Source organism: Lactuca virosa, chromosome 5, assembly GCF_052849685.1.
Source record: "Lactuca virosa cultivar CGN04683 chromosome 5, Lactuca_virosa_CGN04683_v6, whole genome shotgun sequence".
In the NCBI taxonomy this organism is placed as follows: domain Eukaryota; kingdom Viridiplantae; phylum Streptophyta; class Magnoliopsida; order Asterales; family Asteraceae; genus Lactuca; species Lactuca virosa.
The window spans coordinates 60990592-61062680 of record NC_136430.1 but is presented as its reverse complement, the minus strand read 5'-3'; the positions used below and the strand labels follow the sequence as shown (position 1 = coordinate 61062680).

At 39.5% G+C, this 72089-nt stretch overlaps 2 protein-coding genes across 7 annotated transcripts in view; one reads left to right on the top strand and one right to left on the bottom strand.

The window, feature by feature from the left end:
- LOC145114865 (uncharacterized) overlaps positions 1–3630 on the top strand; it is a 7229-nt gene extending 3599 nt beyond the window's left edge. For 3 of the 6 annotated variants that reach the window (XM_079050975.1, XM_079050979.1, XM_079050980.1), the window contains 9 exons: positions 1406–1512; positions 1595–1856; positions 1989–2064; positions 2133–2266; positions 2365–2446; positions 2509–2596; positions 2708–2862; positions 2939–3325; positions 3396–3630. In XM_079050975.1, coding sequence (XP_078907101.1) covers positions 1406–1512; positions 1595–1856; positions 1989–2064; positions 2133–2266; positions 2365–2446; positions 2509–2596; positions 2708–2862; positions 2939–3173 — 1139 coding nt within the window. In that variant the 3' untranslated portion in view covers positions 3174–3325; positions 3396–3630. Of the gene's footprint in view, positions 1514–1594; positions 1857–1988; positions 2065–2132; positions 2267–2364; positions 2447–2508; positions 2597–2707; positions 2863–2938; positions 3326–3395 lie in introns of those variants that run through there. The other 3 variants (XM_079050977.1, XM_079050976.1, XM_079050978.1) reach the window with 3 other exon arrangements.
- Positions 3631–15798: 12168 nt separating this feature from the next.
- LOC145114163 (plasma membrane ATPase 1) lies at positions 15799–21032 on the bottom strand. Its single transcript, XM_079050159.1, has 21 exons — positions 20696–21032; positions 20470–20589; positions 20220–20318; positions 19997–20134; positions 19766–19900; positions 19508–19687; positions 19214–19420; positions 19024–19143; positions 18829–18948; positions 18624–18746; positions 18423–18527; positions 18191–18335; positions 17952–18116; positions 17637–17875; positions 17490–17522; positions 17306–17387; positions 17052–17212; positions 16762–16947; positions 16484–16666; positions 16214–16392; positions 15799–16131 (listed from the first exon to the last, which is right to left on the bottom strand). The coding sequence occupies exons 1-21, from the start codon at positions 20750–20752 to the stop codon at positions 16035–16037; spliced, it is 2874 nt and encodes a 957-aa protein (XP_078906285.1). The 5' UTR covers positions 20753–21032; the 3' UTR covers positions 15799–16034.
- Positions 21033–72089: the final 51057 nt, after the last annotated feature.

The window sequence follows — 72089 nt, the reverse complement described above, 5'->3', positions numbered from 1 at the left end:
GGCGGTGCTTTGAGTACTTAGACCGTTCATTGAAAGATATCCTAGAATGTGAAACCAAAGTTTTTGGTGGATTGTCTGTTTTGTTAGGTGGTGATTTTCGTCAGACATTACCAAGCACCAGATCACAAATCATAGGGTTAACTTTACCAAATTCATACCTATGGCCATGTTTTACAATACACAAACTAACACGTAATATGAGATTGCTAAATGATGACTCCTGTTCTACGCCAGATTTCACTATCTCGGAATTTGCAACTTGGTTAATCAATATTGGAGATGGAGACATAGGCCAGCCAGATCCCACTGATGATGAAGACACAAAATGGATTGATATCCCATCCTCACTTCTTATACCCCCAGGAGACAAGGCATTGGAAAAGTTAATACATTTTGTCTACAGAGACGGAATTTTGAAACATCCATCTGCCTCCACTCTATCGGCTAGGGCAATTGTTTGTCCTAAAAATGATACCACATATGAAATAAACAAAGTTATTCTGAAGGTTGCTCCTGGAGAAAAAAAATGTTACAAAAGTGTTGATGCCATCATGTCAAACGGAATTCAATCTGCAGAATTTGAAGCTTTCTATCCAGTTGAGTATTTAAATCAATTAAACTTTTCCAGCGTACCTCCTCATGAAGTATCACTCAAAATTGGCACACCCATCATGTTGTTAAGAAACATTAACCAGAGGGAAGGATTGTGCAATGGAACACGGTTAATGGTATCTCACTTGCTACCAAATGTAATGGTTGCAACTATCATTACCGGAACATGCATTGGGAACCAAGTATATACACCCCGTATTAAATTTATCCACAATGCTCCAGACATACCATTCACTTTTACCATAAAACAGTTTCCAGTAAAGGTTTGCTATGCTATGACAATTAACAAAAGTCAGGGTCAGTCGTTAAAGAAGATTGGTGTTTACCTACCTCAACCGGTTTTCACACATGGTCAACTTTATGTTGCTTTATCTCGAGCCACATCTCCAGACTCCATTAAAGTTCTCATACACCCTAATGCTGATAATATACACAACAAAACAAAAAATGTTGTGTTTAAGGATTTCTTGCACAAGGTTAATAATAATGAGGTCAGCTTCAAAACAATCCCTTACAAACAAAAATCAACTTACTGTCAAGTCACATCCATTAGCCATTTCCTTTATTTGACTCTTTTAATAACTGCCCAAAAACACACACATTTATCGCTTCTTCTAAGAATTACTAACATTTATTTCTATTTCACTTTTAGATGAGGGACATCCATTGTATTAGTTTTAGTCATTTAACAATTCCAAACCACAAGTAGTTATCATTTCCAAATATATTAACATTTCTATGTAATTTCACTGTGAGGTTAGAACCATGTCTTAGAATATAACAACAATTTCAGAATTAGGCTATGCATCTCCTGGAACAGAACTACACGTACGAATCTTACGTTTCTGGACACCAGAATACCGGACTTATGAGACTTGGTTTTTGGCTGTCGACAAATATGTAAGTTTGCACACATTGTTATTAAACTTTATTTATTGCATACACATAATAAAGTGTTTCATAATATTTTTCCACATTTAAGGGTGATGCTATTCAGATTCTTGGACAACGAAAAGATCAAAGATATGTGCAATTTGTGTTCACTGTCTCAAAGTGCTATGCAATTTCTAAATATGGTTGCGGTGAATCGGATTCTTACCAAAATTGGCTGGACAAACCAATATTGATTGCTGTTGGTATGGGTTCATCTATCAGAGAAATTCTTGACACAATCACCATTCCCAAATATTGGTTCTATTTTATATCGAAAAATCAAATACCCGACTATGTCAACTTATGTCCAGGTATTAACCCCTATTAATACCTTATCTCACCTTCTTAACTAACTCATACCAGTTATATTTGAATCTACATATTTATTGCACATTTATAACTCCAAACTCTATTTTACACCATTCATTATGCAAACTTTCTAGGAATATTTCTCAAATTTGTGAACTACACCAAGAAAGACGGTCAACCATTCACCCTTCTTATCCTCTCAAACGATTCGTAAGCAACTGACTTTTTCAAATACATTTGTATTCTCATTTGTTATACCTAACGCCCTTGAATTCCAGTGGTGAAGAAATTGCTATCAGCTTATGGAAAGAATGCACAGACATACCTGGAAGGTTCAATCGTTCTGCTATTGAAAATGCATGCAGTCCAGCTGTACTTGCTGTAACAAATGTTAAAGTTACACCTATTGCCGGTATATCCCCACCAAAACATCTTCACATATAGACACTCATAAAACAATTATAAGTAAAGAAACAAAATCTAAAACAATTACAATAATCTTATTTTCAGGTACACTGAGACTAGGAACAACATGTGTGAGTCACGTATACATCAATCCACCTATCGGAGACATAACCGCACTTATCGAGAGGTAATACATAAAAGTTAATACATAAGAATGTTATTTGCATCAGTTCTAATGACTGCTTATAGACACAGAACAAATCAAACTTCAAAAACCATATTTGGACCAACTATATCATTGCACGACATGAATCAGAAAACCCATTCCAAGCTTCTGGTATGGTTTCATTCTAGCACTACCTACTCAAACCTTCATTTATCTGATTTATTTAACACATCAAGCAACCACTATCTAAGCAACCAACATAACACAAATAACCTGTTGTAGGAAAAGACATTCATTGTCAATACATCTGTGATGGGCTTCACGTTTACAGACACCTGGTATCAGGTAATCTGTCCTGATTGCAAAACACCAACTTTCAAACAAGGAAAGAATTGGTTCTGCCCATCTGATGGAATACTTAAATCTCCAAGTTCAATGTAAGTTACTGTATCCACATAACACCATTATTATGATTATAAATTTTATACAACCTAAAATTATTTATATCTATAGATTCAAACTTGTGGCAACAATAGTTTACCAGACCGACTCTATGAACGTCATACTATCCGACAATGTTGCACAAAAGCTGTTAGGAGCACGGTCGGATGAATTGATAACAGAAGACAATCCTGATCATCGGAAAACATTGCCATTGCTATCTGAGAAAATTAAACGTTTACCAATCAAAATGGTGGTGCGTATGACAAAAACATCCACGCGACAACATTCGCTTCATGATAACTGACGTTGAAGACAATGTGGTTCAACAATCTCTAGCTCTGACAAAACCTCCCACAAACATTTCATTACCCTCATACCCAATGGACAAGACAAGCACATCATCATTGAAACATGAACCTTCCAAAGTTAGAAGGGCTTTAACATTTAATGAGACAGGTAAACCACATTACTCACATTACACGTACATCAACAAAACAACTGATTCTTTCTTTTTCTTGACTTATAGATGTAGAAGAATCGATGTCACAACCAAAACGTCAACGTCATCCATGACAACTCCTTTATGACACCTTTTGTGTTTCCTAATACTTACTATGACTTCCAAACTCTAATTGCTTTTGTATATCAAATATCCGTGTGTAATATCCGAACTATAACAAGCAAATCCTCTGCATCTGTAGAAATGTTATGGAAGTTAATGTGACTATAAAAAAAAAGACCTTTTAGTAGGTTCATGCTCACACTTTATACAACTTATATTATAGAAATTGTTCCCTTTTGGAATAAAACAAAGTAAGTAGAAAACATATTTTTATTCATCATTCAATTTTTAGTCCTCCCAAAAAAAAAATTGAGATAGTAATTCATACCTCCATATAACGTTCATATGTTACTTCCATCATAAAGTCAGACCTCATCTTTGACAGAATTACTGCCAATCAGAGCAAACTAAAGTAGACATGAGGGCATATTCAATATTAGAACCACACTTCCTTTTAATAAGGCTTATGAGAAAAATCAAGCCGAAATCAAAGATGCAATCACAGGTCACAAAATGATAATGAAGAACGTGCTAACTAGGTTGAAAGTAACATCCTTTTTTTTCATGTCATATGACTCTCTGCTGGACATCAAAGTAGTATGTATATTTTCTTTTTTGCATGACTCACTTATTCCAACCACTGTATGAAACTCATCTAAATAAATAACAAGTTATGTACTCCTTATGTTTTATATACATACATGTTTTCCAATCCGTCAATCTAAAAGTAAATTAAAGCCATTAATATCAATGTACTACTTTGACATATAGTAAAGTATTATCGTTTTCCTTGTAGCTCATTGTCGATGTACCTTACAACTGAAAACCTCTTTGCAACCCGCGCCAAAGGCGCGGCAAACTTCCGCTAGTTATTTATTATTACTTATTACTTATACTTATTAGCTGCAAAATGGGCATTGGTTTTACAGTTTTACCCCTTTTGCCTATCTATAAATTATAATCAGGTTTGTTTTGTATATTTCTGTAACATCCCAAATTTCGAGTCCAAAAATTTCATTTTAATTAACTGATTATAAAAGCATTCATAAGAAAACCACATAAATATATCATGTCTGAAAACCCAAGTCATAAGATAGCATCATGTCAGATTACAATCCCAGAATATCTTAAGTGCGGAAAATCAATGCGAATGTGTATGATGTGCCGCTACCGCGCCAGCTCCTTCCCCTTCGCTGAAGAGGTACCTGAAACCAAAACTGTAAACTGTAAGCACGAACCTTAGTGAGTTCCCCCCATCGTACCACATACCATACAATCACATAGCATACATACTGCCGGGCAATTTTGGGGTGCCCGACCTACCCGATACGGCCATTCTGGGGTGCCGACCTACCCGGTACGGCCATTCTGGGGTGCCGACCTACCCGTGTCAAGCCATTCTGGGGTGCCGACCTACCCGTGTCGAGCCATTCTGGGGTGCTGACCTACCCATCGGTCCTAACAACCGACCCTCGGGACTATTCCACCCCTACTGCTACTATCACATATATCATAACATAAACATACTATCAGACATATATGGGGTGTCCGAACTACCCTTCGGTCCTAACAACCGAACTTGGGGACTATTCCCCTCCTACTACCACTATCACATATAACATATCATGCCAGCATATAAACATATCATCACATACTGTCAGACATATCTGGGGTGTCTGACCTACCCTTCGGTCCTAACAACCGAACTCTACTACTATCACATATAACATATCATGCCAGCATATAACACATCAGGTAGTAGCAAAACTAGATGATATCACAAAGACAATCATCTAACATACAACTCCTACTGTTGGGCCGGCATTGTGGCCGTAGACCCACCGCTACTGGAAGGTAACTCACCTCGTACGAGTAGCTGCTGATAATCTGTGCGAGAAACCTCCGTCCGCTGCTGCTCCGGAAATCCTCCGGCTACAATCCCCACAAACACACAGTTAGAACTGATATCTACTCTTAGGGTAAAGTGACCATTTTACCCCCAATCAAGTCCAAGTCAAAAGTCAACTTCTAGTTGACCGGACTCGCCGAGTTGGGCCGTCAACTCGTCGAGTCCCTTCGCTTTACTCGTCCTTATCCACGACTCTACTCGTCGAGTTTAGCGACGACTCGATGAGTTCCTCTCCGATATGAACATCGATTGATCCTTCATCCGACTCGCCGAGTCTGATGAACACTCGTCGAGTTCATCTTCAACAGATGAACAACTCCTGACTTCGACCCGCCGAGTTGTATGAACAACTCGTCGAGTTCATCTTTATCCATAAGAAGATTGCCTTGGACTCGCCGAGTCTGTTCTAGCACTCGTCGAGTTCCATGAACTCCAGGTCTAAAATTAAGTCCAATGCGTTGGGTCACTCTTTCTGTCTTGTTACAACCCCTCTAATACCCCACTTAGTCCTTTTGACCCTCAACAGATATGGGACTCAAAGCCTTGGACTCGTCGAGTCCCAAGAACGGACTCGCCGAGTTGGTCAAGTCCATACTCTAAATCCTCGATTTCTGATGTACAACTCTTGACCAAAAGATAGATCTAGGCTCCTACAATTGTCCTAGCACGTAAAGTTACAAACTTTACGTGCATGCATGAGACTTTGAGTCCAAAAGGTCCTAAAACAAGCTCTTGGGTTGCATGGAGTCTTTCTTAGGTGTAAAAGCACCCACTTTCTGCCTTGTGACCCCTCAAAGGACCTAGATCCGAAGCCTTGTCCCCAACCATGCTTGCATTCATGGTTGGCTACCTAAAATGGCTTATAAAAGCCCTAAATCTCCACAAAATGGGATCTAGCAAATGAACAAGCAAGTTAGCAACTTTATACCTTCTGAGGACTGAAGATGAAGCACAAACTCGAACCCTTCTGGTCTCCTCTTGTTTCCTCAAGCCTTTCTCCTTCCTTCTTAAGACTATCAACACCAAAATCCACCAAAATGGCTTAGATTACTTCAACAACGGCTAGGGTTTTCTATAGAGGGTGTTTGGGAGCATAAAGGGGCGATGGAGGCTGTATAAGGTTGTTTAAATAGGGTGCAAACCCTCAGATTAGGGTTTAGTCCATACAGAGCCTACTCGTCGAGTCCGGGACCCGACTCGACGAGTCCATCACTTAAGTCTCACGTCTCATCCCGCTTCTACTCGGCGAGTTGGTCCTTCAACTCGCCGAGTCCAAGGCCAAAAATGCAAAATACTTAAATAAAAATACGTACCAAGAACCAGGTGCTACAAATCTCCCCCACTTATTTTAGACTTCGTCCTCGAAGTCTGCTGATCGGTCCTGGAACAGCTCTGGGTAATGCTCCATCATCTCATCCACCGGCTCCCAAGTCCATTCCGAGCCCTTCCGGTGCTGCCACTGCACCTTCACGAGCTCCACCCTCTTGTTCCTCAGATCCTTCGACTTCCAGTCGAGGATCGCTACAGGCCGTTCAATATAATTCAGGCTGTCATCGACCTGAATGTCCTCTAAGGGTACCACTGCTGAGTCGGATGTCGCCCTTCCATGGTGACACCTTCAGGAGAACCATATCCCCGACCTGAAACTCCAGGTCCGATCAGCGCTTGTTAGAATAGCTTTTCTGTCGGCTCTGCGCAGTCTGAAGTCTGCTCCTGACCTGCTGAATCCGTTCGGTCGTCTTGAGCGCTACATCGGTGCTCCCCATGACCCTCTGGCCAACCTCGCCCCAGCATATCGGGGTCCTGCACTTCCTCCCGTACAACATCTCGAAGGGAGGTCGATCGATACTCGCATGATAGCTATTATTATACGAGAACTCCGCCAACGAAAGGTAGGTATCCCAGCTACCTCCGAAGTCTAAAACACATGCCCGCAGCATATCCTCTAGCGTCTGGATGGTCTGCTCGCTCTGACCATCCATCTGCGGGTGAAAGGCGGTGCTAAAATGCAGACGAGTACCCAGCTCGTCTTGAAACTTCTTCCAAAACCTGGAAGTAAATCGAACATCTCTGTCTGAAATCACCGATACTGGCACCCCGTGTCGTGCCACCACCTCTCTGATATAAATGTCGGCCAGCTTCTCGGCCGAGATGCTCTCCTGAATCGGAATAAAATGAGCGCTCTTGGTCAATCGATCGACGATGACCCAAATCGAATCCACCCCTCGCGCGGTCCTGGGAAGCTTTGTGATAAAATCCATCGTAATATCCTCCCATTTCCACAGCGGGATATCCAACGGCTGCATCTTGTCGTGTGGCCTCTGGTGCTCGGCCTTGACCTTCCTGCAGGTCAAGCACCGCTCCACGTACCATGCTACGTCCCGCTTCATGCAGGGCCACCAATAATCAGAACGAAGGTCTCTATACATCTTCGTCGCTCCAGGATGGATAGAAAATCTGGATTTGTGTGCCTCCTCCATCAGGATCTGGCGCACGCCTCCATGATAAGGGACCCACACCCTATGGTGAAGAGTCAATAACCCTCGGCTATCATAATCGAAGGAGGAAACCTGCCCTACAATCCGCTCGCTCTTCCGATGTTCTTCCTTCACGGCCTCCTGCTGGGCCTCCCGAATCTGCTCCAACAGCGGAGTCACCACTGTCATCCTCAGACAGATATCCCTGATCGGCGCCGCCTTGCGGCTAAGCGCATCGGCCACCACATTGGCCTTCCCCGGGTGGTAAAGGATCTCGTAATCGTAATCCTTCACCACGTCCAACCACCGACGCTGCCTCATGTTTAGATTCGGCTGATCCATGAGGTACCTCAAGCTCTTGTGGTCCGTGTAAATCGTACAACGAACCCCATAGAGGTAATGACGCCAAATCTTGAGGGCGAATACAATAGCCCCCAGCTCCAAATCATGCGTCGGGTAGTTCACCTCGTGAGGCTTCAGCTGCCTCGAAGCGTAAGCAATAACATGCCCTCTCTGCATCAATACTGCGCCCAAGCCCGAGATGGACGCATCACAGTACACGACGAGATCCTCCATGCCCTCTGGCAGGGCTAAGATTGGCGCCTCGCACAATCTCTGTCTCAGTGTCTCGAATGCAGCCTGCTGCTCAGGCCCCCAACGAAAGACCACGACCTTCCTCGTTAGCCTGGTCAAGGGTAAGGCTATCTTGGAGAAATCCTGGATGAATCTCCGATAGTAGCTGGCTAATCCCAGGAAACTCCGAATCTCAGATGGAGACCTCGGAACCTCCCATCTCATCACGACCTCCACTTTGGCCGGATCTACCGAAATCCCGTTCTGGTTGACAAGGTGCCCAAGAAACTGCACCTCGCGCAACCAGAACTGGCACTTGGAGAACTTAGCATACAAGATCTCCCTCCTCAAAGTCTCCAGAACCTCTCGCAGATGCTCCTCATGCTGCTCTCGCGTCTTGGAGTAAACCAAGATATCATCGATAAACACTATCACAGACCGGTCTAACATATTGGTCTACACACGCGGTTCATGAGGTCCATGAACGCGGCAGGAGCGTTGGTGAGCCCGAAAGGCATCACCACGAACTCATAGTGGCCATAACGCGTCCGAAACGCCGTCTTCTGTACATCCTCCTCTCTTACCCTCATCTGATGGTACCCTGAACGCAAATCAATCTTGGAGAACCAAGATGCTCCCTGTAGCTGGTCAAAGAGGTCATCAATCCTCGGGAGTGGGTAACGGTTCTTCACTGTTACCTTACTCAGCTCCCTATAGTCTATACACATCCGATGCGACCCGTCCTTTTTCTTCACGAACAGAATCGGGGCTCCCCAGGGAGAACTACTCGGTCTAATGAATCCCTTGTCTAACAGCTCCTGCAGCTGTGTATACAACTCCTGCATCTCGGGAGGAGCCAACCGATACGGTGCCTTGGCTATCGGAGCCGCACCAAGGACTAGGTCGATCCTGAATTCCACCTGTCGCTCCGGAGGTATCCCAGGCAGCTCCTCGGGGAATACGTCCGCGAACTCTCGCACCATGGGCACATCGCCCACCGTTGCCCTACCCGCCTCCCGGGTATCCATAACATAAGCGACATAACCTGCGCAACCCTGCTGGAGGTAACGCCTAGCTCTCGCTGCTGAACATAAAGTTGGTCCTCGCTGTAGCCTCTCGCCCTGAATCACCAGCTCTCCCCCACTTGGGGTCCTGATCTGCACCAACTGCTGCGCACAGTCAATCACTGCCCTATTGGGGCTCAGCCAATCCATGCCTATAATCACCTTGTTCCCTCTCAATGGAATAGGAACCAGGTCTACCAGATAACGCTCCTCGAACAATCTCAAAACACAATCTCGGAAGACCTCAGATGCTCGCACTGACCATTCGTCCGCAATCTCGACCTCTAGAGGGCAATCCAACATGCCCGAAGACTCAGGAAACTTCTTGCTAAGCGCAAGAGAGACGAATGATCGGGTAGCACCCGAATCAAACAATACCTGAACTGGGATACCGTTCACATGGAACGATCCTAAACAGAGCACATACATAACATATCAAAATCACAGCAGCATATCATAAAAGCATAAACAAGAGGTCATACCCGTCACCACATTGGGTGCAGCGCGTGCCTCCTCGGTAGTCAACTGGAAAGCCCGGCTCCTCACCACCGGAGCCTCCGCCTTTCCCTGCCGGCCATCAGTAATCCACAGGGTCGCTGGAGCTGGCGCCTTCACTGGCGTTGCTGCTGCTGCTGTCAACTGGGGGCAGCTGGCCTTCTTGTGGCCCCTCTGGTTGCAGTGGAAACACAGCAACTCAGATGTCTGAATAACCGGTGTAGGGGCGGTACAATCCCTGCTGAAGTGCCCCGTCTTGCCGCTCTTGTAGCAGCCCGACGATCCCAATCTACACGCCCCCTCATGTGGCCTGCCGCATTTCCTGCAGCGGCCTGGCCCTGACTGGCCTTTCGGCCTACCATCTGATCCCTTGGGCTTCTTCCCCGAAGCCCCAATCGTCTGCCCCTCCTCTACCTTCCTCTTCCGGACATGCTCCAGATCGATCTCCCTCTCCCTTGCCCTGGCAATCATGGACTCCAGGGTAGGGCAAGCTGAAAAACTAACATGCTCCCATATGTCGGCTTGCAGCATGTCATGATAGCGGGTCCTCCTCATGTCGTCATCTCCTGCATACTGGGGCACTAGCAATGCCCTCTCCCGGAACTTAGCGGTGATCTCTGCCACAGTCTCTGTAGTCTGTCTCATATCTAAGAACTCCCTCGCCAACTGCTGGAGCTCCACTGCAGGTGCAAACTCCGCTCTGAACCGAGTCACAAAGTCCGGCCACGTCATAGCCTCAACCGCCGAGGCTCCCAGAGAGTCACCAACCGACTCCCACCAATCTCTGGCCCTGTCTCTCAAGCATCCTGCTGCATAACTCACCTTCGACCCCTCAGGGTAGAAGCTAGTCAACTGTGCAGACTCAATGTCTGCAATCCACCGTCTGGCCACAATGGGGTCCTTCGCCCCATGGAAATCTGGCGCACCACTGCCCCTGAAGTCCTTAAAGGACAGTGTGCGCGATCCCGACTGGCTGGTCGCCATGTCGCTCCTGAACGCCCGAAGGCGATCCTCCATCAGCTCGACAATGGCCGGGGTCGCATCAAGGATGCCTCTAGTGATCTCGGACGCGATAAACTCGCGTAGTCTCTCATCCACTGGTTCAGAACCTGAGCCCGAACCCGATCCCTCTCCCGAACTGCCAACTGCTGGCCTCGGACGTAGTACCACCATTCTGCAATACATAATGATAATCGTCAGTGATACTGATACATTTAGAGGGATCACATCCATCACAAGTTCCCTGGTCTTGCCTTAGCCTTCCTCGAATCGAGTACGAATCCTCTGCTTTCAGTAGTACGGGCCCATACTACCTTCCACATCTATCCGTACTTTCCTCAAGGACTGCCTCGACTCCACCAAGTCCCTTCTACTACTACTGATCTCTGCTACTCTCATCCTAGGCTTGCCCTAGGGAAATCTCTGACTCTACCCAAACCAGTCCTCAGCTATTGAAGGCCTCCTTGTAATGACAACTAGCCATTACCTGAATACCATCACATGTAACGAGGCTCAGATAATCTTTCGAGTAAAAGACTCGTCCCTACAACGGTTAGACTCAAACGAGAGCTGCTCAATAGGGCCAAATCCAGCACTCTGAGATTATTCAATCCTGATCACATGTGACGTGACGTATTCACCTAATGGCTAACTCCCATCACTCAGAGTCCCACAAAGCACAAAGCAAGTAGCATTCAGACAAAGGGAACGATCTCAAGCAATCCTATCCTCATAACAGGAAACTGCACCAACACACAATGCTAAGCTCATACTATCAGGTATAACCTAAACATGCTATCCTACTGCTATCTACTCAATACTAGCATACAATTCTCATAAGCTGAAACACATAAAGCAGGCACATAAGGCATCATTCCTAGATCCTTAGTCCTATTCTAGCATGTTGTTCTACTGAAGCTGATAAACATAACATAAACTTGTATGGGTACTTTGGGGAATACTTACTTGAGCTCGGCCGGTCGCGCACATCACACACTTCGTTCTTTCTCAAAACTCCTTTAACTTATATTTTAGGAAACCATTTTCTTGTAAAAAGCTTTTAATCCCTCGATTTGAGTCCAGACACCCCCGAGGGTGTGTCCGAATCCCTCAAACCAGGGCTCTGATACCAACTTGTAACATCCCAAATTTCGAGTCCAAAAATTTCATTTTAATTAACTGATTATAAAAACATTCATAAGAAAACCACATAAAGATATCATGTCTGAAAACCCAATTCATAAGATAGCATCATGTCAGAGTACAATCCCAGAATATCTTAAGTGCGGAAAATCAATGCGAATGTGTATGATGTGCCGCTACTGCGCCAGCTCCTTCCCCTTCGCTGAAGAGGTACCTGAAACCAAAATTGTAAACTGTAAGCACGAAGCTTAGTGAGTTCCCCCATCGTACCACATACCATACAATCACATAGCATACATACTGCCGGGCAATTCTGGGGTGCCTGACCTACCCGATACGGCCATTTTGGGGTGCCGACCTACCCGGTACGGCCATTCTGGGGTGCCGACCTACCCGTGTCAAGCCATTCTGGGGTGCTGACCTACCCGTGTCGAGCCATTCTGGGGTGCTGACCTACCCATCGGTCCTAACAACCGACCCTCGGGGACTATTCCACCCCCTACTGCTACTATCACATATATCATAACATAAACATACTATCAGACATATATGGGGTGTCCGAACTACCCTTCGGTCCTAACAACTGAACTTGGGGACTATTCCCCTCCTACTACCACTATCACATATAACATATCATGCCAGCATATAAACATATCATCACATACTGTCAGACATATCTGGGGTGTCTGACCTACCCTTCGGTCCTAACAACCGAACTCTACTACTATCACATATAACATATCATGCCCGCATATAACACATCAGGTAGTAGCAAAACTAGATGATATCACAAAGACAATCAACTAACATACAACTCCTACTGTTGGGCCGACATTGTGGCCGTAGACCCACCGCTACTGGAAGGTAACTCACCTCGTACGAGTAGCTGCTGATAATCTGTGCGAGAAACCTCCGTCCGCTGCTGCTCCGGAAATCCTCCGGCTACAATCCCCACAAACACACAGTTAGAACTGATATCTACTCTTAGGGTAAAGTGACCATTTTACCCCCAATCAAGTCCAAGTCAAAAGTCAACTTCTAGTTGACCGGACTCGCCGAGTTGGGCCGTCAACTCGTCGAGTCCCTTCGCTTTACTCGTCCTTATCCACGACTCTACTCGTCGAGTTTAGCGACGACTCGACGAGTTCCTCTCCGATATGAACATCGATTGATCCTTCATCCGACTCGCTGAGTCTGATGAACACTCGTCGAGTTCATCTTCAACAGATGAACAACTCCTGACTTCGACTCGCCGAGTTGTATGAACAACTCGTCGAGTTCATCTTTATCCATAAGAAGATTGCCTTGGACTCGCCGAGTCTGTTCTAGCACTCGTCGAGTTCCATGAACTCCAGGTCTAAAATTAAGTCCAATGTGTTGGGTCACTCTTTCTGTCTTGTTACAACCCCTCTAATACCCCACTGAGTCCTTTTGACCCTCAACAGATATGGGACTCAAAGCTTTGGACTCGTCGAGTCCCAAGAACGGACTCGCCGAGTTGGTCAAGTCCATACTCTAAATCCTCGATTTCTGATGTACAACTCTTGACCAAAAGATAGATCTAGGCTCCTACAATCGTCCTAACACGTAAAGTTACAAACTTTACGTGCATGCATGGGACTTTGAGTCCACAAGGTCCTAAAACAAGCTCTTGGGTTGCATGGAGTCTTTCTTAGGTGTAAAAGCACCCACTTTCTGCCTTGTGACCCCTCAAAGGACCTAGATCTGAAGCCTTGTCCCCAACCATGTTTGCATTCATGGTTGGCTACCTAAAATGGCTTATAAAAGCCCTAAATCTCCACAAAATGGGATCTAGCAAATGAACAAGCAAGTTAGCAACTTTATACCTTCTGAGGACTGAAGATGAAGCACAAACTAGAACCCTTCTGGTCTCCTCTTGTTTCCTCAAGCCTTTCTCCTTCCTTCTTAAGACTATCAACACCAAAATCCACCAAAATGGCTTAGATTACTTCAACAACGGCTAGGGTTTTCTATAGAGGGTGTTTGGGAGCATAAAGGGGCGATGGAGGCTGTATAAGGTTGTTTAAATAGGGTGCAAACCCTCAGATTAGGGTTTAGTCCATACAGAGCCTACTCGTCGAGTCCGGGACCCGACTCGACGAGTCCATCACTTAAGTCCCGCGTCTCATCCCGCTTCTACTCGGCGAGTTGGTCCTTCAACTCGCCGAGTCCAAGGCCAAAAATGCAAAATACTTAAATAAAAATATGTACCAAGAACCAGGTGCTACAATTTCCATCCAAACACTATGCAAGTAATTAGATTGATAAACTTAGATGTGTAAAGAAATTGTTTCTGTCTTAATTTGGTCCATCAAAGTATTTGATTGTGCTTTTCAATTTATTTATTAATCTTTTGTGAGCGTGTTTTGTAACGAGTTTTGGAAAGTTTTTAGGAGCTCGAGTATATAGTTTTTAAAAATGTATTTAATAAAAAAGATCGCCATTTGAGAATACTAATTTAAAACTTTTTTTTACAGAAAGTTTCTAATCTAAAATCTATTCAGAGTTAAGCATTTAAAGAAAAGCTCAAAATTATTAGAACCAAATCACAAAGTTGTCCTTGTAAAACAATCATGTACCTTTTATTCAAATGTTTTCTATTATGTAACTTTATATCAGTCTTTTAAAAGTTTATGGCTATTTTTACCAAAGTCTTAGGCTGGAGGGTGTGGTGCCACCGAAACCGCACTCCCTCCCCCGCCACATAAGCGACATGTCATTTTTTACCACACAAGTGTGGTTTCTTGCCACACCAAGGCGGTGGTGCCACACTTTTATTTTTTATTTTTTTTGTTTTTTTTTTAACTATTTTAATTTAATAAAACTTATTTGTTTCGCATTAAAAAAATTTCATAAAAACTTAAAAAAAAAAAAAAAAAGAATCCTACAACCCATTTGTTTCATCACTTGAAAAAATATAAGCCCTAAAAATTTAATACTTGTCCTCTTTTGTTCAATATGCTAGGAATAATACAAATTAAATAAAAAAACAAATTAAAAAAATTAAAACAGCAAATAAATATTCCCTTGGTTTGTTTCATTTGTGGGTTTTGTAGCCCAAGAAAATGTTTACACGAGCCACAAATGAGAAAGAATCCAGCAAAAGAGAGAATATATATAGATTGAATAGTGTAGTAGTAGAGAGCCGTGGAAAGGAGGAATGCAGTTCAAACCGCACACAAGGGGAGGTGTGCTGCAAGCTGAGGTGGCAAAACCGTGGGTGCTACCGCACCCACTCCCTCTAGTCTTACAAATAAAAATATACAGTTTCAAGCTTTCGTCTCCAGCTACCATATATTTTTGTCCTTACCATTCATCAGAAAGGTTGTTTGCATTAAAGTGATTAAACATATAAATGACAATCATTAGAGATTAAAACCTTATAGACCTCGTGTCTATCATATTGTTAGGTCGGGTTTCATTACACTATTATTTTCTTGTGTAAAAAATCGATATATACACGAGAAAAATGTAAGATTGGAACTAAGAGGACTTGTGGAAATTGGAAAAGAGCGAAAAGTGATGATTATGGTAAAACTACTGAAATCGGTGTAGTATTGTGTTGTCACAACGTGTGTAATTGTTAAGGATACATAGGATCAATCAATAAGCTAACCATGTGAAATCGTGTTTTTTGTAAAATAAGCCTTGATTTGTTAGTATGATGTATATGCGCCCTGTAAATGTAATTACTAAGAAGCCAAAAGCCTTTCTTCATATGCACAACAAATTACGCCATAAAAGGTTTCTCTCTTTTCCCAGTTCACAAGTACACATGGGATCATGAGCCAGAGCCAAAGCCAAAACCATAAAAACAAAAAATAATAAAATAAATAACCGCAGGATAAACAACCAACCAACCGTTTCATACTTAACTATCTCACAAACTAACCCCATCCGCACGCTGCTTGTATCTTGTGCATCAAACGGTGTACGCTTGTTGAATCGTTTCAATGTCAAGACCCTTCAATCTAACTACCGATTCAACATGGCCCTTCAACGTATGCAACTCTCTCAACCTAACAAAAACACAAACACAAAAAAAAAACATAAAGGACCAAAACGGTAAACTTAAGAAAGATTCGGGCCAAAACCGTATACCTTGCAATCTCAGCTCTCCGTTTGGCTTCCTCAGCCATCTGGTTGAGCTCGGTTACATTCGTCCGGTCACCAAACATTTTGGTGTCGGGAACTTCAAGCCCGTGAAGGGTCCGTTGCGCATGGGCCCACTGGAGCTCACGTTGTTCCTTACCGAAATCCTTTTGTCTCGTGAACGCAATCTGGAAAAAAAATAACAAGAAAATCAGTTACTAAAAAAAGACATTTTTATTTTTATTTTTATCTTTACCCCTAGTTAAAATCAATGCATACCCTATTCTCAATAACAAGATCCCATGCCCTTCCACTAAGCGCATATCGAATAAAAAACTTTATAATATCAAGGGGGAAATAGAAGATGATATTGTAGAGCCAAATTACACCCGCCCATCCCCAACCGATGCCTTCAACCGCAGCAAAACTCCAATTTGCATAAACCGCAATTAATGTAGCAATCTGGTACAAAGTAAAAACAAGAAAGATATTATATAACTATGGTGTTATGTATCATATTATTAAAAAAAACGTATATAGGAATAAAAGTAATGTACCAATTGGGCAATCGCAAAGGCAATAACAAGAAGCCAACCGGGGCGTTCGACAAACGACCAGCTGCGGGACCGAGTCACGAAAATTAGGGCTTGGCTGATTGTGCTGACTTGGAGGTATATCGCGGACGCAAGCTTCCGGAAGTCATCATGAGCGGTTTTCTCAAGTGTAGGCACGCCAAATGTCCGCTGGTGATACATTCATAAAGTGAGTTGATATGATACTTCTTTTTAATATTATTTATCCAGACAACACTTTATCCAGGACAGACTGACACAGAAAGAGTACATACCGGAAAGAAGTCTGTTTTATAAGCAGCCCAGAAAAATATAACAGTCATCATGGCTAAGTAACTACCAAGAATGACGCCAGTTGCGAAAATTTCAGCTAATTTCCAGCTATCGGGGAGAGGAGAGGGTTTCACTCGATCTTTTGATATGGTCATTATGGTTCCTGAAATGATACAGTTTATGATATGCTCATGGTATATTTAAAATAGCAGACAGAAAAAAAAAAAAAAAAAAAAAAAAAAAAAAAAGTACAAACCATCGTTGAGTATAGCGATGATAAGCACCATGAAAGGCGGGAAGTCAAACCGCCATATCAAGGCCAACAGCATAAAACCAAGCTAATACAAATACAAATAACCAGAAAAAAAATAATTAAAAAATATACCTATAAGTAAATAAACATAAAACGTGTACATGTGATGAAGAAAAAAAAAACATACCACGATACGAATAGTGATTGAAACCGCATAAATCTGAGGAAAAGAAAATATGATTAGCAATTTATTTTCTATGTCCCATTTAACAAAATGATAAGCAATTTATTATCCATCCTGTTATATAAATGAGAAGAAATAACGAGACATTACTGTGTAATTTTTCATCCTTTGAAAAATAGCCCGGCTGGTCAAAACCGCACTGATAATGACACTTAGCCCGGGCTCAGTCAAGACTATGTCAGACGCGCTACGGGCTGCATCGGTTGCATCAGCCACAGCAATCCCAATATCCGCCTTCTTAAGGGCAGGAGCGTCATTTACTCCATCTCCAGTCATCCCACATATGTGTTTCCTAGCTTGTAACCGCTTCACTATTTCATACTTATGTTCTGCAACACATTGACACATATAAATTTAACTTTATAAAAAAATTTCATTTTTATAAAACTAAAAAAAAAAACATACCAGGGAAAACACCGGCAAAACCATCGGCTTTCTCAATGAGTTCATCGATTGGCAACGCGGCTATCGACTCGTCTTTATTTTGACCGAGCAAAGCAGAAGACGGATACATATTTGTTCCCATTCCAAGACGCCTCCCGGTTTCTTTCCCGATTGCCAATTGATCACCTGTTTTTTTTCAAAGAAATTAGCAATCGGAAAAGACGAAAACACCCCTCCAACATTTTAATAACAAAACACACCTGTAATCATTTTCACATTCACTCCAAGATTCAAAGCCCTTCGAATCGTTTCCGCACTATCATGACGTGGCGGATCAAACAGCGGCATGAGACCGATGAACTGCCATGGCCCACCCGGGCTCTCTTTTCGTCCTTCCGGAACCTCCTATTTTAACCAAAAAAAAAAAGAAACAATCAAAACCTTAAATAAAACAAAATTCAAATTTAATTAAAAATGTTGTGATGAATTTACTTGGTATGCGACAGCGAGTGATCGAAGACCACGCTCTGCAAACTTATCGATGACTGCATGGACTCGGCGTTCAATGTCGGATTTGTTGTGTGCAAGATTTAATATCTAAATTCATAAAAAAAATAAATCATAAGGTTATAAAAAAATTCCAAATATTTAAAAAAATATATATATATAATTTGTGTTTCGATTAATATTGACCTGTTCTGGGGCACCTTTGCTGACTCTATGCATTTTACCCTGATTGTCCAAATACGTTAACGCGGTCCGCTTATCCGTAGGATTGAAAGGCAGAAAATGCAGTTCTTGAACATCAGCTCGAGCCTATCAACATGAAAAGATAAAAATTATAATTTTTTGGGTTTTTTTTTTTATATAATTAGTAGAATAAAAGATTATGTTTTACCTCTTTTGGGTCAGCAAGCATGCCAACAATGGCAGCATCAATGGCATCCTGGTTTTCAGTTCTTGATGCTCGAGCTGCCATCAGGACAACAGTATCTGCATCTACTCCTTTGGCAAATACCTGAGAAACCAAGTCAAAAAGTCAAACAAGATGTAAAGAGAAAAAGAAGGGTAAAAACGTAAATACAAAACTGACATCAATTAGATTTTTATCGACAGTAAGCTTGTTCAGAGTCAAAGTTCCAGTTTTATCACTGCAAAGCACATCCATGCCTGCCATTTCTTCTATTGCTGTCATTCTTTTTGTAATTGCTCCCTGTAATTTTAATTTTAATGAGAAAAAGAAAAACATAAAAAAAATTGAAGGAAAAATTTACGAAAGTAACCTGCTGAGCTAAGCGATGAGACCCAATTGCCATTGTTACAGAAAGAACAGTGGGCATGGCAATTGGGATTCCACCGATGAGGAGAACAAGGAGATTATCTATTCCGGGCCTGTATTGTCGATCTTGAATTGGAAACATTACAATGATTTCAATCACCATTCCAACCGCAATTGAACAAATGCAGAAATTCCCGATTGCAGTCAACACCTAAGAAGAATATAAACCATGAAAAAGAAGAAGAAAAATAAACGAATCTGAGAATTTGAATTTTTTTTTTTTTGTTGTTGTTCTTACTTTCTGAAAGTGACCAACTTGATTTGTGCTGTCAACAAGATGAGCAGCCTTTCCAAAGAAAGTATGAACTCCGGTTGCAATCACAACCGCCTCAATTTCACCCTGTTTGCAAGTGGAACCGGAATACACGCCGTCTCCTGGCCCTTTTGTCACCGGAAGTGATTCCCCGGTCAACGCTGACTAAAAAGGTCAAAAGTTAAAGATGGAATTCAAAACGGAAAAAGTTGGATTCGATGAAGAAATAGTGAGAGAGAGTACTTGATCGATCTTTAAAGGGTCGCCATCGAGCAAACGAGCGTCAGCGGGAACAATATCACCGAGTTTAATGCTGATTATATCTCCGGGGACCAACATCGCGGCGTCTTCTTCGTTCCATCGTCCATCTCGTAGAATCTTTATAAATTATGATAGGAAATCAAGATTCAAGAACGAAATCATGGTGTTTGAGGTGTGTAATTATGTCGGAAGAATTATATGATGATATGATACCTTGGCTTTTGGGGCAAGGCGGGCCATGAGGGCCGCCGCAGCATTACCGGCGTTGTTTTCTTCTATGAAACTAATGGTGGAGTTGATAATCAGCAAAGTGATGATACCCACAAAGTCCTGCCAATCTGGAGGCTTTCCCTGCGAATTTTGGAATGAATTAGGGTTTTAACGAAGGACAAAAAAGTGATTTGAAATTGAAGATTTTTTTTTTTTGAGTTCTTACTCCTCCGTTAGCAAGGGCGATAGCCATTATAGCAGCAGCTTCCATAACCCATGATAATGGGTTCCACATAAACCCTAAAAACTTCAAGAATTTGCTCTCCTGCAAACGCCGACATCATAAATTCATAAACAAAAAATAAACCCAAAAGAAGCGGGAAAAGGGTGCTGGAAACCATAAACATCACAAGATTTGGAAATATAACAAGAAATCTCTGAAGAAATCAAGAGCGGTTTTGAATCGGGTTAAACACCTTCTTCTCTTCGAGTTTATTATGGCCAAAAATGGCTAATCTTTCTTCAGCAGCAGTACTCGTAAGACCCTCTTTACTACATCTCAGATTCTCGAAAACTTCCTCAATAGGTATACTTTCCTGCAAAAATCACTCAAACATCAAAATTAAACAAACCCCACAAAGAATCGTAAAACATACAACATAAACATCTACAATGAGAAACACAGATCCATAACCCATTTACCAAATCTACAGTCTCGTGCAACACAGCTTCAAGAACTTCAGGCTTCTCTTCCCCCATCTTTTGCGTTTCTTTTCTTGAAAAGCTAGTTGCAGATCAAGAACAGAGCTTTAACATAAAAGATTATGAAAAAAAGAAACCCAGATGAAAAACACAATCTTTTTTGAAGATTTGTGGCTTGTGAAATAGAAAGAGGCTCCCCACCTATATCAAATCTACAAGGAGTGGAACCGCTGATAGAGAGATAAGAGTAAGCAGTAAAGAAACAAATCCCTTTTTTTCTTACTAATCGAAACTCCAACCTAAAACATACTAGTCGCTCCTCTCCTCTTTTCCCAAGAGTGAATAAATATATTTATAATATCTAACAAATTTTATAGTATTACATTTCCTTATTTTTATTTTCATGATATTTCTGTTTCTATATCATCATCGTAATTTTTTTTTTAATTAAATAAGGGATATAAAAATCAAGTATTTAAACGATCGAATCAAGAAACATTACGTTTCTTCTTTAATTGGTGTAACCATTAACATTATATTAAGTCTATTATGTAATAGCTGAAAAGCTAGCTGATAACTGAAAAACTTAGGGTTGTTCAGTGTTTGGATAAAACCGAATTGTCCAATTGGACAATTTGGATTGGACTATTTGGTTAGGATATTTGGATTGGTTTTCAACAAAACCGAATTATTATTTTGGATTTCGGATTGGTTTTGGTTTATAAAATAAGAACCGAATAAACATTTATTATTTATTTATTTATAATATATATTTATAGTTATTTAATAATTTTGTAATTTATTTTTTCAAATAGGTTCAAAACGTCTCACCCGATAAAAAAACATTAATATGCATTTTCTCTCAAAAGTTTTTTATCTATAAAATATTTAACTATAATATATCTTCTTGGTAATTGTTTATAAATTTCAAATCACAATTAAATAATTTGTTTTCTTTTCTTGTGTAAAGTTGGGTAATATTATAATTATATGTCGTTTTAAAATGTTTCGATTTTTGAAAACCGAATTATAAAAACCGATCCAACCGAATTGCAATTGGATTGGATCGGATCGGATTTGAATTTGGTTTGGACTATTCGGATCCATGTTTTGAAAACCGAAATCAATTTGGATTCAATTGATTGGATCGGATCAAACCGATCCATCCAAACAAACACCCCTAGAAAAACTAGTTGTTAAATGTGATGTAATAGCTTAAAAACTAACTGATAACTGAAAAACTAGTTGTTAAATGAAAAGCCAAATGATAAAAAATGACGTTTGGTAAAAATAGCTAAAATTTTTAAAATGACTTTTAAAATAATTTGTTTCTAAAATTAATTAAGGGTGTATTTGAAAAAAAAATAAAAAACACCTAAAAAGTTAGTATAAATAATTTTTTAAAAAGTTAACTTATAAACTATTTTTTTGTTCGCCAAACATAACAACATAAAAAAACTCAAAAAAGAAGTTAGCCTATCAGCTATAGTTATTGTGCCTCTAACACAACTTAAGGCTATATTTGGCGGGTTAACTAAAAATATAGAAAAATATAGATTATACATGAAAAATTAATTTTATTTGATTAAAAAGTAATATTTGACAAACTAACTGAAAAACTAGCTAAAATTGTACCACGGAAAATCAACCAATATGTTACCAACCAAACGAAGAAACTTGGTAGCCAATATATTTGGTAGCCAAGATGTTTGGTTAGTAGTACCGTACCAACTGATCAATGTTGGTACGGTAATAGTACAAAAGTTTGAATACAATGGTAATATCGTACCAACCAATTCATTTATTATTATTATTATTATTATTATATATATATATATATATATATATATATATATATATATATATATATGAAATCGTATATTTCAACTGTTAATTGTGTTTAATGTTTATAGTTTTAATAACATTATATTAGTCATTTTGTCGTATTAGTCAATTGTTATTACCATGTTAAAGCACAAAATTAAAATGTTACTTTAGCGTTTTTTCAGTAAAATTCTTTTGTAAACTAAAAGAACTACGTAACTAATTTCTATACTAAACATCAAAATCCCAATGTCTTTGCTTATTTTTAAATATTCCAATAGAAAATTAAAAGTTGGTATATACCATTACCAAAAGCACAAAATTAAAATGTTACTTTAGCGTTTTTTCAGTAAAATTCTTTTGTAAACTAAAAGAACTACGTAACTAATTTCTATACTAAACATCAAAATCTCAATGTCTTTGCTTATTTTTAAATATTCCAATAGAAAATTAAAAGTTGGTATATACCATTACCAATTTGTACCAATCAAATTTGTTGGTAGCCAAATAAATTGGTACCAAGTATACTTGGTACGGTACCGGTAACAATTTTTTTATACTAATTATAGTTTGTACGGTACACGGTTTAGAGAAAAATGAATTGGTACTGTACCAATTCCACCCCTATGTAAAGTTACATATTTAAAAGCTAACAACTATTTACGAACACTTCTACACAAATATAAATACAGCTTTCAGACAACGGTTAATTTTACCAAACATGTCTCTAATATAATAATCGGACACCTAAAATATTTTTTATTAAAAGAAGCTATAGAAAACCTTGAAATAAAAACTTTCTTTTTTTTAGTTTTTCTACTTCGAGTAAAATTTTCAGGGTTTTAGCTGAACTTTTTGCTTTTGACATTTATGTAAAGTTACATCTTTAAAAGCTAACAAATATTTAAGAACACTTACACAAATATAAATACAAATTTCAAATAACAATTAGTTTTATCAAACATGTTTTTAATATAACAATCGGTCAACTAAAATATTTTTAGTTTTATCAAACATGTTTTTAATATAACAATCGGTCAACTAAAATATTTTTTATTAAAAGAAGCTATAAAAAACCTTAGAAATAAAAACCAGCTTCATAAATATATCCTAACTTATTATCAACAATGAATAGAAAAATTGTTTGACATCTCACTACAATATATTTTTTAATATTGTTTTGATGTTAAATAGTTATATAAATAAGTTAATTATGCAATGTTCAAAGTAGTTAAACAAAAAGCACCCTAAAGGCGTGCACCTATTTTTTTAATTCTCGATCTTCTAATTATTGTTTGAAAAACATTTTATTATTTCACTTTGTTTAATCGAACGTGGCCGTTGTAATTGATAGTCAAGTCAATTTCTTTTGGTTTTGAAGCTATCACCGAAATCTTTGAACCAATTAATTATATATATTTATTAATTGAAAATGTGTACATCGTTCATTGGAAGTTGTACCTTTGAAGTGTGGTCCCAATGACCTAAAAATGCACAAAATGTTAGGATTTTATATCTATATATTATCCTCTTGTAAGTAGGAGAGCTCGAGAGGGATTTTCCTCTTTCAGTCGTTTCTTTTCTCACTTGCCATTCATTTTTTATCTGATTAAACCGAATTTTCAATTATATTTTTTAAGTAATTAGCTTTAGAAAAAACAGATGTGAATAAATATGAATCAGACAAAAAACTTCATATCTAAAAGATTGGCCTGGCATATGTTATATGTCAATATATGAAGTATAATTAGACCTTTTCTCGTTGCATCAGTATCAGTAGAAAAAAAATCAATAATAATTATTAAATAGTCATGTTTATTATTTTTTTGTATAACTTTAACATACAAAGGTAAAGTAAGCAAGCAAAATAAAGGCATAGCCACTTTCTATAGCTTTTTTCAGACAAAGAAACTTTCCCATTTGAAAAAGACAAGTAAAAATAAACATGGATTAAAAGCCATGAAATAAACATGAATTTTACTAATCTCTTTAACAAGATTATTTTTTTATAAATATCTCTTACCGTTGAGGGTTTATTGCATCAAGTATTCTATCTAAAAATAGCGGAAAAATCAAAGATTTACCTAAGTGCAAATGCATCCTAGAATCTATGTTTTACTAATTTTAGCAACATACTTTAAAATCAACAAAAAAAAGTATAGATTACATACCTCTTGATCCTTAGATCATTTGAATGACATCATTGTAATGGATGAAGAGCCCAAAAGAGAACTCTTTTAATGTAGCGAGACTAAAGACTCCAAAAGCAAACAAGGAATAAAACTTTATTAAGGTTTATGCGAAATTCACTAATCCTAGGAGAGGGATTGTGAATTTCGTATATAGAGATTATATAGAGAGAGGAGAACGAAAATTCAAGGGGAAAAGGTATCTGCAAGTTTGATCTTTAGCTCCCTTTTTATAAGTAGTAGATAAATCCTTTAGGGTTTCAAACTTTTAAGGAGTATCATTACCTTATCTGAAACCTATCATATCTTTATCTAAGGACATGCTGCAATCATCTATATCAACTTTCCAGGAGTTTCTGGAATATTCAAATTAATCTCTTGGGTTAATTAATATACGGTAGCGCTCGATTCCAGGCATAATATTATTTCCAATTTGCTCATGAATTATCTTTGAACACGTCGTGTTGAAGCCTCAACACGGCGTGGCGATATGATTTTGGCCCGCGGATTTTAATGGACCAACACGGCGTGTTGTGGTGTCTCAACACGGTGTGTTGGCAGCTGGGAAGGAAACCCTAATTTATAGGGTGTTGCACCCTATATAATCTCCTTAAGTCCCCAAGGGCTGGTCTCCTTACCAGCCTCCATTGCCACAAAAACCCTAAATCGATCCCTCAGTCCCTTGGTGGTGTTCTTGTGTTTTTAAGAAGTCTTTGGTGCCATTCTTGTGCATTTGTGAATGAATGAGAGGAATTGAAGTTGTCTTGCTTGGTGGAAGGGCTTTAGATCCAAACTCACCTTCCTTTGTGCAAGCTTCCTGAGGTATCAAGTTTGAACCTTGGCTTATAGATGTCTAGATCTCCTTATTTCATGCTTTTGGTCCTTTTTGGGTTGATGAAGGAGTGAGGTTGTTTTAAGGGCTTGTCATTCCATATATGAGCTTGTTTTGAACTCCTTGAGCATAAAGGTGCAAGCTTTATGAGAAGAATTAGTCTCATGCATGCATTAAGTCCCTTTTTAAGCTTAAGAGCTTCATTTAGGCATGCATAAACGTAAAGTTGGCAGGTTTACATGGTTTTCCAGCTCAAGGAAGTCATATCTGGGTTCTGGGGCTTTGTCTTCATGGTCTAAGTGCTTATTGGTTAAGTCTTTGCTCTATCAAGTCTTATGGTTGGGTTTTAGACCCTTATTGGTAGTCTTTGGGGGTAAAGTTGGAAACTTTACCCTTCTAAGTCTCAATTTGGTTTAGATCTGAGCTTGGGAGCTCTTGGAGTCGAAGAAAACCGCTTAATGTATTAAGTTGTTGGAACTCGAGCAAACACGACGTGTTTTCAAGGAAACACGGCGTGTTGGATGGGATTTTCCCGTCTGTGTCGATCAAGGGAAACACGGCGTGGTCAAATGGAAACACGACATGTTGGGTCAAAATGTGTTGTTGACCTTGACCTTTGACTTTTGTCTTTAACCAAGTTTGACCTACAAGGGGGTGTAGATGTATTTTGAGTTGTATCTAAGGAATTGTTACTGTTTAGGTGTCGGGTAGAGCTGATATTTGGAGCCGGGACCTATTCAGCTATCGTTCATATTTGGATGTGAGTTTCCTCGCCATGTTTAGCGGGTCGAAGGCACCAATGCCGACCCAGGATTTGATATGTTAGAATACTCATTGTCTGTGTGACACTAGTATATGTATGTGTTTGAATGCTTTCGGGACGGGGCTCGATAATTATCATGTATGCTATTACTTGTTATGAGATATGTATTATATGTAGGCGGGGCCCGTTATGCGAGTTAGAGCGGGGCCCGCTATGCGAGTTACGGCGGGGCCCGTTATACTCTGTGGGCGGGGCTCGTTATGTGTTTATGTTTGGTATGCGGTATCTTGGGGAACTCACTAAGCTTTGTGCTTACGGTTTTCACTTTATGTTTCAGGTAATTCCGGTTCCAAGGGGAAGAGCTCGGGATGACTACATCGCACACACCATATGGTTTCCGCTTAGAGATATTACTTTGATTTGTTATGATGTTTGATACACTTATTTTATTTTGAGTTTTATGGAATATGTTTTGGAACACTGTTTTATTAAATTAAAAATGAAATTTTTGGATCATATTTTTGGGACGTTACAAGTTGGTATCAGAGCCTTGGTTTGAGGGATTCATGCACATTCTCAGGTGTGTCTGAACTCAAACTGAGTATTTGGTAAAGTTTTTCTTAAAAATAAATGTATTTAAAAGGGTTTTTCTGAAAAAATAAAGGGTGTGGTGCATGCAATCACCCGAGCTCAAATAAGTTTTCCCAAAATACCCATACATGTTATCTGTTATGCTTTGATCTGTGAATCTGTGAATCGCATGCTAGTTAGGGCTAAGGATATGCTCAGTTTTTTTTTGCATGCTAGGAGAGATGTCTTTGTATGCCTATTGTATGAGCTTCTAGAATTGCATGCTAGTACTAATGAGTCAGTGATAGGGTTGCCTGATTAGGTAATGTTTGAACCTGGTTACTTGATGCTTGAATGCTGCTTGCTTTATGCTCTGTAGGAATTCTAACTAGCTTTAGCTAACTAGTAAGCGAATATGCTAATTTATATATTATGAGAACTAAAAAATTTGAGAAGGCTAGGTTTTAACTCTATTGCGTAGCTCTTGTCTGAGTCAAATTGTTGTTGTGTGAGACCTCTCATTCGAAGAATTATCTGGTTTTTGTAATACGTAATTTTATTTGTGAGCTAGTTAGGGAAAGTTAGCAGGAGTTCCTTCTGAAGCTGATGGCGGAGAGTGGTGTGGAGTTTGCCCTAGGGAAAACCTAAGATGAGATTTAGTGTCGGGAGTCTTCTCCAAGAGGGATGATTGTATGGATATATAGTGACTTGTTGGAGTCAAGGCAATCCTTGAGGAAAGTACGGATAGATGTGGAAGGTAGTATGGGCACGTACTACTAAAATCAGAGGATCCGTACTCAAACCAAGGAGGGTTGCAATGAAACCAGGGAACTTGTGGAGTTTGTGATTCCCTTGATATATATATATATATATATATATATATATATATATATATATATATATATATATGCGTATCCTGATGGTTTGTATGGTCTATTTTTAGTATGGTGACATTGAGAGGCAGACCTGTTGGCAGTTCTGGTGCCGGTGAGGGTTCGGTCTCAGGTTCTGGAGTCGGACAACTTGATGACTAGACGAGGAAGTTCATATCGTCTGAGATTACGCATAGTATCCTTGAGCAGACTCCTATGATCTTTGGCACCGTGTTAAGGAGGGTATTATGGAGATTCTTGATGAGCGGTTGAGCGCCTTTTGCGCAGAGATGGTGGCTTTGGTTGGTACGCGTTCTTTGACCTTTCAGGGAGTTCAGGGCATGTGGAGCTCCAGATTATCACGGGGCGAGGGACCCGATTGCGAGTAGGAGGTGGTTAGTAGATGTTGCTAACGCCTTCCGTACCAGCCGTTGTCCCGAGGGGGACAAGGTCAAACTAGCTTCCCGCATTTTAAAGGACAGGGCACGAGACTGGTGGGAGGAGGTTGGTCGTGCAGTGGGTGATGATGTTGTTGATGGGATGACCTGGGATGATTTTTTTACTAGGTTCCGAGCTGAGTTTACACCTGTTATTGAGGTACCGACGCAAGAGCTCCACGATCTTTGCAGACTACTGAGACGGTGGCTGAGATCATCGCTATGTTTAGGAGAGGGCACTTTTGGTTCGGCAGTATGTGGCGGATGAGGAGATGAAGAAGGACCGATATCATGAGATGCTGAGGAGCTATATTCGGAAGTTTGTGAGCTGATCCAGCTGCATGACGCTGGAGGATATGATAGCTCGTGCTAGGGAGAGGGAGATTGACCTGAAGATGGAGAGGAAGAGGAATCCAAATGAGGTTCAAACATCAGGGGGTTCGGGCAAGAGGCCCAAGGTTATTGTTTCGAGAGGGAAGGGCCAGCAGGGCCGAGGCCACTATGACAAGTGTGGCAGGTCGCATGAGAGGGCGTGGAGGGTGAGTGGTTCTGGCTGCTTCAAGTGCGGCCGGATTGGTCATATCAGTAGGGATTGTACTGCTACCACCACTATAACATCGGTATCTGATCTGATTTTATTTTAATGCAATCAGAGGGGCCACAAAAAGTCCCATTGTCCGAGTTTGGTTGCAGAAGGACCGGTGTCATCACCCGCTCCTATGACTCTTCAGATTACTAACGGCCGCCAGGGCCGGGTAGTCGCGCCTATGGCGAAGAGCAGGGCTTTCCAGTTGACAACCGAGGAGGCGCGTGCAACTCCCGATGTTGTGACGGGTATGTATTTTCTCCTTATCTCTTTATTTATGTTGAATTGCTTGCTTATGTTTTTATGTTTTATTTTAGGATCATTCCTTGTGAACGGTATTTCTGCTCTAGTATTGTTTGATTCGGGGGCTACTCGATTATTTGTATCTCTTGTGCTTAGCAAGATATTTGATGGAGCTTCGGGGGAGCTGGATTTGTTGGAAAATGTGTATAAGCCCATAACTATAATTGGTATGTACTTGACCCGATAGTAGCATGGTCCATTTGGGTTGCATTCATCAAAGCAATATGTTAGGAAGGATATTTGAGTAAGAGGTTATTTATGATTTATTAATATATTATAAGAATAATATATTAATTGAGGAATCATATTATTTAATTAGTATTGGTCAAGAATTAATTTAAGAATTAATTTAGTGATCAAAAGAGACTAATTAAAATGATACATATGAGTTGTGCTAAAAGATCCATGGTTTGATTTGTGATGGGCTTATGGGTTAATCCATGAAGTATTTATCCAAATCAAATGGATGGGTCATGGGCTAATGTGTATGGATTAGGGTTACACATGACCCTTGATATTCTACACACACACACACACACATATATATATATATATATATATATATATATATATATGTATCTCTAAGTCAAAAAATGACACCACTTGTGTTATTGAAGAGTGAGAGTCGATTTTAGAGTCTCCATAACCTCTTCATATCCATCCTAATTGTTATTGGTGTTTTGTGATTCCATTTGAGGCATCACACTTGGGGTGCTAAGCTTTCTTGAGGCCAAGTTATTCAAGCTACTACACAAGGTAATATTCTAACTAGTTTTATGATTCAAATATCACCTTGCATGCTAATTTAGGCTTCATGCTTTGGAAAATGTTTATTGCATGTATAATTAGAGAAAAATTAGATCCAAAGCATTAGGGTTGTATGTGCACCATAGGAATATTAGAGTACATAAAACCCAACAGTGGTATCAGAGTCTAGGATGTTTTCTATTGTATTGATGCAATTGTGTAATTTTCAAAGCTGCAAAACTGCATTTCGGGATTCTGACAGGGCCAACTCGCCGAGTCCATCAATGAACTCGACGAGTTGGATGAGTTTTGCCTTGAACTCGACAAGTCCCTTATGGCACTCGACGAGTTGATGCATCTAATGGCAGAATTTTCGAGTTTGTGCCCTATTTTGGATTAGAAACATTACCACAAACTGTTTTGGTTTATAAGATTTGATTTTAATGATATGGTAATGTTAGTCCCCATCCAAAAACATGATGTTTGTCAAATTCTAAGATAACTACTTGTTTTTGTGATATACTAGTTATTTGTAAAATTTGAAGTTATCATGTAACATGAACAAATTAGGTCAAGTTGGTAAATAATCATCCTATCATAATTGGATTGGTTAATTTGATCTATATGTGTTCTTGAAAAGTTCCATAACTTGTCCTAAAGTTATGGAATATGAAAAAGTCTTCATTTATGAAACCATTAACAAATGTGAGTTATAGAATTCTAAGAGTTTTGGAAGGTTTAATAACTTGTACACAAGTTTGGAATTGGAAAGGTCTCATTCATGGAACATAAAAGTTCATAAGTTATGAATTTCAATAGTCTTGACAAGTCTCAAGTTTTGGAACTTGAAAAGTTACATTAATGAAAATTTAATTCCAAACCCTAGAATCTTAAAAGTTTAAAATTCAACCCTTATACTATTATAATATTAAAGTTTAATACTTATATATATATATATATATATATATATATATATATATATATATATATATATATATATATATATTTATAAGACAAGTCAGACTTACTGTTAGTGGGACTCATTCACGAAGCCGATCTATAAGGGGGTATAAGGTCACTGCCTATAAAATGGTGGTTTAATGGGTGTCCACTCTCACCCACTGCTTCCTTGACTGGTGGAGGGTCGTTAGTCAAACGGGTAGGATAGGACACTAATTCTCATTGATAAGTATAATGAAAATTATTAAAGTAACTAAACTTTTATGAATTCCCATTCTTATTTACTTTAGGAAAAATGTGAAAAATGGTGCTATTCCATGAAATTGCACTTTGCACCTTGTTAAGTCGTTAGTGGAGCGTGTGTGGTTAACCGGCACACTAATTTGGGACTGATAATGTGTGGCAAAGGGTAGCTTGGTGTTAATCATGGATCAATAGAGCGTGTGTGGTTAACTGGCACATTGATTAGGTGATTTGTAACATCGAGGGTACCAAGCTAATCTGCATGGTTATTCACACCTTGTTTGTGATCCTCGGTATCCCAGTCACAAACTTGAAGGGCATAATCGAGATTTAAACATGCCATTGAAAAGTTCAATGAATCTCAAAAGAATCTAGGAATTTCAATACATTTAAACTTAATAATCTTCAATTTCGTTTTTCATGGTGGAAATTGGTAAATCGTCATTTACCTACCTTCAAATATTTTACAATTGGATTACGGCATCCCTCTTCCGAATTGTAGAATATTGTGTTGGGTCCTAGCCTTAATATTCCATTTTGGGTGTTATATTAAGGATCCTTATCTAATCTATACATTGTCTTTCTTTTCAGATGTCTACTTCAAACAATGCTTCCAACCCAATCCCTTCCGGCTCTTTCTCCCTCATGAGCTTATGTGGGAGGGTCATCTTCGATGGATCGAACTTCAATGATTGGATTCGAAACATCTGAATGGCTATTCGTTATGAGGACAAAGAATATATCCTTGATAAAGAGCTTAAGGAGATTGATGAAAATACTGCTACTCCCGAACAGATTGTTGAGTACAAAACTCATGAGAGGGACGCGGCCAAAGTGTTGTGTATAATGATAGCTACCATGACTATTGAGCTCCAAAGGTCATATAAGGCCTTTTGGCCTTATGAAATGCACCAGGACTTGATGGAAAGGTACCATCAAAGTGCTCGGCAGGATAGGTATGGGATCATTACCTCCATGATCACGACCAAAATGAAGGATGGAGAGTCTATCACGGCCTACTTGCAAAAGATGTAAAGGTTTGTGGACTGCTTGCTGAAGTTGAATGTTAACTTTGATGAAGAGTTGGCCATAGATATTATTCTATACTCTTTACCTCCTTGTTATGATCAGTTTCGTATGACTTATCATATGAACAAGGAGGAAGTCACTCTAAGCAAGCTTCAAGGTCACTTGAGAACTGTTGAAAGTAGTTTGAAAGGCAAATATGTTGTACCTACTCCTACTGCAACTGCCCCTGTCCTGGCAATTGGACATGGAAAGGGAAAGAAGAGGAAGACTCCTTCCAAGAATCATAAGGGAAAGTCCCATGTTGGATCCTCTTCCAGTGGAACCAAAGTAGGTTCTGTCACACCCTCTTCCAACCCAAAGGAAGCCTAATGCTTCCATTTGTTGGGTTATGAGCATTCTAACACTCCTAAGTGTACATGCAACCCTAAATACCTTGGATCTATGTTTTCTCTATTATACATACAATTATGAACATCCAAGGTATTATCCTAATCTAGCATACAAAATAATAAATATAACAAGATAGAATACATACCTCTTTGATGTAGAATGTCTTCATGAAGCTTGAGTGCCTAGTGCCCCAAGTGTGACACCTCAAATGGTTCACACAACACCAAAATACACTTGGAATAACTTGAGAGAAACTTGAACACTCCTTGAAATCATCTAGCCCTCATACTCACACATTAGTGCACGATTTCTTGAGCCATGGGATTCTTTTATATGGTGGCTATTAGGGTTACACCATGTAACTCATAACTTTACCCATTCCTTATGCTCCATGGATTTTAACCTCCATGGAGTATCCATGGGTCACCCCATGGACTTAGTCCAACATAAGGAATCTTGGATCACAAGCCCACATATATAAGAATGAATGATTTACACAATCAACCCATATATTTAATTAGTCTCCTTTTGATCACTTAATTAATTCCAAATTAATTCTTGATCAATACTAATTAAATAACCTTATTAATATATTAGAACTTATAATATATTAACCAACCTTAAGTGTTATTTCTCTCATTATAGTCTATCCAAATGCATGATGTCATGCAACCCAAATGGACCATGCTGGGTCGGGTCAAGTCTTACCAATTATAGTTATGGACTTAGACATTAATCCAACAGTCTCCCACTTGGATAAGTCTAAAACTATTATTGCGTATGACTTCAGGAACCGATCAGCAATCGTAGCTCTCAAAAGCTTCTGTCGAACTCTGACCTTGTCGATGAACTCTGACCTTTGTCAATGACTTGTCCATTAGATAAGGGATCATATATTCCTCCATTCTAGATATCATATGGACTGAGACATGGATTATCAATCATTCTCTCTGTCCATTTGTTGTGTCCTGATTTCCGATTCATGATGACTGACTGATTGAACAAATCAAATCAGTCCTGGCTTGGCCAAGCACTCACATGTATCATCTTTAAATCATCGAGGGGCCCACAGATATCGCTTTTATCCCGAAGGTAAAAGGAATGGATAAACTTCGACTCATATGGCTTGTTCTACTACTTGTTGAATCATACACAAAGGCACGTTTTATAACATCGAGTTACCAATGCGTTTTCGTGCAATCAATGTATAACCAACTCATGGTAACAACTCATATCCCTTGACCATCGCATTCACATTGCCAGTTCGTCCAATCGGTTTTATCGTAGTTCGCTTGTGAATGGCAGATGCGATTTCTTGATCCATGTTTGCTACTTCGTGAAAGTAACAAACAAGCATACGCTTGACGTGATCAGTGGTCGGCTGATACTCCTAAGGATTGGACATCAAAATATTGTTGAGGAGTATCCAGTCGTGCGGGTTCAAGTTCGGTAGATCAGCCAGGGAAATAGTATGGACCGAGCTATCCGAGCCTCGGGTTACTTTGAATTTAACATTAACAAATTTCCCAGCCGAAGAGGGCTTCGATACCTTGACCGTTGTAATCTACTTTGTGCTCCAGGTCAAGTATTGTGGCTGAGCAAACTCTAGATAAAACTCCAATAAATCCCGATCTACCTTCGGGTCTGGAGAGGGAACGACAGCCGTTGAGTCAAAGCAATGGAAGATAAATGCCTTTCGGGTGATTGGCATATCGAATTGAGCATCCTTCAAGTTCTCAAGACCGAACGACATAACAGGTTCAAGCCAGTGAGTGCTCGGTTCATCAATGACTTCCCTCTGGAGCGATTCAATGGTCCATTCCGGAAACATGGACTACTTTTTCTCTAAGAGTTCTTTTTCTTTCAACTCTTTCTCCAAAAGATCCATCTTCTCCCGAATCTCTTGATCAGTAGGCTTGATTTTCTAATCAGGTTTAGAAGGATTCCTTTTCATGATGTCTTCAATATCATCATCATCATCTTCATCGTCTTCTCTAATCTTCTTCTTTTTCTTTTCCCTCTTACTGACCGAAGCTACATTATCCTTCGGTCCAGCAGTAGCTTTTGGTTCTGGAGGGGGTTGAGGTTGAGCCTTGCCAGCCTTGCCTTGTGGAACCTTTTCTCCCCCTTGTTTCGGATGAACACCAGTCTCCGGAACACCCTCAATCCTACTTAAGATATCCAAAGCAGGTCGTAGCTTCTCAGCTAAGTGGTGTCGAATGGAGATAGTCAAAATGGAGTTATGGGCGTCCAGAAGATGCAACAAGATTGAATGGACATCACCCACTGAGCTTCGAATCACCTCTCGTTCAGACTTTAAATCTTCAAGCTCTTTGGTTGCGGTTCGGAGCTTTAAATTCTGAATTTTGAGCTGGGAAGATCGCTTGTCCAGCTCATCCATTATTTTGTTTTCGACTTTAAGCTCGGCCTCAAGCTGAGTTAAGCGATCATCAACTTTAGTATGAAGCTCTTCATTAGCAGCTTCAATAGCTTTTCGAGCCACTTCAAGTTGTGTCTTCTCTGCCTCCAGTGAATGTGTGAGAGTGTCAACAGATGCGTTCACTGTTTGTGCGTTTTTCTGAGCAGCTGCTTGCAAAGAATCCAAAAAGAGTTGAGCCTCTGATATTAGTTTTTCAACTTTTACGGTCGCATCGTTGCAGTCTTTTGTTGAGGCTTCAATAGCAAGCGAAGCCTTCTGGCATTGGGAGGTAGAAGCATCAATAGCCTTTGCAGCATCGGAGATTGAGGTAGCATGTTCTTTTACTACTGAAGAGAACAAAGCTTTGATGGCAGCTTCTGAATAAGCACCAGCAGAGGACGAAGAAAGTAACTGATCAATCTTATCAGTCACAACCTTGAGATGTCGCTTGGTAAGAGGAGCGTCTTCATCATCATCGCTTTGGACACGATAAGGACTGAAGTAAGTAGAATCAAAATCCAAGTCCTCACCGCCAAGAATGGTATTGGTTTCTGTCGATTGGGTAGGTGATGGAGGTTTGGTGGTAACAGGGGTTTCGGGTGCTGAAGAACGAACCCCCGTATCAGATACGTTGGTCTGAACTCCAGCGGTGGTTGTACTTGTAGCTTCAGAGAAAATAGGTGTAGGAATGGGAATGGTAGAGGAAGGTTGTGATGTGATGATAGGGAAAATGGGAGGTAAGGAAATAGGAATGGAAACAGGTGGAGGAGAAGGTGTTTTGGAACGAACATGTACCTCTGGTGTAGGCGAACGAGGTGGTGTACCACCACGAGCCGAACCTTCATCATCTGAGCTTTCACTCTCAGATTCGCTAGGAATGGGGTGTTTATGACCAGTAGGCACGTACTTGGAGTCTGAGTCACTTGATGATTGAAGAATAAGCTTCCTAGCAGGTTTCTTGGCCTTCTTCTGCTTGGGCTGGGAAGGTGCTGCCTTCTCAGACTTTTGCTTCCTTGGAGTCTGAACCTTTGATACTTGACCTCCTTTATCCCCCTTTTTCGCTTCTTGCTTCTTTCCCCGCTTAGCAGGTTTGTCTGCTTCCTCAATGGATTTTATCATTTCAGGAGAAAGTTCCCTTGGACCAGAAGAGGGGAGCTTCTTGTACTCCTGAATAATCTTGCTCGCAGGGGACACACAAGCATACATTGCCTCAGGAATTGAGCCAACAAAGTGAAACTTCGACGGATGAGTGACAATGATGTTAGTGGTATGAAATGTAGCAATGGAGGAGAGTAGTGAGTCTGCCATGATAGGAACATGATAACGCTCCATAATCCATTGAGTGATAATGGTCCAAAACCGGGCACAAGAAATTTCTGTGTGGCAAGAAGCAGATGACGAACTTTGGACAAGTTGAAGCCATAGAACCAAACCATAATCAAGGTTGACACCATGGTACAATCCATAAAGCAGAGTCATGAAAGACTTACTAGCACCATCAGATCCTGCACTTCGTTCAGAAAGCCCTGTGAAAAGAAGGGTGAAGAGGCCATTCCATTGAGGAGGAAGGCATGATTTCTTGAACTTGGTCACAGTAGTTAGGGTTTCAATGTACCCCATGTTGTAGAACATAGAGAAAAGCTGACCTGTGGAGATGGAATCAGGGTTCACCATGGATTCGTCATAAGTGAGCCCTAGCAGCGAGCAAAATCGGCTCTTGGAGATTGAAGCTTTCTGGTTGAGAATGTCGAAGTAAATCTTCTCTGCACCTTTGTCGTACGTAGCAGTGGAATAAATTTAGGAGAGGCATGCCATTGGTACGACTTTCACCGTTGAGAGAGACTTGACGAGTGGGGAATATTTTAGGCATTCCACCACTTGATACATGTAAGTATCGTAGAGTAACGGTGTAAGATCGATCAACAAGTTCTGGTTAGCCTTGATTGCGAGAAGAGTGGAGCGTCCAGTGGTTTCTTGAACAAAGGAAGATTATGCCATTGTTGAAGCTTGATGAAGAAGAAGATGAACAGTGGAAATTAAATCGCCTTCTTTTGCTTGAGAGAGATGAAGTGTGGTAGAGAAGAATGTGACAGAAATCAATCCCTTATATACGATTTTGAAGAGAGAGAAAAAATCGCAAGCAATGATTCCATTAATGTGGCAAACGACGCCTAAAAAGACGTGATTTGACAACTAGCAACTCCGATAAAACAGCTGATGACGCATGATTAGGTAACGATTCAAATTCTCGCGCCTTCCATACTTATCCTCTTTCTAAATCACCAATCGATTACACTTCCTGCTGAGTCACCGCTTGAACCTTCAATCAAATCTTTATTACCATAATTACCAAAGGCTTAATATTGACCCATCCCTTCGTTTGGAAATAACTGCATTACATCGTTAGAAACCAAAGCAATATATTTATGAATAGCTTATAAATAACCAAACAAGACTTTTGGAAAATTCAAGATTTTCGTGCAAGGTAGTGTCAAAGATAAAGAAATAAATCAAACTCTTTGTGGGAATTGGTGATGTCATTTAAGACATAAAGGAGTGGATCCCGGGCACGAATCTCTTCCTTGAAAGTCAAGAGAGACTTCAAAGTGCTTGTTTGGATTCCCGTTGAATTACGATCAAGTACTTGTTGAGAAACATTGAAAGGCATCTTTTATATATAAGGCTATTAAGGGTGGATTTCGCTTCAATTCTGGTTTCCGATACATGATATAAGACCGAAAATAGAACGAAGTACTTGTGAGACCGATGTGGCCTGTTAAACAAGTAGGTTTGGTACATATTCAGTGACTTGTTGATAAACGTTAATTAGAAATCTCAAAAAATAAAAATTGGATCCTTTGGGAAGAAAAGTCGTGGTGCAAGACATTTTCATAAGGATCTCTCATAATAAAAGGAGATTTCAAGGTACTTCCACAAAAGGGGTTTCGTTAATTCAAAGGTGAAAGCTAGAACATATAATTGTTCACCGTCAATGCTTTAAAGGTTTTGAATTTTTAGGTTTCACTTAGCACGTAGTGGCACGAAACTAAGATCATTAACACAGAAGTTGTGTAACCGTAAACCTCAGTGGAAATGCTGAGAGTCTTAAGGGTTACATTTATGAGATGAAGTATGATGGAGAATGAATAAGAGGTGGTAAAAGAGCCGAATGTACCTCTGCTACAAAAATAGACTAAGCAGAAAAACTCTTAACTCCATTTAAGAAGAGTAAGGTAGCTCATGATTAGAGTGATTTTGACAGCCTGATTGGGAAGACATGATTTGTATATATCAAGTCATTAAGGCTTCACTCAAAATCTTTTGAGGCTTGGGTCAACATGCAGCAGCATGCTTCTAGGGACACTTAGCTAGTACATAGATAAAGAATTATACCTGCCCCAGCTCCATCATTGAGAATGGTCCTTATATACAAATTATATTAAGAGTACAGTAAATTACAATAAAATGAAAGAAAATATTTTTGAGTTTTGAAGTTTCTGAAAAGAAATAAAACAGAAAAGAAAAAATATTTTTGAATTTTATGAAAATAAAAAGAAAAACATAAAATAAATTGCGAGAAAAGAGTATACATACTGTATAACTGAAACCATCTTTTGGAGATGAGAAGCGAACCGAGCCCGGTGAGACCGAACCCGAAATAGGCCGAGCGTTCGGTTCATTTCGGTTCCCGGAAGAACCGAACCCGAAATGGACCGAGCGTTCACTCTATTTCGCTTCCAACTTTTATTGAGACAAACGAGATTTCGGTACAGATTCAGCTTCCATCATTCCTAAGCCTTGTAGGATTTTATTAAAACTTGCTTCTGGCAAGGCCTTAGTAAAGATGTCAACCAATTGATCAGTGGTCCTTACGAAATAAATTTAAACATTACCATCTTCCACATGATCTTTGATAAAGTGATACCTCAGTGCTATGTGTTTCGTCTTTGAGTGTTGCACTGGGTTATGACAAATCCTAATTGCACTCTCTGAGTCACAGTATAGTGGGATTTTCTTCATGTTCAGGCCGTAGTCTCGAAGTTGACTTTGTATCCAAATGACCTGAGATGTGCATGATGCAGCGGCTATATATTCTACTTCGGCAGTGGATAGAGACACACAAGTTTGTTTCTTGGATTGCCACCTAACAAGTTTGCCGTCCAGAAATTGGCATCCTCCAGTGGTACTCTTTCGGTCCAGTCCACATCCCCTAAGATCAGCATCTGAGAATGCTTGGACAAAGAACCCTGATTTGGTAGGGTACCACAAACCAAGAGAAGAGGTTCGCTTCAGGTACCGAAAGATGTTCTTCACAGATAGCAGGTGAGGTTCACGTGGATTTGCTTGAAACCTGTCACAATAACAAACAGAGAACATTATGTCTGGTCGACTTGCTGTTAGATACATTAGAGACCCTATCATCTGACGATAAAGAGTCATGTCAGCAGCCGGTTTGTCCAGAGAAGGTGTTAGCTTTGTGCCAAACGTCATAGGAACCTTTACTTTCGAATCTCCTATCATTCCACACTTGGCGAGCAAGGTCTTCGTGTAAGCCTCTTGATTAATGAAAATGCCTTCGAGTCCCTTTCTTATATTCAAGTCAAGGAAAAAGTTAATAGGACCCATTGAGCTCATTTCAAATTTAGTCTCCATCAACTTCCTAAATTCAGCTGTTAAGCTAGGATTTGTGGAACCGAAGATGATATCATCAACGTAAATCTGAACGATCATAAGGTGGTCACCCTCTTTCTTACGAAAGAAGGTTGGGTCAACCGAACCTTGTTTGAACTTAGACATTTTGAGAAATCTAGTTAGAGTTTCATACCATGCCCGTGGTGCTTGCTTGAGACCGTAGACTGCCTTGTCCAGAATGTAGCAGTGATCTGGGTACTTCTCGTTCACGAAACCCGGTGGTTGCTCCACATACACCGTCTCTTCCAGTTCTCCATTAAGGAAGGCACACTTCACATCCATTTGGAATACTTCAAAGTTCTTGTGTGCAGCATAAGCGAGAAAGATACAAACCGATTCTAGCCTTGCTACTGGAGCGAAGGTCTCTTCGTAATCTATGCCTTCTTCTTGACAGTAACCTTTCACAACCAATCTTGCCTTGTTGCTTATCACATTTCCTTCTTTATCCATCTTGTTCCTGAAAACCCACTTTAATCCAACCACATAAGCATCCTTTGGTGTTGGAATTAGTCTCCACACTTTATTTCGCTTGAACTCATTGAGTTCGTCTTGCATCGCCTGTACCGAATCAGAGTGATCGAGTGCAGTCTTGATCGTCTTTGGTTCGACTTTGGAGACGAACGAATTAAACATGCAGAATTCTACTTTAGAGAAAAGTGCAGTTTGTTTCGCTTTCAGTTGTGATCGTGTGAGAACATTTTCTGTCGAATCACCAATAATTTGTTTTTGTGGATGATCTTTGGTCCATTTGGTGAGAGGAGGGTAACTAGGATCATATGAGGGATCCAGTTCAGCATTCACTTCTTCTTCAAATTCTGACTGAGTATCGTCATCGTTTATATTCGCATTCTCCCCCTCGAATGATGATACTTCCTCAGTCTCAGGCTCAGAGTTCTCCCCCTGGACTCGATTTTCGGTTGGAATGAATGATGATGAGCTCTCCCCCTGGAATGGTGAATTTTGGTTATGTTGAAAGGACGAACCCTCCCCCTGAATATGAGAACTATCTGTTGGAGGTTCGCTTGTGTCTGGCTTTTCGGTTGTTACCGGTTTTTCTTATGCCATTTTCTTCGCAGCATCATCGATTATCTTCTTCAAGTTATCTACCTTATTGTCTGCAGCTTTAGATTCAGGGAAAATAGCCTTTTCTGGTTCATCAAATAGCAACATGTATTGCTCAAAGAGGTTTGAAATTGGTACCGTAACTTGACCAGATTTTGGAAATATTTCCTCCACAGAGCCTTCGGTTGTCTTCAGTTTCTTGACGTAGTTATCATCGAAGGTAACATAATAGGTATCCTCTATTTTCTTTGAACGCTTGTTGAGAACCCTATATGCTTTGGAGGTTAAGGAATAACCCAGAAAGATTCGTTCGTCTGCTTTGACATCAAACTTGTTTTGGTGCTCCTTTGAATTGAAGATGAAGCATCTTGAACCGAACACGTGAAAAAACTTTACATTAGGCTTTCAGTTGTTCAAGATCTCATAAGGAGTGATGGAGAAACGTTTGTTGAGATAAGATCTGTTATGTGTAAAACATGCAGCAGCAATGGCATCAGCCCAGAAATATAGAGGTAGAGAAGCGAAGCTCAGCATGGTTCGGGCTGCTTCACATAAAGATCGGTTTCGCCTTTCGACAATTCCATTCTGTTGTGGAGTATATGGAGCGGAGAAGTTGTGAGTTGTTCCCTTCTCTGCAAGAAAATCTTCAAATTCTTTTTTCTTGAACTCCAACCTGTTGTCGCTCCTTATATTTCGAACTATCTTCCGTAGTTGAACTTCTATCTGCTTGATAAAGAGTTTAAGCTTGGGAGTGGCCTCTGATTTCTGCTTCAAAAAGAACACCCAAGTAAACCGAGAGAAGTCATCCACTATGACAAGTATATACTTGTTACCGCCAATACTTTCGATTGAAGATGGACCACATAAATCAATGTGAAGTAATTCAAGTGGTTCAATAATTTTCGTATTGACTCGAGAAGGATGACTCTGTCGACTTTGCTTTCCCATTTCACATGCAGCACACATGTGTTCTTTATCGAACTTTAGAACAGGAAGACCTCGAACATGATCACCAAGCACCAGTTTGTTGATGTCTTTAAAATTGAGATGGGAGAGTCTTCGGTGTCAAAGCCAACTTTCGTTTGAATGAGCCTTAGTTAGTAAGCAGATTGCTGGTTTCCCTTGTATGGGATTGAGATTCATAGGGTACATCTCTCCTTTTCGCTTTGATTTTAGCAGAATATTGTTCGTCTTCTTTTCAATAATCTTTGAGCCATCATTATCGAACGAAACTTTTAACCCGGTACCAACTACCAGTTGAGAGACACTGATAAGGTTGTGTTGTAAACCTTCAACGTACGCCACTTTTCTTATCGAGAACTCTCCATTGGTGATCATACCATAACCTTTAATCGTGCCAAAAGAATTATTACCATACTTGACACTTCCACCATTTGTATGGGACTGAAACTCCCTCAGCTCTTCCCTTCTTCCTGTCATGTGACGCAAGCAGCCACTGTCTATGTACCATTCATCGTCAAACTGCTCGTCACGAATTACCTGCAAAAATTAAGCAGATTTAGGAACCCAAAGTTTCTTGGGTCCTTGTGAGCCTTTTACAGAACAGGGAATTGTAAGAGAAACATCAACTAAAAAGGTCCTTTTTATTAAGGTTGTTTCATCGTTTCTTTTTAAGGTGAAAACTTTGATTTTATCTGATTTGAGTACTTTAGGTTCAATTTTAGAATTTGAGAATTTGATGTTGGTAGACTTTCGGTTCTCGAAATCGGGTTTAAACGACGTCTTCTTTGCGTTTTCTGGAAATAGCTTTCCTTTTCCCTTTCGATCATTCTGTGAGTGAGGATGAGAATGAGAAAGATGAGAGTTGGGAGCAGAGTTAAGCATTCGGTCATTGCTCTTACTTGGTTGAGAGCCGAAACTACTTTCCATTCGGTTCCTCTCGTTTGTTGGTCTAGGACCGAAACCACCCTTTTGGTTTCTCTCATCTTGAGGACCGACACTTCCTTTTCGGTTGTTGTCCGTCTGAGGACCGAAACTTCTCTTTTGGTTGTTGTGCCTTTGTGGACCGATACTCTGTTTTCGGTTGTTTTGAGTCTGGGGACCAAAACTCTTCTTTCAGCTGTTTTCATTATGTTGAACGCAAGAAGCTGAGTTTGCTTTTGCTTCTTCCTTTGACTTAGAGGGTTTTTCATAGCGAACGTAATTAGGGTTTTGAGAACGCCAAAACTGTTTCCTTTCAGTGAGATTCTTCTTGTATCTCAAATTTCTTTGATGCTTTCGTTCTAACACCTGTTTTGGATTTTTGTGGATGTTGGCCTTTTTCTTTGGTCTCTGAGCATGAGTTTCACTCTTTAGCGAAGAGGTTTCGCTTGACATCATGATCGGTTTGCCTGAAGAAGTTTTGGTACCACTTGTGTTGGGCACATCAAAGCTTGTAGGATCATTAAGTGGTTCTGCCACATACCTTCCTTTTACTCTCCATGATGTTTTCGTGGATAGACCGACTGTTTCATCAGCGTTATCAATCGGTGCTGACCAGAAAAACTCATCACAGCCATCAGCATTATCTTCTGCTACTAATGCTGTCAGTTCGACTGTCTGTTGCTGAGTAACTCCATGAACTGCATAAACTTGATTTGGAGTCGTTTGGACTTTTTGATATACAACAGCCTTTTCCTTAAGGACTTTGGTTTTGTCTTTGGATAAACGAGCGAACTCAACAAAATTTTCAGAAATAAGATTTTTGTTGGTTTCGGGTTCGCTCTTGACAATTTCAGAACAGTCCACCTCATATTCTACAGATATTACACTCATATCATCATCCTCATTGAATTCAGAAGTGTTTTCAATATCAATTTTATTTTCTAAACTCAAATTGGCATTCAAAGAGTCAAATTTCTATACAGTTTCGGTTTTGATTTTTAATTTGTCATTTTCATCCAACAAATTTTTGAGCATGTCCTTATGGTCTTTTGACTTAATGAAGGACTCTATTTTGTCAAGACCAATTTTGTAAGCAGGAGAAATATCATCAGAAGAAACAACGTTTGCACAGTTATATGCATCGACATCGATTTCGTCCTCCTTTAACTCAAGGAATGGTAAAATCATACGATGTATCTTCTTCCCTATTTCACAATCAAGATGCAATTGAGTAATGTTGGTATATAATCGTTTAGCAATTAAACAAAAAATATTTCGTTGTTTCAAAAGCTTTAAATTATCTCTTTGCAAATAAATTGTTTCATCCCTAGACCTAATCAACCCCTTCTCCTTCTGCTCAATCCACATACGCCTCTCCTCACTCTTCGATGATACCCTGCTGATTTGATCAGTTAGGTTAGAGTTTGTGACGCGAGTTTGCGTTAAAGTACCACTTATACTAGAAAATTTAGATTTTAATCCATTTAGTTCTTTTTCATAGTTTGAGATGGGAATTTGTAAGGAAACAAGAATAGATTGTACCTTCTTGATCAACTCATAGCATTCGTTGATCTGCTCACTGACAGGTTTCACTGCAAAACACTTGTCTTCACGCTCCTTCTCTTCATCCAGTCCCCCATCAGTGGTATAGCCTCGCATTTGTGACACCCCAGAAGTCACCATTAGACACTTTCCTGCAACGTCCTCTTCTTTCACCAACAAAGCCCTGCCATGAGTAGGCTTCCTCACTTCTTCATCTTCTGAATCAGTGGACCAAACTTCAACACCTCCGAACTCATCGTCAACAATATTTCCATGTACAATAAGAGCATTCATAGTGTTATTAGATCCAGCTTTCTTCTTCTTGATTTCTTCCAATCGTCGTGTGAGGTTTGCTTCCTCGTCCTCATCTTCATTCTTTTCTGACATCTTTCTCAGCATACAATCTCTGGCGAAGTGATTTTTTCCTCCGCAGTAGTGACAATTAATCCCTGAGTCACCTCCAAGTTTTACTTCCTTCTTTTGTTCTTCGGTCTGAGAAACACTCTTCGGTTCCTCCTTCGCTTTCTCGGCACTGTAGCTACCTTGCCAGTTTCGGTTCTTATTTGTTGGGAACCTTCTTTTGATGAACTTCTTGGGATTTGACACCATTAAAGCATACTCTTCACTTTTTTATTCAGAGAGATTCAAATCTTCTTCTTCTTCAACAGCACGACACTCTCATGTGACTTTAATATTCCCACCAGTTTCACTAGAGAATAATTCTTGAATTGTTCATGAGCCTTCACAGTAGACACCACAGCCATCCATTCGGGTCTAAGGTCATTCATGAATGTCACCTTCTATTCAATGACTTTCCTTTCAATCCCATGCTTTATCATCTTACTAAGGAGATGATTGAAGCGATCGAAGGCTTGAATAAGCTTCTCTTCTGGCTTCTGCTTGAAGTCACCAAATTCTGAGAGCAACAATGTTTGGATTGAATGCTCAAGATCTTCATCCGTAGAATACAATTCCTTCAATCTGTTCCATATTTCTTTTGCCGTTGTGCATGAGCTTACTAACCGAAACGTGTCCGATTGTAAAGCAAACCTAATCATTCTTAAAGCTTTGATGTTGCACTGAAACTTTTCCTTCTCATCTTGGGGAATGTCTTTCACATCAATGATGAGTTGATTGTACTCATTTTGAGTTTTAACAATTCTTGAAGATTTCGAGTGAGCGAATGGACCTACAGTAATCGCCTCCCAGATCAAGTATCCATTGTCTTCTGAGCCAATCACGTAATCTTCAAAGTGATGAGTCCAGACCTTATAGTCCTGAGTGTACAATATAGGAATCCTTGTCGTCGATCCTATGCTGTTGGAGATATTGATTGGGTTAGACTGAGAATCATCCATAGACATGACGATGTTTGTTCAAAAACCTGCTTAAGATCAGACTTGTAAATAACTACGTAAGATCGAATATTTAAAGAACTACGTCAATAGTAAATGACGACTCTAACAATATCAATCAAAGCGGAAAACCCTAAGATCTTCTTCAACAGAAGATATGTGTATGAATTACACAGTCTCCTGCTCTGATACCAATTGATGAGTTGAAAAACTCTTAGATCGATTAGATCTTCAACAGGTTAAACAATAAAAGCAAACAAACACAATCAACACGATATAGAATCAAGTAATGCTTAATGATTCAAATGTAGTCACGCCTCAGCACAGCTCGATTAAGAACTTCCACTGTAGAGGCGAGCTAGGGTTTGTAGTACAATGATCTGAATAATAATTAAAGCGCTACTGACAAAGGATGCATGCATGCACCTTAAATACTAAACCCTAATAAAACAAACACGGTTGGACAGACCCAAACCAGATAACAAAACTAGGCTAAGGACCGAGCCCAATGACGCAATACTATTAGACCCAACACCTATCCAAAGCAATGCCAGATTGAGTAAGACTCAAAGTCCGAGTACTAATGTTGAATTAGTAGAAATAAGTCGAGTACCATATGCTTCTGTTGTTGGCTCGATCATGTATGCTATGACCTGTACTTGCCCTGATGTAGCCTTTGCATTGAGCATGGTTAGCAGATATCAAGGGAATCCTGGTAAGGCTCACTGGACTGCGGTAAAGAACATTCTTAAGTACTTGCGAAGGACTAAGGACTGGATCCTTACCCTTGGTGGGAGTGACGAGTTAGGAGTCGTAGGGTATAGTGATGCCAGCTTTCAAACCGACAGAGATAATTTCCGCTGTCAGTCGGGCTGGATATTTACCCTAAATGGAGGAGCAATAACTTGGAAAAGATCCAAACAGGAGACTGTAGCTGATTCAATGTGCGAATCAGAGTATATAGCAGCAAGTGAAGCATCGAAGAAGGCGATATGGATGAAGAACTTCATTGGAAACCTTGGAGTTGTACCAGCTATAAAGGAGCCCATGGAGATTTTCTGTGATAGCGATATTGTAGTTGCCTTATCCAAGGAACCAAGAGATCATAGTAGATCAAGACACATCAACAGAAAATATCACTTCATAAGAAATCAAGTAGAATAGGGACTCCTCATGGTCAAGAGGGTATCGTCAGAAGAGAATCCAACAGATCCCCTTACGAAGGGATTGAGTAGGGTTAAGCAATTGCGGCGCGCTAGTAGTGTCGGGCTGAAGGACGATATTAGTTTTATTGATTAGATAGAATTTTAAGAAACTTGTGTCAATTATTAACTATTGTTTCATTTTTCATGTTTTGACTTCCATAATAATAAGATTATTCAAACTATCCACAGTCGATCATGCTTTGGAAGTAGGTCATGAAAGAAGACTGTCATGAATGGGTTTTTGTATGATTGTCTAAGGTGTTAGACATAGCAAAAGATTGCTACAAACATTCATGAGTGCTCTTGAAATAAGATTTGAGTATTGGACTAAACCCACGCTCACATATCACTTCATGGAGTTTATCACAGGTGATTGTGAGACGATAATATTGTATAATCTTCAAACCAAGATATATGAGTTGGCGATTATTAGTTGACTGTACATCAATAGTGCGAAACCGCATCAGTAACATGATGTTATAAAACGTGCTATTATGTATGATTCAATGAATAGTTAGTACAAGCATATAAGTCGAAGTTTATACGTTCCTTTTATCCTAAGAGGATTAAAAGTGATATCTTGGTCCCCTCGATGATTTTGTTTTGACTTATGTGTCGGGCCCGGTCAGAACTCGACTAATGTGTTCAATTAAGTTCTATGACAAACAAATCAGAAATCGGGAAACAAAATGTTGGACAATGAGTATGACTTTAATTCCATGTCTTTGTCCACACGATATCTTTTAGAACAGAGGATTATATGATCACTTATCTAATGGACGCGTCAGAGTTCGACAACGGCTTTTTGAGAGCTATGATTGCTAATCGGATTTTAAGTTACATCGGCAATTACAGTTATTAGACTTATCCAAGTGGGAGACTATTGTAAAAGGTGTCTAAGCCCATAACTATAATTGGCATGGTCCATTTGGGTTGCATTCATCAAAGCAATATGTTAGGAAGGATATTTGAGTAAGAGGTTATTTATAATTTTTTAATATATTATAAGTATAATATATTAATTGAAGAATCATTTTATTTAATTAGTATTGGTAAAAAATTAATTTAAGAATTAATTTAGTGATCAAAAGAGACTAATTAAAATGATACATATGAGTTGTGCTAAAAGATCCATGGTTTGATTTGTGATGGGCTTATGGAATAATCCATGAAGTATTTATTCAAATCAAATGGATGGGTCATGGGCTAATGTGTATGGATTATGGTTACACATGACCCTTGATATTCTACATATATATATATATATATATATATATATATATATATATATATATATATATGTATATATATATATATATATATATATATATATATATATATGTATCTCTAAGTCAAAAAATGACACCACTTGTGTTATTGAAGAGTGAGAGCCGATTTTAAAGTCTCCATAACCTCTCCATATCCATCCTAATTGTTCTTGGTATTTTGTGATTCCATTTGAGGCATCACACTTGGGGTGCTAAGCTTTCTTGAGGCCAAGTTATTCAAGCTACTACACAAGGTAATATTCTAACTAGTTTTATGATTCAAATATCACCTTGCATGCTAGTTTAGGCTTCATGCTTTGGAAAATGTTTATTGCATGTATAATTAGAGAAAACTTAGATCCAAAGAATTAGGGTTGTATGTGCACCATAGGAATGTTAGAGTACATAAAACCCAACAGGATTGTCCTTTAGATGTCGAGATTGCTGATGATAGGTTTGTTCGGGTTGTAAGGGTTCATCGGGGTTGTATTCTCCAGATCTTCAACAAACAGTATTTGGTGGATTTGGTTCCCATTCCATTGTGTCGTAACAAGGTCATTGTGGGCATGGATTGGTTGAGCCTTAATGGGGCAGTGATCGACTGTCAGCAGCAGTTGGTTTGGGTTCGGACCCCAGGTGGGGGAGAGTTGGTGATTCATGGGGAGAGACCGCAACATGGGCCGATTTTGTGTTCTGCAGCGAGGGCCAGACGCTATCTTCAGCATGGGTTCTCAGGTTTTGTTGCCTACATCATGGATACCTGGGATAAGGGTAAAGTTATCGTGGATGATGTGTCGATTATGCGGGATTACCCGGATATATTCCCGGAGGATTTGCTTGGGGTGCCTCGGGAGAGACAAGTGGATTTCAAGATTGATCTGGTTCTAGGTGCGGCTTCGATAGCCAAAGCATCGTATCGGTTGGCTCCTCCCGAGATGCAGGAGTTGTCTACACAGCTGCAGGAGCTGTTAGACAAAGGATTTATCCGGCCGAGCAGTTCGCCCTGGGGAGCACCGATTCTGTTTGTGAAAAAGAAGGATGGGTCTCATCGCATCGACTACCGGGAGTTGAATAAGGTAACGGTGAAGAACTGTTACCCACTTCCGAGGATTGATGATCTTTTTGACCAGCTTCAGGGTGCATCTTGGTTCTCCAAGATTGGAGATTGATTTGAGATTGGATTATCATCAGATGCGAGTCAGGGATGAGGATGTGCAGAAGACAGCTTTTCAGACTCGATATGGTCATTATGAGTTCGTGGTGATGCCTTTTGGGCTCAACAATGCGCCAGTCGCGTTCATGGATCTCATGAACCTCGTGTGCAGATCGATGTTCGATCGGTCTGTGATAGTATTTATTGATGATATCTTGGTTTATTATAAAACTCGGGAGCAACATGAGGAGCACTTGAGGGAAGTGCTAGAGACCTTGAGGAGGGAGAGACTTTTCGCAAAGTTCTCCAAGTGCGAGTTCTGGTTGCACGAGGTGCAGTTTCTGGGGCACCTTCTCAACCAGAAGGGTATTCTGGTTGATCCGGCCAAGGTCAAGGCCATGATGCAGTGGGAGGTTCCGAAATCTCCATCTGATATTCGAAGTTTTCTTGGTTTGGCTGGTTATTATCGGAGATTCATCCATGATTTCTCCAAGATCATTGTTACTTTGACCCGACTGACCAAGAAGTCGGTGACATTTCGATGGGGGGCTGAGCAGCAGGCATCTTTTGAGACTCTTAGACAGCGGTTGTGTGAGGCACCGATTCTAACCCTGTCATAGGGTGTTGATGATTCTGTGGTTTATTGTGATGCTTCGATCACAGGTTTGGGGGCAGTGTTGATGCAGCGGGGTCGTGTGATCGCTAACTCTTCGAGGCAGCTGAAGCCTCATGAGGCGAACTATCCGACGCATGATTTAGAGTTGGGGGCCATTGTTTTCACACTCAAGATTTGGCGTCATTACCTATATGGGGTTCGTTGTACTATCTACACGGACCACAAGAACTTGAGGTATTTGATGGATCAGCCGAATCTGAGTATGAGACAGCGTCGATAGTTGGATGTGGTGAAGGATTATGATTGCGAGATCCTTTATCACCCGGGGAAGGCCAATGTGGTGGCCGATGCTCTCAGCCGCAAGGAGGTAGCGGCTCCGATCAGAGGCCTATGTTTGAGGATGACTGTGATTACACCATTGTTGGATCGGATTCGTGAGGCTTAGGTGGAGGCTATGAAGGAAGAGCACCGGAAGACCGAGCGTATTATGGGTCAGGTGGCTTCCTTCGATTATGATAGTCGTGGATTGTTGACTCTGTATCAGCGAGTTTGGGTGCCGTATTGAGGTGGTGTATGCCAGGTTCTGATGGAGGAGGCCCACAAGTCGAGGTTCTCCATTCATCCCAGGGCAACAAAGATATATATGGATCTTCATCCTAATTATTTGTGGCCCTGCATGAAGCGAGATGTGGCATCTTATGTGGAGTGATGCTTGAACTACAGGAAGGTCAATGTCGAGCATCAACGATCTCATGGAAAGATGCATCCGTTGGAGATTCTTGTATGGAAATGGGAAGACATCACCATGGATTTTATCACGAAGCTTCCCAGGACTGCGCGTGGAATGGATTTAATATGGGTCATCATGGATTGTTTGACCAAGAGTGTGCATTTCAGTCTGGCTCAGGAGAGTATTTCTACAGAGAAGTTGGTTGAGGTTTATATCAGGGAGGTTGTGGCACGTCATGGGGTGTCGATATCAGTGGTTTCTGACAGGAATATCCATTTTACTTCCATATTTTGGAAGAGATTTCATGATGAGTTGGGCACTCATCTTCATTTCAGTACAACGTTTCAACCGCAGACCGATGGTCAGAGTGAGCGGACTATTCAGACTCTTGAGGATATGTTGAGGGCATGTGTTCTAGATTTCGGTAGGAGTTGGGATACGTATCTTCCGTTATCGGAATTTTCGTATAACAACAGTTATCACACGAGTATCGATCGACATCCTTTTGAGATGCTTTACGGTATGAAATTTAGGACTCCGATTTGTTGGGGCGAGGTCCGTCAGCGGGTCATGGGGAGTACTGAGGCGGTACTCAAGACCACTGAGCTGATTCAGCAGGTTCGGAGCAGGTTCCAGACAGCTCAGAGTCAGCAGAAAAGTTATGACTGATGGGTTTTAAGCACTATAACACTCCTATGGTGCACATGCAACCCTAGATGCTTTGGATCTAAGTTCTCTCTAATTATACATGCAATTTCAATTTTCCAAAGCATGCATACTAACTAGCATATAATTGAGGATATACAACATAAAAACCAAGTTAGATGAATACCTCTTATATGTAGCTTGTAGTTATTGGCCTTCAAAAGCTTTAGCACCTCAAATGTGATGCCTCTAATGTGTCATAAACACCAAATGCAATACGAGGCTTCTGAGAAGAGGCTAGATAGCTCAAAATCGGTTATGAATCTTCTTAGAATGCATGGGGCCGATTTTAGGGGTTAAGGGGTTGCTTTTATAGTGTGGCAAAGACTAGGGTTTCATCCATGCAAACCCTAATACACCATGACCCTTCATATTTCTTAGGCCACATGGGTTAAACCTTAATGGACTATCATATAGGTTTAGCCCATCCTAATCAACCATGGATCATTAGCCCATACTATAAGTATCATTGATTTACTTAATCAGTCCCCGTAAATTTAATCAGTCACTTTTGATCACTAAATTTATTCCAAATTAATTCTTGATAAATACTAATTAAATAATATGATTTCTCAATTAATATATTATACTTATAATATATTAATAAATCACAAATAACCACTTTCTCAAAAGTCCATCCTATCAAATTGCTTTAGTGAAGGCAACCCAAAAGGACCATGCTACTATCGGGTCAAATACATACCAATTATAGTTATGGGTTTAGACACCTAATCCAACAGTCTCCCACTTGGATAAGTCTAATAACTATAACTGCCAATGCAACTTCAAAATCCGATTAGCAATCATAGCTCTCAAAATTCACTGTCGAACTCTGACCTAGTCAGTGACGCGTCCTTTAGATAAGGGATCATATAATCCTCCGTTCTACAAGATATCGTGTGGACAAAGACATGGAATAAAGTCATACTCATCTGTCGAACAGTTTGTTTCCCGATTTTGGATTTGTTTGACATAGAACTTAATTGAACACATCAGTTGAGTCCTGACCGAACCTGGCACATAAGCCAAAACAAAATCATCGAGGGGCCCAAGATATCACTTTTAATCCTCTTAGGATAAAAGGAACAAATAAACTTCGACTTATATGCTTGTACTAACTACTCGTTAAATCATGCACACCGGTACGTTTTATAACATCAAGTTACTGATGCGTTTTCATACCATCAATGCACAATCAACTCGTAGTCAACAACTCATATATCTTGGTTTGAAGACTATATGCTATTATCGTCTCACAATCACTCGTGATAAATTCCATGAAGTGATTCATGTGAGTGTGGGTTTAATCCAATACTCAAATCTTATTTCAAAAGTACTCATGAACGTTGTAGCATACTTTTGCTATGTCTAACACCTTAGACAATCTACAAGCCAATTCATGACAGTCTAGCCTCATAACCTACTTCCAAAGTATGATCGACTGTGGATAGTTTGAATAAACTTATTATTCCGGAAGTCAAAACATGCAAAAGTGAAACAATAGTAAACAATTGACACAAGATAGTAACTTTACTTATAAATAAAACTCATTTTATTAAATCATCAAATGTCAATTACATTTTAGCTATTACAAGTTTCTAAATATTTATCCAATCACTAAAACTAATATCGTCCTTCAGCCCGATACTCTTAGCATGCTGCAAGTGCTTAACCCTACTCAGTCTCTTCGTAAGGGGGTCTGCTGGGTTATCCTATGACAATACCCTCCTAACTACGAGGAGTCCTTCTTCTACTCGATGTATTATGAAGTGGTACTTTCTATCGATATGTCGGGATCTTCCTTGATCTCTCGGTTCCTTGGTTAAGGCGACCGCCCCTTTATTATCGCAAAAAATATCCACAGGCTCCTTTATGGATGGTACAATTCCAAGGTCTCTGATGAAGTTTTTCAACCATATCGCCTCTTTCGATGCTTCACTTGCTGCTATGTACTCTGATTCACACGTTGAATCAGCTACAATCTCCTGCTTGGAACTTTTCCATGATACTGCTCCTCCATTTAGGGTAAACACCTAGCCTGACTGAGAGCACAAATTATCTCTGTCGGTCTGAAAACTGGCGTCACAATACCCTGTCACTGTCAAGTCATCACTCCCACCGAGGGTAAGGACCCAGTCCTTAGTCCTCCGTAGATACTTAAGAATTCTCTTTACTGCAGTCCAGTGAGTTCTACCAGGGTTCCCTTGATATCAGCTAACCATGCTCAAAGCGAAATCCACATCAGGGCGAGTACACGTCATAGCATACATGATTGAGCCAACAGCGGAGGCATATGGTACTTGACTCATATCCGCTATCTTCTCATCAGTTCTAGGACTCTGAGCCTTGCTTAGTTTGGTATTGCTCTGGATAGGTAAGTCACCTTTCTTGGTACTGTCTTACGACCTGGTACATTGTCAACCAAGTTCCAAACTTGATTGTCATACATGGACTGAATCTCGCTCTCCATCGCCTCTTTCCATTTTGCAGACTCGGGGCCTGCGATGGCTGCCTTGTAGTTAGATGGCTCATCCAAATTTATCAGTGTGATATCACTGATAAACATATAACCTTTAGTAGTAATATGGAAGCCATAAAACTCAAGTGCCATCCTAACTCGAGAGGAACGTCGAAGAGGTAATGACTCGTCAATAGGTTCACCAGGAGTTTCCTCCTCGGGTTGAGTGCTAGTGTTTGCGGTTCCTTTATCACTTAACTATTGAAGCTCTTCAAGGTCAATTTGCCTCCCACTGTCCTCTTGGCATATGAGTTCTCTCTCTCGGAAAACCCCTCTCCTCACAACGAAGACAACATTGTCACTCGGTCTGTAGAAGAGATACCCAAAGGACTTTTGTGGGTAGCCGATGAGAATACATCGCTCACTAAGAGGTTCGAGCTTGTCGTGAGTCTCTCGTCTTATGAAAGCCTAGCAACCCCAAACCTTGATGTGTGCTAACAAGGAACCTTCCATGTCCACATTGTTGGATTAATGTCTAAGCCCGTAACTATATTTGGTAAGTATTTGACCTGGTTGTGTATGGTCCTTTTGGGTTGCCTTCAGCAAAACAACATGATAGGATGATTTATCAAGTGAGAGGTTATTATGGTTTATTAATATATTATATGAATAATATATTAAAGGAGAAATCATATAGTTTAATTAATATTAGACAATAATTAATTAAGAATTAATTCTGTGACTAAAAGACATTAATTAAATAACGGGGACTTAAACTGTCAAATGTGTGATAGTTGAGTATTGGGCTGAGAAGGCTTATGGACTAGACTTGGATGAAATTAGGGATGTGTCCATCCTAATTTCAGGCATAGAGGCCCTATTCCAGAAGCTTCCTTGGACTGCTTAAGGCCTAAGCTGTCCATTAGGGTTTTGACTGAAACCCTAGCAGCACCAGTATATATAAAACCCCTAGGGCATCATATTTCGGCCACTAGAAACCCTAGAGAGTTCCATAGCCAAAATTGTGCCTCTCCCCTCTCTCCAATATCATCCTCTTGCTTGTGTGGTGTTTGTAAGCCATTAGAGGAGTGACACTTGTGACTCTAAGCTCCAAGACAAGAAGATTCAAGCCATTATTGAAGAGGTAATCATCTAGATCTGATTTCTTATGTTAATTTTGAAATATGTATGCTAGATCTAGGGTTTATAAGTCTTGGATGAATTGCATGTACAATAGAGAAACCTAGATCCAAGCTTTAGGGTTTGAATGAACCCATAGGATGTTGTTTTGGCCATAACCCATCAGTGGTATCAGAGACTTGATTGGTTTCTATTGTATTGATGCCTTGTATGTTCATCTAACTGAAAATCGTTTTTTCTGCCTCTGCTCGACCTGACTCGGCGAGTCACTTGCTGCACTCGGCGAGTCAGCCCAACTCGGCGAGTCCAGTTTGTGACTCGGCGAGTCGGGGAGTCAGACAGAGGGTATTTCGGGATTTCTTGCTGTTTTGCTGAAGGATAATTACCAAATCTTTTTTTGACTAATAAAATCCGAATTTTATTATTATTATGTGATTATCCTTACCAAAACAAAAGATAATTACCATTCGATTGAATAATAAATTCCTGATGTGATAAAATTTGATTATTTGATTTATTTGATGAGTTATCTTGTGATTAAAATAGAATAGATCAAATTTAGATAATTATTTAATTAAATGTTTAGTTTATATTGTTTGGTATTTGATCGTATGTGTTTTGAAAAGTTCAAAACTTGCCCTCAAGTTTTGAAATTTAAATGTTGATTACAAGTTTAATTTGAATTATTTAAATTTCAAACCCTAGAATTTTACATGTTTAATATTCAACCTTATACTTTATTTATTATAAGATTAATATATATATGTATAACATAAATGGTAGTCTTACCGTTAGTAGGCCTAATTCACGAAGTTGGTCTATAAGGGGTGTTTAAGGAAACGGCCTATAAAATGACCGGCATTGGGTATCCACTCTTACCCACCGCACCCTTGAGTAGTGGAGGGTCGTTAGCCGAACGGGTAGGATAGCGCAAACCTTTCCTCATTAAAAGTATAATGAACTTATAAAGTAACTAAATGTTTTTAAAAAAAATTCCCAATCTTAGTTACTTTAGGCAAAAGTGAATTGATGCAATTCCATGAAATTACACTTTGTACCCTTGATAAGACGTTAGTAGAGCGTGTGTGGTTAACCGGCACACTAATTGGGCTCTAAGCAAAGGTGGCAAAGGGTGACTCGATGTTTGTCATAGTTTGATGGAGCGTGTGTGGTTAACCGGCACGTCGAATAGGTGACTATAACATTGGGGGCACCATGTATATTTGCATGGTTATTCACACCCGCTTTGTGATCCTCGGCATCCCAGTCACAAACTTGTGGCGCATATCGAGATTTAAACATGACATTGAAAAGTTCAACGAGTCTCAAAAGATCTGGGAGTTTTTGATACATTTAAAACTTATCTTTAATTTGTTTTTCATGGTGGAAATTAGTGAATCGTCATTCACTTACGTTCAAATTATTTGCTTGTTAGATTACGGCATCCCTCTTCTAATTTGTAAATAATGTTGTTGGATCCTATCCCTAATTTCTCATTTGGGTGTTTAATTGGGGATTCTTATCTAATCAACTTTGTCTCTTTTCTATTTTAGATGTCGATCATGAACAACGCTTCCAACTCAAATTCCTCTGGCTCGTTCTCACTCATGAACTTGTGTGGGAGAGCGATCTTTGACGGGTCCAATTTCAATGATTGGATCCGCAACATCCGAATGGTCACTCGTTACGAGGACAAAGAGTATGTCCTCGATGAGAAGCTGAAGGAAATCAACATCAACACTGCCTCTGCTGAAGAAATTGCTGCCTTTGAGGCCCATGAGCATGATGCCATGAAAGTCCATTGCATCATGATGACGACTATGACTGCAGAACTCCAGAAGTCCTATGAGGACATGTACCCCTATGAGATGCATCAAGATGTGCTGGAACGGTACCACCAAAGCGCTAGACAAGAAAGGTACGAGATCATCACTTCGATGATCACTGCCAAAATGGGTAATGGAGAGTCCCTTACTGCTCATCTGCAAAAGATGCAGAGATATGTCGATTGCCTGCTAAAGTTAAAGGTTAACTTTGATGAAGAGCTGGCAATTGATATCATTCTTCACTCCTTGCCTCCCTGCTACAACCAGTTCCGCATGACCTACCACATGAACAAGGAGGAGGTCTCTTTGAGCAAGCTTCAGGGCTTATTAAGGACTGCTGAGAGCAACCTCAAAGATAAATCTGTTGCATCAACTCCAACTCCTGATGCTGCCCCATTATTGGCAATTGGGCAAGGAAAAGGGAAGAAGAGGAAGGCTCCCTCAAAAGGCCACCATAAGGGAAAGTCCCATGATGACACCTCTTCTAGTCGAACCAAAGCTGGTTCTGCCAAACCCAAGTCCAACCCCAAGGAGGCAGAGTGCCACCACTGCTGTGAAATAGGGCATTGGAAACGAAACTGCCCGAAATATCTGCAATATATCAAGGATGGAAAGATCAAGCCGTCCTACGCAGGTATTTACACTATCAAATGTAATGATTCATCACATTCTATTTCTTGGATTCTTGATACTGGATGTGGTTTTCACATTTGTTCTGATTTTCAAGGCCTAAGAAGAAATAGGGATGTGGAGCATGGGAAGATAAACTTGATCATGGGGAACAGAAGATCGTCACATGTCACCAAGATTGGAGTTTATTCTTTAGTGCTTAGTAATGGATTAGGATTAGATTTAAATAATTGTGGCTATTCGCCAGATATGGCAAGAAACATCATTTCTTTTCATGGTTTGTATAGACAAGGTTTTAGATATTCATTTGATAATGAAAAGAGTTCTATTAATGCTTATCTTAATGGTGTTTTCTATTTTGAAGCATTACCTTGTAATGGAATATATGAAACTGTGATGGTTGTAGACAATTTAGGAAATTATGTGTTGTGTATTGATTCTTCCAATGATTTGGATAAAGCATGCCTGTGGCATTGTCGTCTTGGACATGCCAACAAGAAACGCATAGCCCAACTCCAAAAGGATGGAGTGTTGGAGTCATTCGACCTTAGGGACGATGACGTGTGCGAGTCTTGTTTACTTGGAAAGATAACCAAGTCACCCTTCACTGGCACTTGTGCGAGGGGTGAGGGTTTATTGGATCTCATACATACCGATGTATGTGGGCCTTTTAGATCCACTACAAGGGATGCGTGCCACTTCTACATGACTTTTACCGACGATTATAGCAGATATGGCTCTATCTACTTAATCAGGCATAAGTCAGAAACCTTTGAAAAGTTCAAAGAGTTTAAACAAGAAGTGGAGAATCAGTTGGGCAGGAAAATCAAGATGCTTCGATCCGATTGAGGTGGAGTGTACCTAAGTCTTGAATTCCATGACTACCTCAAGGACTGCAAAATTGTTTTGCAATTGACGCCACCTAGGACACCGCAGTTGAATGGTGTGGCTGAGAGGCGAAATCGAGCCTTGTTAGACATGGTTTATTCCATGATGACTCGTGCTTCGCTACCTATCTCATTCTAGGGGTATGCCTTAGAGACTGTCGCCCATATCCTTAACTTAGTCCCTACCAAGAAGGTTGCCAAAACACCTCATGAGATGTGGACAGGGAAAGCTCCCTCATTGGCACATATCAAGGTTTGGGGTTGCGAGGCTTTCGTAAGACGAGAGACTCACGACAAGCTCGAACCTCGTAGTGAGTGGTGTATTTTCATCGGCTACCTGCAGAAGTCCTTTGGATATCTCTTCTATAGACCGAGTGACAATGTTGTCTTCGTTGCGAGGAGAGGGGTTTTTTGAGAACAAGAACTCATAAGCCAAGGGGATAGTGGGAGGTAAATCGATCTTGAAGAGCTTCAAGAGTCGAGCGATGAATGAACCTCTAATGCTGGCGCTCAACCCGAGGAGGAAACTCTGGTTGAACCGATTGACGAGTCCTTACCTCTTAGACGTTCTGAAAGAGTTGGGGTTCAACCCTAGTTTTATGGTTTTCATATTACTACAGAAGGGGATACGTTCATTAGTGATAGTACACTAGTAAATTTGGATGAACCTAACCGTTACAAGGAAGCCATGGCAGGCCCGGAGTCTGCGAAATGGAAAGAGGCTATGGACAGTGAGATTCAGTCCATGTATGACAACCAAGTTTGGAATTTGGTTGACAATGTGCCAGGTCGTAAGACGGTCGGGTGCAAATGGATCTTCAAGAAGAAGTCCGACATGGATGGGAATGTACACACCTATAAGGCATGATTGCTTGCGAAGGGTTTCACTCAAACTCCCGGAGTTGACTATGATGAGACCTTCTCACCGGTTGCGAAGATAAAATCTATTAGGGTGATGCTAGCCATTGCTGCATTTTCATGACTATGAAATATGGCAGATGGACATCAAAACCACTTTCCTTAATGGGAAGTTGGTTGAGGATGTTTACATGAATCAGCCAAAGGGTTTTATCGATGCAAAGCACCCCAATTGAGTGTGCAAGCTTGAAAAATCCATTTATGGATTGAAGCAAGCATCTCGCAGATGGAATCTTTGTTTCGACGAGAAAGTCAAAGAGTTTGTTTTTCTGCGAAGCGAGGATGAATCATGTGTATATTTCAAAACCAATGGGAGTATAATGAGCTTCCTCGTATTGTATGTCGATGACATACTACTCATAGGAAACGACATCCCAACCCTGAAGGAAGTTAAATCATGGCTTGGGAAGTGCTTCGCTATGAAGGACCTCGGAGAGACTGCCTATATTTTGGGAATAAGGATAGTGAGAAACAGAAGTAAGAGACTAATAGGACTTAGTCAAAACACTTACTTGGATACGGTGCTAAAACGTTTTAGTATTCGAAGAAAGGGGAGTTACCAATCCAAAGTAATGCCAAGTTGAGTAAGACTCAAAGCCCGAGTACCAAAGTCGAGATAGCAGAGATGAGCCAAGTACCTTACGCTTCTGCAGTTGGCTCAATCATGTATGCTATGACTTGTACTCGCCTTGATCGCTTTGAGCATGGTCAGCAGATATCAGGGGAACCCTGGCAAAGCACATTGGACCGCAGTCAGGAATATTCTTAAGTACCTTCGGAGGACCAAGGAATGGTTTATAGTCCTCGGTGGGAGTTATGACTTAATGGTGCGAGGGTATAGTGATGGCGGTTTTCAGACCGACAGGGACAACTACCGTTCACAATCGGGCTGGGTCTTTACCCTAAATGGAGGAGCAGTGACTTAGAAAAGTTCCAAGCAGGAGACCGTAGCTGATTCAACGTGCGAATCAGAGTACATAGAGGTGAGCGAAGCGTCAAAGGAGGCGATATGGTTGAAGAACTTCATTGGAGACCTTGGAGTTGTGCCAGCCATAAAGGAGCCCATGGAAATTTTCTGTGATAATGAAGGAGCGGTTGCCTTGACCAAGGAACCAATGGATCATGGCAGATCTCGACATATCGACAGGAAATAACATTTCATTAGACATCGGGTAGAAGAAGGACTCCTCGTAGTGAAGAGTTTATCTTCAGAAGATAACCCAACAGATCCCCTTACGAAGGGATTGAGTAGGGTTAAGCACTTGCAGCACGCTAGGAGCATCGGGCCGAAGGACAATATTAGTTTAGATTAGATAGCTTTGAAATGTGTAATTGATAAATGTAATTGACATTTGATGATTAAATAAAAGAGTATTATTTATGAGTAAAGTTACTGTCTTAAGTTAATTGTCTACCTATTGTTTCATTTTGCATGTTTTGACTTTCTGAATAATAAGATTATTCGAACAGTCCACAGTCGTTCATATGTTGGAAGTAGGTATGAAAGAAAACTCTCATGAATTGGTGTGTAGATTGTCTGAAGTGTATTAGACATAGCAAAAGTTTGCTACAACGTTCATGAGTGCTTATGAATTAGATTTGAGCATTGGATTAGACCCGCGCTTGCTGGAATCACTTCATGGAATTTATCTCGAGTGATCGCAAGATGATAATATCATATGGTCTTAAAACCTAGAAATATGATTTATTATTTGCAAGTTGGTTGTGCATTGATAATGTGTAAACACATCAGTAACTTGATGTTATAAAACGCATTGTTGTGCATAAATTGATGAGTGAATGGTAAATGCATATAAGTCGAAGTTTATCTGTTCCTTTTATCCTAAGAGGGTAAAAGCGATATCTGGGCCCCTCGATGATTTTGTTTGACCTATGTGCCAGGCCCGATCAGGACTGAATTGATGTGTTCAATTAAGTTTTATGTCAGACGAATCAGAGATCGAGAAACAAACTGTTGGAAAATAAGTATGACTATGTTCCATGTATTTGTCCGCACAATATCTATAACAGAGGACTATACGATCCCTTATCTAAAGGACAGGTTACTGATATGATCAGATTTCGACAGCGTCTTTGAGAGCTACGATTGCTAATCGGATTGTACTTACATTTAAGTTACTAGACTTATCCAAGTGGGAGACTGTTGGATTAGTGTCTAAGCCCGTAACTATATTTGGTAAGTATTTGACCTGGTTGTGCATGGTCCTTTTGGGTTGCCTTCACCAAAGCAACATGATAGGATGATTTATCAAGTGAGAGGTTATTATGGTTTATTAAAATATTATATGAATAATATATTAAAGGAGAAATCATATAGTTTAATTAATATTAGACAATAATTAATTAAGAATTAATTATGTGACTAAAAGACATTAATTAAATAACGGGGACTTAAACTGTCAAATGTGTGATAGTTGAGAGGGAATTAATTCTGTCAAATGTTTGTGGTTCCTTCATCACCTAACTCTTGAAGCTTTTCGAGGTCAATTTGCTTACCGCTGTCCTCTTGGCATATGAGTTCTCTCTCTCGGAAAACCCCTCTCCTTACAACGAAGACAACATTATAACTCGGTCTATAGAAGAGATATCCAAAGGATTTTTGTGGATAGCTGAAAGACCCACACTTTCATATGATTGAAAGACCCAAACTTTCAAACTTCACAATATTGTTACTCCAAAACATGCTACATGCATATTTATAAATAATATTTTACATTGATAGTGTGATTAACTAATACTGGATACAAACCGACTAAGTTTCAGTATATTACATAACTACCCAGGATATTATAACTTTTATACAACATAAACCCAAGTACAAAAGTAATAGTATAAACTATTCTAAATCTTCCGACAGTATATGACTATACTGGATTCTCATTACCTGCAATTGTTAAACATTGAGAGGGGTAAGCAGTGACGCTTAGTGAGTTCAATAATAGATACAATATAACGCTATGCAATATACATATCAATATGACAGAAGCAAAGAGGTACAAAGAACAACAAAGGCAGATGAGTATCATATGACATGCTTTCCATATCAAGGAATAATTTGATTCAAAGATCTATAATCAATGAGACATAATAATTTCAATATTTGATATACATCATTAAAACTTTTGCCCATATGGCATGAAAAATAACCAATTTCTGAATAAACATTTTAGGCTAGCAAATTATAGGCTTTAAGCCCTGCATAGCCTTCCGCCAATGCCAAAGGAATGCTTAATCATTCACTTCATGGTCAAAGGCTACATACCAATACCCAAGTGATGCTTATGTCATACACTTCAAGTCAAAGGTATATCTCCGTTAGTATTCTGTTAGTATACAAATCATGCTTTACATAGCCAAAGGTATAAAACCAGAATAACACAGGAAAGCACATTGAACATATAACACATAACATACAATTGTTCCTATATATTGAACTCACCGTGAAATAACCGGGGATTAAAGTATTAATTTGGACAGCACTTCGACTTTAAATATGAATTTCTGTGACGAAACCGGGGATTTTAGTTGAAAACCGGCCTTACTCGGGCAAAGTTTCGACTTGAAAATATGATTTTCTCGGAAATTTCGGAGCGTCGGGACTTGCTTCGGGTGTCGGGAATGATATCAGGACTTCGGGGGGGGGGGTGTTAGGGTAAATTTAAAGAGAGTAGACGGTGAAAGAAGTAAGGAAATGTAACTTAAATCAGGAGACCCTCGGTCTCTATTTATAGGGTGCGCAGCTGCTGACTACGCTGGGCGTAGTCCTCGGTACGTCGGGCGTACTGCGAGGCGGCCATCTACGCGGGGCGTAGCCTTCATACGCGGGGCGTACATGCGAGGCGTGTCCTCTAATCGGAACCCGGGTCTCGGACGTGGCAATCTTATCCGATTCGTGGCATCCGAGCGAAGACCGGCGACGTGGCTGATCTGAGGCCCTGCAAGTGCGAAGTACGCTCGGCGTACGAAACTAAGTACGTTGGGCATACCCTTCGGATAAGGCTTCAAATTTTCATTTATTTTTATTAAAAACTTCGAAAATTCATATCTTTTGCATACAAGCTCCGTTTTTTACGTTCTTTATATCCACGTGTAGGTAAGATTATGCTCTACAATTTTCGTTTAGACTCCGTCGGCTAATTTTGACTTCATTTTTAATATTATATTTTTAACGGGCCGGGACAGGAAAAGTCCGTTAAAAATTCATAACTTCTTCATTTGACGTCTGTTTTCTTCTGTCTTTTTACCGTTGAACTACAATCGACGAGATCTTAGATTCTCGTTTAGGTTGTGTCAGCTAAAAATCACTCGATCTTTATTTCGAGTTTTTAGCTGTCTACTGCTATTCCGAAACTTAGAAAAATCATAACTCCTCATACGAAGTCAGATTTGGACGTTCTTTCTATTAAAATTCTCTGTTTAATGAATATTACGACTTTCGTTTAGATTACTAAAGCTAAAAAGTAGTTTATCGAAAACTCACTTTTTACGTCATACGACGTCGTGACGGTTCTGTCGCGAAACTTCAAGGGTTCATAACTTCTTCGTTATAACTCGGATTTTGATGAGGTTTTCGCCTAAACGTTTCTAACGAGATTCTTTACAACTTTCAATAATAAAATTTTACTTATTTCAAATTTTATATTATCGTTAAATTTCAATATTTTACTTTTGATTGGAATCTCATAAGACTTCCAATATTTTCCGAACGATTCTAAACATAGTTTTACTTCATTTCTAGTAAAAACTATCTGTTAGAAATCAACGCTAAATTACATAATATTTCTTTATATTATTCACTTTTAAAATTACATAACACGATAACTGAACGTTTATGTTACAAATACGTCCTCTTTTTGAGGATTTCGTCCCCGAAATCATAACGATATAAATGACTGAGAATATTTCGCTCTTATCTCATTCTTATTTTCCCAATTATAATTTGGGTCTCGATGGTGTTTCCACTTGACGTGCACCAACTCCAAGACATATGCACAAAGCATATCTTCTACCGTTTGGATTGTTCTCTCCGTCTGACCATCTCCTTCTTCAATTCTCTGACTGAAATTTCGTCACTACACGACACATGGTTCTCTGAACCAATCAATTCACTTCGCAGATCTATATTAGTCGGACTCGATTCTTTACGACCATTAAGGTCTGAACGAAAATCATCTTCTTAGTCATCACCGAAACGAAGGTAATGACATACTAGAACAAAAACGGAATCAATTTTTTAGCTTCTTGGTCACCTTGTGACTTTCCCTGATCCAAGTGTGAGTCATGTGCTTCCAGTAGTATAGGCCTCTACTACTATTCACACCTACTCATACTCGTCCCAAGTATTGTCTCGCAGTCCCCAAGTTCTTATCTCCTAAAATCACAAAACGATTTAACACATACGAATGTGTCCAAATAATCTTAAAATTTCCCTAGACTCTACTAGGACTTATTCCATGCATATCTTCAACATAATTGTGCTTCAACTTGGTTGGTGATGGAAACGCCAGACGATAAGACAACTTCAGAAATTACACTAACCGTTCTATCATCCTGCCAATCAAATATGTACATTCGGATGTACCGTACTCCTCTATATGTACTGTTATTTTATTAGACGCATTCTAAAGGCAAGATACCATTCTTTCGATAGGTATCATTCACTATCGTAAGCGTTCTCATTTCCTCCATTTACTAAGTTCACTATGAGTCTTCACCATGACGTTATGTTCACAAAAGCAGGCGTTCAGCATATTGGAACGAGAATATAGATAGAGGAAAGTTTTGACGTGTATTCCTCCTTATTACTCTGAAAACTTACATGCCAGTTCTAATATCGTAATTAAACGTTTAGAATCCTAAGCACATAAAATTTCTAGATCCGGTTGGCAACAGACCATAGATCCAAACAAATAATAGCATATGAGGCATATAATGCTATAACATAAATCATTTAGCACATAAAAGCAATATAGGCATCTAATCCTAAAGTAAGCTAGTGCTTGTGTCAATTCAGGTGTACTACCTAACATATATTAGACACTCATCTCACAATCATCGCTTAGCATTCTAAGTTTAAGTCTAGAAATCCTACAAATTCCTAGTTCACTTAGACTAATTCTCTAAAAATTTTGAAGTAACTTAATATTTTAAAATACTAGGGTTTATCACTACCCAATACCCCACTTAAATCTTTCCTATGGTTTGTATCCATATACTTACAAATGACTACGTTCATATATTGAACGTTAAACAGCTTAAGTCTAAATATCAATCCGTGATATTTAGTTCACTTAAACTAGTGCTCTGATACCATGATTGAAGACCCACACTTTCATATGACTGAAAGACCCAAACTTTCAAACTTCACAATATTGTTACTCCAAAACATGCTTATGTCATACACTTCAAGTCAAAGGTATAGCTCCGTTAGTATTCTGTTAGTATACAAATCATGCTTTACATAGCTAAAGGTATAAAACCAGAATAACACAGGAAAGCACATTGAACATATAACACATAACATACTATTGTTCCTATATATTGAACTCACCGTGAAATAACCGGGGATTAAATTATTAATTTGGACAACACTTCGACTTTAAATATGACTTTCTGTGACGAAACCGGGGATTTTAGTTGAAAACCGGCCTTACTCGGGCAAAGTTTCGACTTGAAAATATGATTTTCTCGGAAATTTCGGAGCGTCGGGACTTGCTTCGGGTGTCGGGAATGATATCGGGACTTCGGGGGGGGGGGGGGGGGGGGTTAGGGTAAATTTAGAGAGAGTAGACGGTGAAAGAACTAAGGAAATGTAACTTAAATCCGGAGACCCTCGGTCTCTATTTATAGGGTGCGAAGCTGCTGACTACGCTGGGCGTACTGCGAGGCGGCCATCTACGCGGGGCGTACATGCGAGGCGTGTCCTCTGATCGGAACCCGGGTCTCGGACGTGGCAATCTTATCCGATACGTGGCATCCGAGCGAAGACCGGCGACGTGGCTGATCCGAGGCCCTACAAGTGCGAAGTACGCTGGACGTACGAAACTAAGTACGCTGGGCGTACCCTTCAGATAAGGCTTCGAATTTTCATTTATTTTTATTAAAAACTTCGAAAATTCATATCCTTTGCGTACAAGCTCCATTTTTGACGTTCTTTATATCCACGCGTAGGTAAGATTATGCTCTACAATTTTTGTTTGGACTCCGTCGGCTAATTTTGACTTCATTTTTAATATTATATTTTTAACGGGCTAGGACAGGAAAAGTCTGTTAAAAATTCATAACTTCTTCATCCGACGTCCTTTTTCTTCTATATTTTTACCGTTGAACTACAATCGACAAGATCTTCGATTCTCGTTTAGGTTGTGTCGGCTAAAAATCACTCGATCTTTATTTCGAGTTTTTAGTTGTCTACTGCTATTCCGAAACTTAGAAAAATCATAACTTCCTCATACGAAGTCAGATTTGGATGTTCTTTCTATTAAAATTCTCGGTTTAATGAATACTTCGACTTTTGTTTAGATTAATAAAGCTAAAAAGTAGTTTATCGAAAACTCACTTTTTACGTCATACGGCGTCGTGCCGGTTCTGTCGCGAAACTTCAAGGGTTCATAACTTCTTCGTTATAACTCGGATTTTGATGAGGTTTTCGCATAAACGTTTCTAACGAGATTCTTTACAACTTTAAATAATAAAAGTTTACTTATTTCAAATTTTATATTTTCGTTAAATTTTAATATTTGACTTTTGATTAGAATCGCATAAGACTTCCAATATTTTCCGAGCGATTCTAAACATAATTTTACTTCATTTCTAGTAAAAACTATCTGTTAGAAATCAACGCTCAAATTACATAATATTTCTTTATATTATTCACTTTTAAAATTACATAACACGATAACATAACGTGTATGTTACAATAGCCGATGAAAATACAACGCTCACTACGAGGTTCGAGCTTGTCGTGAGTCTCTCGTCTTACGAAAGCCTCGCAACCCCAAACCTTGATATGTGCTAGCGAGGGAACCTTCCCTGTCCACATATCGTGAGGTGTTTTGGTAACCTTCTTTGTTAGGACTAAATTAAGGATATGGGCGGTAGTCTCTAAGGATACCCGCAAAATGATATAGGTAACGAAGCTTGACTCATCATGGAACGAACCATGTCCAACAAGGTTCGATTGTGCCTCTCAGCCACACCATTAAGCCTCGGTGTCCTAGGTGGCGTCAAATGTGAAATAATTCCACATTCCTTAAGATATTCATGGAACTCAATACTAAGATACTCTCCACCTCGATCGGACCGGAGCGTCTTTATCTTCCTGCCCAATTGATTCTCCATTTCTTGCTTAAACTCTTTGAACTTTTCAGGTTTCTGACTTATGCTTGATTAAGTAGATATACCCATATCTGCTATAATCATCGATAAAAGTCACATAGAAGCGGTTAGCATCCCTTGTGGCGGATCTGAAGGGTCCACACACATCAGTGTGTATGAGATCCAACAAAACCTCACCTCTTTCAGAAGAACCGATGAAGGGTGACTTGGTCAACTTTCCAAGCAAACAGGATTCGCATGTGTCATCCGACTTTAAGTCAAATGACTCCAACACTCCATCCTTTTGGAGTTGGGCTATGCGCTTCTGGTTGATATGTCCAAGACGACAATGCCACAAACATACCTTGTCCAAACCTTTAGATGAATCAATATGCAACACATTATTTCCTAAGTTATCTACAACCATCACAGTTTCATATATATCATTACAAGGCAATGCTTCAAAATAAAATTTACCATTATAATAAGCATTAATACCGCCAATCTCATTATTAAATGAAAAAGTAAACCCTTGTTTATACAAACCTTGAAAAGAAATAATGTTTCTCGCCATATTAGACGAGTAGCAACAATTATTCAAATCTAATTCTAACTCACTACTAAGCAATAAAGAATAAACTCCAATCTTGGTGACAGGTGACACTTTCCTATTCCCCATGATCAAGTTCATCTTCCCGTGCTCCACCTCCCTATTTCTTTTTAAACCTTGCAAATCAGAACAAATGTGAAAACCACATCCTGTATCAAGGACCCAATAATTAGAATGTGATGAGTTATTAGATAGAATAATGTAAATACATGCGAAGGTGGGTTTGATCTTCCCATCCTTTATGTCCTGCAAGTATTTGGGGCAACTTTGTTTCCAGTGCCCTTTGTCATGACAGTAGAAGCACTCGACTTCTTTTGGGTTGGAAGAGGGAGTAGCAGAACCACCTTTGGTCCCACTAGAAGAGGATCTATCATGGGACTTTCCCTTGTGGCTCTTAGAATGAGCCTTCCTCTTCTTCCCTTTCCCATGTCCAATTGCCAGGATTGGTGCAGCAACAGTAGGAGTAGGAACAACAGATTTGCCTTTCAAACTACTTTCAGCAGTTCTTAGTAGGCCTTGAAGCTTGCTTAGAGTGACCTCCTCATTTTTCATATGTTAAGTCATTCTAAACTGATCATAACAAGAAGGTAAAGAGTGTAGGCTAATGTCAATAGCCAACTCTTCGTCAAAATTGACATTCAACTTAAGCAAGCAGTCCACATATCTCTACATCTACTGCAAGTGGGCCGTGATGGACTCTCCATCCCTCATTTTTGTTGTTATCATGGAGGCCATGATTTCATACCTTTCCTATCGATCACTTTGATGGTACCTTTCCATCAAGTCTTGGAGTTCAGCTGTCATAGTGGCAAGCATGACACACGACACCTTTGTCGCGTCCTTCTCATGAGCCTTATATTCTATAATTTCTTTAGGAGTAGCAGTCGCTTCATCAACCTCCTTTAGCTCTTTATCGAGGACATATTCCTTATCCTCGTAACGAGTGACCATCCGAATGTTTCGAATCCAATCATTGAAATTCGACCCATCGAAAATCACCCTCCCACACAAGTTCATGAGGGAGAAAGAGCCGGAAGAGTTTGGGGTTGAAGCAGTGTTTGAAGTAGAAATCTGAAAATAAGGACAAAGTTTAGATTAGATAAGAATCCTTAACATAACACCGAAATGAAATACTAAGGCTAGGACCCAACACAATATTTAACAATTCGGAAGAGGGATGCCGTAATCCAATTGCAAAATATTTGTAGGTAGATAAATGACGATTTACCAATTTCCACCATGAAAAACAAAATTTAGGATTAAGTTTTAAATGAATTGAAATTCCTAGATCTTTGAGATTCATTGAACTTTTCAATGACATGTTTAAATATCGATTATACCCTTCAAGTTTGTGACTGGGATACCCGAGGATCACAAACAAGGTGTGAATAACCATGTAAATGTGCTTGGTACTCTTGATGTCACTTATCACCTAATCAATGTGTTGGTTAACCACACACACTCCATTGATCTATGACAAACATCAAGCTACCCATTGCCACCCTTGCTAGTCCAAGTTAGTGTGCCGGTTAACCACACACGCTCCACTAACGACTTGGCAAGGTGCAAAGTGGAATTTCATGGAATAACACCTATTTCACATTTTACCTAAAGTAACTAAGATTGGGAATTTATAAAAAACATTTAGTTACTTTTATAATTATCATTATACATTTTAATGAGAATTAATGTTCTGTCCTTCCCGTTCGGCTAACGACCCTCCACCGGTCAAGGAAGCGGTGGGTGAGAGTGGACACCCATTCAATCGCCATTTTATAGACAATTTCCTTATACCCCCTTATAGACCAGCTTCGTGAATGAGACCTACTAACGGTAAGACCGACTTGTCTTATACGTATATATAAGTATTAATCTTTTAATATTATAATAGTATAAGGGTTGAATTTTAAACTTTTAAAATTCTAGGGTTTGGAATTTTAATGTTTCATAAATGAGATTTTTCAAATTCCAAAACTTGAGGGCAAGTTTTGAAACTCTTCAAAACCTCTTGAATTCCATAACTTAAGGAATTAATGTTTCATGAATAAGACTTTTCATATTTCATAACTTGAGGACAAGTTATGAAACTCTTCAAGAATCATTTAGATTAAATTTAACTAATAAAATTATCATATAATTTATTATTTACCAAATTGACCTAATTTAACTCATAAAGCAAGATAATTTCAAATCAAAAAATTACAAATGATTAGATTATCATATAAACTAACAATTATCTTAAAATTTTGACAATTATCTATTAATTAGATGAGGATAATCACTACCATATAAAAAACAAATTTTATGATACAAAACAGTTTGTGGTAATGATCCTAATCCAATTCAGACCAAAAAATCCAAAAAACTGCCAACAGACTGTCCTACTCGTCGAGTTAAGCAATCATGAACTCGTTGAGTTCCTCATGGGACTCATCGAGTTCAGTCTGGCAGAAAACAGTTTTCATTTTTGCTTCAACTTTGAATAATTAGTCATGCATCAATATAATAGAAAACAACCTAAACTCTAATACCACTGATGGGGTTTGAGCACTATTGTTGGATTAGATGTCTAAGCCCATAACTATTATTTGTATGTACTCGACTCGAGAGTAGCATGGTCCATTTGGGTTGCACTTCACCGGAACAATTTGTATGGATAGTCTTTTGAGAATAGTATATTTATGATTTATTAATATATTATAAGTTCTAATATATTAATATGAAATCATATTATTTAATTAGTATTGATCAATAATTAATTTGGAATTAATTTAGTGATCAGAAGAAACTAATTAAATATGGACTCTTATATATATAGAATGGGCCAAAGTTCATTTAGGATGGGCTAAGCTTGCATGGATAGTCCATGGAGTTTTAAACCCATGGATCCTATGGAAATGAAAGGTCATGGGTATTAGGGTTTACATGGATGTAACCCTAATCCACCATACTATATAAAGAGGTCATTGGCACATGAAATGGCACTAGTGTGTGAGTGAACAGGTGTGGGCCGATTTCTAGTGTGCTTGCTATTCTCTCAAGTTTTCCAAGTGTTTTTGGTGATTTGTGATTCCATTTGAGGCTTCCACACTATTGGGGCTAAGCTCTTAAAGGTTCAATACATCAAGCTCCATCAAAAGGTATGTCATCTAACTAGACTCTTGTAGTATAGTTGCTCCATAATATGCTAGTTAGGATGAAACCTTGGAATATTGAATATTTGCATGTATAATAGAGAAAACATAGATCCAAGGTTTATAGAGTTGCATGTACACCATAGGAGTGTTAGATTGCTTAAAACCCATCAGTGGTATCAGAGCCTAGGCTTGGTTTTCACTTATACTTGATGCAATTGCTGAAAAAATTGATTTTCTGCTGTTCTGGGCTGGGGACTCGCCGAATCCACTGATGGACTCGCCGAGTCCATGTACAAATTCATCCAACTCTCCGAGTTTGTTCCTGCACTCGACGAGTCGGAGCCCCTGAGTGCAGATTTTCGTTGTTTTTGGCTGGAATTGGACTAGAATCATTACCCTAAGCTGTTTTCGATCTTATAAAGTTGTTTTTGATGTGGTAATGATCATTCTAATCCAATTCAAAAGATAATTGTCAATAGATTCATGTTTTGTATTAGTTTAATGGTTAGGCTAATTACATGAAAATTGTTTGATTTGAATTGTCTTGTTCATATGAGTTTAATCTAGATTATAGTTTTTATTGACATGTTTGTTTGTTTATTAGATGATCTAAATGGCCTTTAATGGATTTCATAACTTGTCCTCAAGTTATGGAAAACCAAAAGTTTTTTTTTAGAAGAGTTTTTAAAGCCATAGGTTATAGAAACTTAAAAAGTCTTTTTCCATAAACTGTTTTATGACATCCATAACTTGTCCTCAAGTTATGGATTTTCAAGAGTCTTGCCATTAAAAGCCATATTAAACTCATATGTTATGGATTCCAAATGTTTCTTGAATTCTTCAAAACTTACCCTCAAGTTTTGGAATTTGTAAAGTTGCACTTTTGAATACTTTAGTTCCAAACCCTAGAATTTTAAATAGTTTAAAGGTCAACCCTTATACTATTATAATATTATAGGTTTAATATTTATATATATGTATAAGAGTAAAAGTCAATCTTACCGTTAGTAGGCCTTATTCACGAAGCCGGTCTATAAGGGGGTATAAGGTTACTGCCTATAAAATGGCAGTTTAA

Coding starts and splice junctions, on each gene's coding strand:
- LOC145114163 (XM_079050159.1), bottom strand. CDS start 20,752: ATGGGGGAAGAGAAGCCTGAAGTTCTTGAAGCTGTGTTGCACGAGACT. Junction 17,523..17,636: donor AAAGGATGAAAAATTACACA/GTAATGTCTCGT, acceptor TCTTTTCCTCAG/ATTTATGCGGTTTCAATCAC. Junction 16,393..16,483: donor ATCTTGTTATTGAGAATAGG/GTATGCATTGAT, acceptor TTTTTTTTCCAG/ATTGCGTTCACGAGACAAAA.